This window comes from Trichosurus vulpecula, chromosome 7 (assembly GCF_011100635.1).
Source record: "Trichosurus vulpecula isolate mTriVul1 chromosome 7, mTriVul1.pri, whole genome shotgun sequence".
In the NCBI taxonomy this organism is placed as follows: Eukaryota; Metazoa; Chordata; class Mammalia; order Diprotodontia; family Phalangeridae; genus Trichosurus; species Trichosurus vulpecula.
This window is the reverse complement of record NC_050579.1, coordinates 64904495-64976583: the sequence shown is the minus strand read 5'-3', so window position 1 is coordinate 64976583 and position 72089 is coordinate 64904495. Positions and strand designations below refer to the sequence as shown.

General features: G+C 35.9%; 1 pseudogene; it reads left to right on the top strand.

Moving 5' to 3' along the window:
- Positions 1-35124: 35124 nt before the first annotated feature.
- LOC118857539 lies at positions 35125-44107 on the top strand (annotated as a pseudogene).
- The last annotated feature ends 27982 nt before the right edge of the window (positions 44108-72089 follow it).

Below are 72089 nucleotides of genomic sequence, written 5' to 3'. Positions count from 1 at the left end.
TTCAGGAACTTTGGGTAAAATAGGAAGAATCATAGGTATAAAGTGGGAAAAGTGGGAGAAAATAAAACTAACCCCTGTCCCAATCCATTCCCATGTTGTCAACATTTCTTAAACTCATCCTCTAAAGAAATGAATAGTTTCTTCAAAGAATCTGTGATTATTTCTTTGTGTGCAGACTAAAAACCCCCTTACACCTTCTCAAGCTATGGAATTCTTGTTTATGTTCTCCCAGAGACCCCCTTCAGATGATCTACCCAAAACAAAGTAGGTCACTCCCTAGATCTTTTCATGTTTCAAAAGTGCTAGTGAGGCACTCAGACTATCTGTCCATTCTCTTTGCTCTTGCTAAATGGTTGGCTTACCTATATTTCCAGGTATTTTCATACCTTTCCTCAATGACACCATACCTTAGATCATTTGCATGTAGGTTGTCTTTCAGAACATATCAAATCCTCCTTGGGACACAATGAATCTAGTCATTTTCCAAAAAGGCAATTGTGCTAAAATTTTTAAAGATTTTAGTGTTCCAAAATTCACAAACATATTGTTTCACCAAAAGAATATTTGTCTTAGGTATGCAAGTGTTGGGGCCAGTGAACAGCTTGATGTTAGTGAAAGCACCTGCCACTTATTTGGGAGCAATACTACAAATGTTTCTCTAATTTGTGGCTCAAAAAGAGTTCCCAAAAAATAGAAGACACCATAATTCCAACTCTGTTTTTCATTCTAATTATGATAAAATTGGAATTCTACAATTTTGCTTTATCTTCGCATCAAGTTGGGTAGTTACTGTCAATGTTGTGTTACCTTCACCATCCCACAATGTAAAAGCCAACCAAAACCAAAACACATTCACTACAAGAAAGCTATTTTGGTAGCTACAGGAATCATTTTCTCAGAAAACATGTAACTGTAACAGACGTCTTAGCCAAACCTTTTCTCCAACCCCAGAACTGATTTGCTTACTAGGTCAGGCAACAATTTGCAAAAGTGTCACTTACCTGGGGACCTTTTGCAATAATACAGCACCATTTTAATGCCTATGAATAGTTATGGAAGTCTGTCTTACAAGTTTTTAATAGGACTTGGTATTCAGAATTGAATTTAAAAATAAGCAAACTTTGGGGCTGGAAAAACTATGTTAGAACCTATTTATTTTCTTTAACTGGGGACAAGAGAAATTGATTTATGAAAAAAGATTTCAACAAATGATGATATGTATTCACTAGTTAAATACTACTTGTGATCAGAATTTACCAATATTCAAAGCCTGTACAGCCCAAGAGCATCAGAGGAATTTTTGTCAGAATTAAATATGTTTCTTGAGTGAAAAAATAGGATGAAACAGAATAAAGGCCAAATTTAAATTAAGTATAAATAACATACCTGAGAGTAAGTGCGCATTATTTTTTTTGGAAGAGTGCTTCTTTAAAGAAGGTATACTTTGGCAATAAAACGGAAATCTATCTCGAACAATGCTTTGGAATGGATTCTGCTGGAAACAGGGATGACCCAGTATGGAAATGAGCTCTGGGAAGGGAAGATGCCAGTGGGACTCCCAGCCTAGTACTCTGCTTCAAGGGCTATGGGTTTATTAAACATTAACAAAAATTATCTTTTGGTACTTTGGAAAATTCAAGAAGGTTTTTGCTCTCTTTAATCAAAGTGAATCAGGTGCCAGTTGCAAAGCAAATCCAATGGAATTCTGGGGCAAGGGCTAGGATATAAATCTCTTCATTTATTAATTCTAAGCAAAATTATCCCTTTATGAGTTCAAACAATCATGGCCAGCAGAAAGCACCTCTTTTATGAACAGGGAGCTGAAAAGAGACAAGTATTACAGGAGGCCTTTACTTACAATCAGCATCACTGATTTGTCTTAAAATGGACCTTCCTTTCAGTACAATTAATTTCAGAACAATTCACCATACATTTATGTTTTAACAATCCAGCTAGCAGCTTCTTTAGGGGTGTAAGATCCACCAACAACCAGCATCCAGAAAGCTGCCAACACACTGCAAAAGCACAGGTTCTTTTGATCTGCTTTAATAAGGAAAGCAACATTAAGGGGTTGACAAGCTTACTTTAATTCAGCATACAAATATCATTCACTTAGTTCAGGGGAAAAAATCAGCACCCTGAACTTCAGAGCAAAATACAAACAAAATACAAACATCGACAGACAGACCTTGTCTGATTCAAATCCCAATACATAGTTATCAGAGTTTAACAAAGTCTCAGTATCCAGGTTACAAGCTGGAAGACCCTTAGGTACACTGCCCGGAGTCTCTGCATCAGCACACCAGCATGAGTGAGAGCCCTAAACAAATTACAAACATCGACAGACAGACCCAATACAGATTCACAGTTACCAACATCTAGGTTCAGCCCGGGAGCTCATAACGTGGGCTGGCCCAGAGTCACTTGTGCCACCACTGCTGTGGGTAAGAGCTCCAAAGAATAGAAAGCCAACCCCTGGCTTTGTATCCTTTTCAGGATCAAGGGTGAGTCACACATGCGACTCACCCATGTGACTTAAAATCATCACAAAGAGGTGACTTAAACCCACATGGTATAAGAGCCTCTGATGTCCCAAACCTATCACTCAAACTCGTGCAAACTAGGCCCTCCCTTAGTTAGCCCCACCTGGGGCCCCACCTCGGTTACCAATTCACACCCACATAGGTTTAGCACCTAATTGGGGTTTGGGCCTGGGGCTTAGAATCTAGTAAGATTCAAAGACACTTAATTAATCATTTTAAAACAGTAAGAAAATCCCAATTCAATTGATATTACAATTTATTACATCATTAAATTTCACGGCCCTGGCATAGATAAAATGGAGATAAAGTGAAAAAAAAGTCACTTCACCCAAATATGTTACAGGCAATACCCCCTCACACATACTATGCTTTAACCAAATAGTCTCTGGGCTTTGGTGGGAAGAAGGTGCATGACTTGTTGCTTCCTAATATGCAACATCATACTTTCCATCCACAGCTTGTTCCTGTGCCTGAAATAAGTTATCTTCTCACTTCAGCCCTTTGGAACAACCCCTAGCTTTCCCAGCTTTTTTCCACCAGCCTTTTCTCATCCTTCCCTAATGACTGCCAAATATGTAACAGGGTTGATTAATAGATTCCTTGTTCAAGCTGAGAAATCTCTCAATTAACTTAATCATGGACTATATTGGAGAGTCACCTCCCAAAGAGGTACCCATGAGCTGTGATGTATGGTTGAAAGGATATATGAAAGCAATTGCACTGTTTCCAAAATGATTGAACAGGATGTTGGACAGTTGTTAGAAGAGCTACCATTTTGTATGTATAATAAAAGCAAGCCAGGCCCATTTGTTGCCCTGCTTCTTTTTCCCCATGCCTCCTCTTCATTGTAACTTCAGATCAGAGTGCCAGAGGAGATACGGGCAGGATGACTTATAGAAGAAACATATTGAATGTGACTTCTGCTTGACCAGGAAGACTAGCAAAGCATTCCCGGACCATCAATTAATAGTCACCTTATGCTGCCTTTCTGTTTCCTTTTCTGAGCAACTTAAATATTTTTTTCTTTAAAGTTATGTTGATTCTGACAAATCAATACTTTCTGATTTTGAGAGACAGAGACCAATTTTCTAGAGGAAAAAAGATTTCCTTAATAGCGTTCGTATTGGAGAAATAAGAGGATTCTCACTAGCAGGCTGACCTGCAACTGATTGACTTAATCCATTCCATTGGGATGTGGATTTGGGAGGAAGCAAAGACGAAGGAACCTGTGAACCAGGTAAATGGATAGTTTTTATTCAACCATCCCCCAAAGTATTTTTGTCTGAATCAGAAGTAGTCTAAAAATGCTCTTTTTTCTATGCTTCTGTAAACTGTTCTTGAAGATATATGAGTCTTTTTTTTTATTTCAAGCACTTTCTGTTATGATTGAAATAAGGCATTTTACAGACCTGATTCCTAAATTGTACATAGATTGACACTAAGTAAAGAAGTTGAGAGCATATTTTCCTGTTTTCAGAAAAACCAAGAAACAAGTCATAGTTAGACTTATTTGGAAATTCCCTCCAAATAAAATGCTATAGAGGGGCATCAACAAAAGAAGGAAACTGATCCTTTGAACGGCCTTAGCATCAAACCTGGTTTATATAATCCTGGCTCCATTGTGCTGGTGGTGGTGAGGGTTACATGAAACTCCATATTTTAGCTTACAGATAACTTTTTTTGAGATCAATTTAACCAAAGTTATAAACAGTTATGTACCCTTGGCTTCCATTTTCTCACAAGAAATCATTCTAATATAAAAGGCAGAGGAAATAGCTAGAGATCTGAAATATTTCCTCTTTCAAATATTTCAGGTGAAAATGATCTAAAAATAAACTCAGGTTAATTTTATGTAATACTAGTAGAATATAAGCTCATAGATGGCAGACAGTTTCATTTTCGTCGCTTATTCTCAGTGCCAGACACAATGTTTGATATGTAATAGGCTATTAAACATGCCAAATGGTACAGTTGTAAAAAATGTGAACAATATTCCATGTGGTATTTGTTTAGAATATTTTTAAAATTAAAATTTAAGCAAGTTATGTGCAGTTTGGCTGTCCATAGTATGATATATATCAATTTTCACAAAAATAGATGTGGATAAAACTTTTGTTATGATTTTTAACAGACTATCAGGAGACATATTCCCAAATGTTCAAGGAAGTACTCAGAGTGCCTCTGAAGTCATACTATATAAGGGACTATCAAAAGTATCATGATATGTTAGAATTAGTGCCATATTATGTGTTGTATGAATGCATATGTATTATTTATATAAAAGTGCTTGCTTTCTCGTGGATGAAGGAGTGGAGGGAAGGAGAGAATTTGCAATTGAAAAATCATTTTAAAAAATGTTAAAATTGTTTTTACAGGTAATCAAGAAAAAGTCTTCTGAAAAAAGGAATACCATGTGGGAAGGCAGGAAACTTGTATTTTGTTCCTGCTATCACTGACCAAATAAGTGAGGTTGGATAAATCCATTAACATCTATGGGCTTCAATTTTCCCAAGTCAGTGAAGGGCATAGAACATAATAAACTCCAGTTAACCTTCTTCTTTATATTACCTTGAGTGTGCTTTTACTAGTAATTCCAATCCTACTCCTGCCTGAATAATGTGTGAAAATGAAACAATGTTATTTTAGGACTTTCTTATTTAAAGGATCACTTGATTAATGATAATGACCATGGGACATCAAATAATGAAATTTTATTCAGCTCTAGGATTATTCAGCCGATTCCTCACCACCATGGAGTACTTTGAGATTGAGCACAACAGATGTACTCAGGTCCCCATGGGCAAAGTGCAAAATGTGTTGGGTGATGGTGTACTTATCTTTACCTTTAAGATGAGGATTTAAAAATTATATAGTTAGTGGAAAGCATAGTGACAGAAATACACAGACACTGACATGAATCTAGACTCTACTGTAAGTATTATTCAATATCAAATAAATAAACCCCTGTAGGAAGGGAAGGAGGCTGAATGCCAGTCATAAATACCTTTCATTCATTCAAAAAAGTCACCACTACTTGAGTCTCAGACTAATTTATTTTTCAGAATTCATATTTTTTACAGTTAATATCATATTTTTCTCTGATGATGATTGCTAGTAGATGTGTTTTTAAAACATGGGCAGAAATGATCTTGCCATTCCATTTAACTGAATGAATTGTACCTGTTGTCTAGAAGGTGAGAGACTGAAAAAATAAAACAAACTTTTTTTTCAAATTCTAGAAAGGTGGCCAAGAAGAGGATGTTGACAGGTCCTTTTATCATTAAGATTCATTTGACATACTCCATTTCTTCCTGAAATATCTGTTGTGACAAACATTATTCAAAGTGAGTAACAATACTACCTATTGAATCTTTATATTCCAACATTCTTTCTTCATTGCCAACAAAACACTGTGTGAGTCTTAGCCAAATATCTCCAAGAGGAAAGCCTTGTCCAAACCTAATTCTTTATTGTCACATTGGATGCACCAACAGATTGAGTCAAGCTGTGTGCGGAGTCAACACATTTGTATCTATTGCATTTCACAATCATTTTGAAATATCTTCCTTGCACTGGGTGCTGGCTAGATTCTGAAGCTATGAAGACAAGCATTAAACAGTCTCTGCCCTCCAAGAACTTATATTTTAAATATATCTGTGCATATATATATAGATAAATAAAGGATACACACACACACACACACACACACACACACATATATATATATATATATATATATATATATATATATAGTAATTTTAAGGATAATTAACACTTGGTTAAAGGGGGATCATCAAAGGCAACATGGAATATGTAGCACTTGAACCGAATCTTGAAGGACTCCAGGTTTTAGAAGTGAAAGTAAGGGTGGAGACAATTTCCACTATGGTGATAGCTTATTCCAAGGCTCAAAGGTAGAAGGTATATTAAGATGATTAGTCTGTTCAATTGGAATTTAGAGTGAAAGTGAGAATAATGTGTGATGAGCTTGAAATGATAGTTGGAAGGGTATGCTTGTAGGGATTCAAATGTCAAGACTTGTCAATTATTTGCCCTTTGACTCAAATCATTATTCCCTCTGACTTTTAAACCATTCTTTCCTGGGCTCCATTGTCTTTGATATATTGCATTCCCCTGTTAGAATGTAAGCTCCTTGAGGGCACAGATTATCTTGCCTGCTCCTATTTGTATTCACAGTCTTTATCATAGTACCTAGCACAAAGGAAATGTTTAATAAAGTTTTTTTATTAATTCATTCATGTTAAACAAAAGAGCTACTGATTTCTTCAGAACAAGGGAACAAGAAGTTCAGATCTGAAATATCAATTTTGTAGGCAGATAGATATGTATCTGAAATTGTAACTAAGCTTGGAGCTTTTTTCATGAAGCTTTTTATGTGGATGGAGATAGGACAACAAAATGGCAGAAGGAAATCTGAGCATGACCTGGAGTTGCAAATCTGCATAACACACTGAGTTGATGCCAAAGCTTTTGTGAGAGACAGGTATAATTCTGTACTCTTGAGGAGATGTGGAAAGGATAAACACAGGGAGAAAATATCTACATGCCTGTTGGGGGAACAAAGCATGTTCACATCTCCTTGATTTCCATCTTCCTTCCCTAGCAACTACAAGACAAAACTTCTTGGGTAAGATTGGGCTCTCTCTCTCTCAATCTTGATATGAGCTGAGATATTATCTTATTCTCAGTTGAAGACATTATTAACTCTAGCACATACTTTGACATATCTTGATCTATAAAATATCTGATTTCTGCTAGCCTGGATAAGTGTATTAACTCAATGTTTGTTATTTTTCAGTGTTTTTATGTAGCCAACATTTGTTGGGAAGGGGCTTAACCTACTAAGAGGAAGCTAAGGGCTTCTTCCTTATGAGAAATCAAGGAAAGTGACATTGAACCTAGAGACCTCAAAGTATCACACCCTTAGACCAAAGATATTTGAAGGCTAATAGATAAAATACTAACTTAGTACTCCTCTTGAAGATAGGCAAGATGATCCATTCATGGGCCATCCTTTACTCTCCCTCAGATAGTCTCCCTTGGGCAGAGTTGTCCCAGATCTGAGAGCAATCTATTCAAGACACCTATGAGCTTTATCTCTGAATTAAGATAACTTAAATGGATCCATTTAACTTACAGAGAGATAAGTAGATAGATAAGGGAATGGAAGGAGGGAGAGAGAGAGAGAGAGAGAGAGAGAGAGAGAGAGAGAGAGAGAGAGAGAGAGAGAGAGAGAGAGAGAAAGAAACAGTGAAAGAGACAGAGAAGATAGAAAGACAGGGAAAGAGACAGAGAATGTTAAGTGGTTACTTAGTGCCAGGCACTATACTAAGTGCTACAGATACATATACAAACAATTTAGTCAGGGGCTGCCATCAAGGAGCTTACATTCAAATAGCAAAATACAGTATATAATGGAGAACTGGAAAAGAGACGGGTGGCATGAGAGTTATAATCATACACAGAGTGGGCCAGAATATGACTTGGAGACTCTAGCCCTAGTAAGCAAAGGCAAAAACTCACTTATCAGAGCAAAAGGACTCTGAGGCAGAGCCTAGGTTGCTGGTAAGTAGGTGAAGTAGAGAAGTATATCTAAGTAGAGAAGATATAACTTACAGTGGTCTGGGAAGTGGAGGATAGCTTGGAGAGAGAAGAGATTAGATGATTCAGGGAGATCACTAGGGAAGCAGATTCAGTAGTTCAAAGGAAAAGTAATCAGGGGAGAATGATGATGGTTGTGCATTAAGCAAAGAGAAGCATATGGAAGTAAGATCTCTATAGTGGGGGTAGCATAAAAAAAAAAAACAACTTGACAATTGAATGGTTTTGATGATTGAGTGGGTATGAGCAGATTAACCTTAGTGAAGAGTGAATGAAATAATAGTCAGATGTTTCTAAGCAGAAGTAAATTCTCATGGAAAGGTATGTTACTGAAAGGTACATCTAAAAGCCAGGATTGAAGGCGTGATCCTAGGTTGATCTCTTGGGTTCAGGTAAGATAAGATAGGCTCTAAGTCAAAGCCAAGATCAGCAAATGAAGACAGAGCTCAGAGAGGTAGCAATTAGGTGACTATCACGTAACTGGTTCAGTAGTTTCAGTAAGCCCTTCCTGTCCATGCTGACTGACCAAGGATTCTTCGTGTTATTTTCAGGGAAAACTCAGTGAAGATTGTTTTTCTTCCCACTTCAATCTCTGCTTCACTCAGCTACTGAAGTGGTTTCTCTAAATTATAGGTCTGATCATGTCAATCCCTTCCTCAATGAACTCAGGCAGCTTCCTATTACCTTCAAGATCAAACATAAACTCCTTTGTTTAGCACTTTAACCTTTTAATCTGACATGTTACTACCTTTCCAAACTTTTTTTTTACACTTTATTCTCCCCCATGCACTAAGGGTTCCAGTAATAAGACAGTACATATATTCGCTGTCCCCAAAACTTGGAATTCTCAGGCTCCTCACCTCTGCCTCAGTTTTTCTGACAGATTTCAAGACACAGCTCGAATATCAACTAGTCCAAAAGTCTTTTCTTAGTGTTCTCAACTACTAGTCTCTTCTCATTTCATGGGGTCTTCCATCCACTCAGCACAATACATACATACATACATATATATATATATATATATACACATACATATTTTGTTTCTAACTAAATATTTGCATGTTGTTTCCTTCATTAGACATAAGCTGTATGTGGGCATAAGCTATATTTTGGCTTTTCTATGAAAAAATTGAATTTGAATAGATGTTAAAGATTACCAACATCTTCCCCCCCCCCACAAAAAATCCTGATTATCAAGTCTAGAGTACTGAATACATTTTCAAGAACCTCACTTCGGGAAGAACATTGATTAGCTGGAGAACATACAAAGGAAAAACTACTAGGAAGAGAAAGAATCTTGAATGGATGTTATATGAAGATACATTGATAGAAATTGGAGGCTTTACCTGAAGAAGAGAACTGTGAGTGTGGCAACTATTTTAAAGTATCTGAAGGGAACACAGAAGAGAGTTTAAATTTATTTGTTCTGCTTGAGCCAAGAAGACAGAATTAGGAACCTTGTAAGTTATAAAGTGGAACACTTTAGGCTTGATATGAGGAAAAATAAGTACCTAGCAATTAGAAGGATCTAAAAACAGAATGGGATACTTTGAGTAGGTAGTAAGCTTCCCGTTATGTTTGAATTCTTCAAGTAAAGGGTGGAGAAATATTTGTTATGATATAAATGAGATTTTTAATTTTTTTAATCTATGGTTTGGAGTATAGAACCACCGATTTCCAACTCTGTATGTGCTTATGTGACTTTCAAAGGTGGTCGAAGACAATCAAACAAAATACTCCAATTCTCTTCCTCATAAGACAACTCATTCAATTTGTTGGGGATCCTGACTTTTCAGAAAATTTCTTACATTTAGTTCTTTTTCTCTAGTTCAATCCCTTGGAAACACTCTGTTTCAATGGAGCGATTGGTTTTGAAAAGCAGGTAATTTGAGATAAATACAAAAACTTCAAGAGGGTCCTTTGAAAATAAACTGAAGCTGATGAGGTAACTAAAGACAACCAAAAAATGAGTATGTATTTAACTGTACTAGAGAAATGGTGGACATCAAAGAATCAACAGGGTTACTATTGATGGTAAATTGTGGAATGATTATTGAAGGTAATGAGAAAGACTAGTTGCTCATCTCACTTTTATCAGTATTTTCTCTGTCAAGGGGAATAGTTTGTCATAGAAAATGTTATACAAACTGTTTAATAAGGAGTTGAAATAGAAGATAAATGATAAATTAACTTTTAAAAAAGGTCTTAGCTACTCTTGGGATTTCTTAGATGTCAACTAGTTGAAATCTCCCATTTTACAGATGAGAAATCAGGTCAAGCTTGATTAAGTGACTTGGCCAAGGTCATGAAGTAGCAGACTCTAAATGAAATGTTATTTCTACTGCATCAGATGAGTCCTCAGGGATCTTATCAACATTTTTATTAGAATCATAGATTTAGATATGGAAAAGACCTGGGAGGTATTCAGTTCCAACTCCCACATTTCTGCAGATGAGGATAATGAGGGCACAAAAGATGAAATATTTTGGAAAAATCACACACTGAGGAAATGACAGAACCAGAATTTTAATCCAGGCTTTTTTGGTTTGAAATTCAGTACTCTTTCCACTATAATATCTTGTCTTTCTTTTGAGAGTATTCTGGGAACTGAGCAGACCCCTTGATATGTCATCAGACTATAAGTCTAACCCAGGTTCTGAACAGACTGACCCTGTTCCTGTTTCAAATGTCTAGGACAGTATGGAAAAGGAATGAATTATCAGACCAGGAGTACCTAGCAACTTCATTATGGTTGCTGAATCAAGACCATATTATAAGCAGTGAATTTGGCATTCCAGAGATCATGGTGCTCCTTAGAACCAATATTTTTTTTTATTTGCCTAAGATAAGAATGTCAAAAGTGCCTAGACTAATCCATTTTTAAAGCCCACAATGGTACACACATATATACATATTTCTTGTGGAAACAATATCATGTGAGAATTGGGAATTGAATCAGAAAAAAGTGGATTCAAATCCTGCCTCAGACATTTATTAGTTACCTGTCCCTTTGAACATCATTGAATTTCTCTGGGGCTTTGTTCCCTCAAAAAGGGATATAATAATTACATTTCATAGTACCTCGCTGAAAGGGTTTTTATGAGTATCTCATCTGATAAGTTATGTAAATATACTATAAACTTTAACATCATATAAATGCCACTTATTTTTTATTACTTTAAATTTCATTCTAAAAAGTATAGCATCAATTAATCAAACAACCAATTTATCAATCAATAAGCATTTTAAATGTTTACAATGTGCCAGGCATTGTGGTAGCTTCTAGGGATATATACACATACATACATACACACATACACACATACACACATATATACACATAAATATATGTATATGTATGTATGCATGTATACACATGCATATGGATATATGCATATATACATATACCCATATATGTGTAGGTGTGTATGTGTATATGTATGTATGTATATATGCATGTATATATGCACGTATATACATATTCATACATTTATACATATACGTGCACACACGTGTATATATACATATATGTATGTATGTGTATGCATATGTGTATGTATACATATACGTCATATACATATACATATACGTATACATATACATATACATATACATATACATATACATATACATATACATATACATATACACACACATATAAGAAGAAAAATCCTTTCCCTGATAGGATTTTACATTCAACTAATATACAAAAATAAATTAATGGTGACTCTATGGAGAGAAGATGAAGGAAAGGCCTTGTGCAGAAAGTATTATTTGGGCTGAGCTATGAAAAAAACTTAGAATTCCATGATGTGGAGGGAGGATAGATAAGTTTCGAAATACATTCTAGGCATGAGGGACAGCTTGTGCAAAGGCATGGTAGTGGGAGATAATGTAATCAGTGAAGAACAGCAAGATGGCTGTTAATGATGTTAAGGGGGTATAATAAGACTGGAAAATGAGATTGAAGACAGATTGTAAAGGGCTTTAAATGCTAAACAGAGGAGTTTGTATTTAATCCTACATGAAGAAGATAGTCGCTAGAGTTTATTCACCAGGGAAATAAAATGGCTGATTTATACAACGGGAATATCAATTTGGCAGCTGTGTGGAAAATTAAATGGAGTGAGGAGAGAACTGAGGCGGGAAGACCAATTAGGAGGCCCTTGCAAGTCTAAGAAATTGGTAATAAAGGCCTGAACTTGGAGAGTAGCCAAACCAGGAGAGAGAAAGGATAAATGCAAAGGATGATGTGGAGGTAGAATTTGAAAGGCTTGACAGCTAATTGGATATATAGCATGAAGGAGTAGGCAAAGAAAATTCTGAGGCTGTGAACGTGGGGTCTCTAAGAATGTTGGTTCCCCTGATAGAAGTCAAGAAGTTCTAAAGAAGGATGAATTGGGAGGGAATGCAATGAGTGCTGTTTTGGACGCTGAATTTGAAGTGCTTATAGGCAATCTAGTTAAAAATTTCTAAAAAGAGTTAGTGATAAGATAGAGAAGAAACCTGAATATAGAGAGGAGAGGAGTCAGGGAGAGGAGAGGAGAGGAGAGGAGAGGAGAGGAGAACAAGAAGAACAAGGAGGAGAAAGAGGAAGAAGAGAGTGCCAGAGAGAGCCTCTTGGAGTAAACCCACAGTTATATTTCAAATAAAGGATTTTTAATGGATTTGACAATTAGGGATTTACATAAATGCTACATTGAATTAGAATTTATTTTTGGCATAGCAACTGGGGTTAAGTGACTTGCCCAAGGTCACACAGCTAGTACATGTGTCAAGTGTCTGAGGCCAGATTTGAACACAGATCCTCCTAACTCCAGGGCCGGTGCTCTACTCACTGTGCCACTCAGCTGCCCCTGAATTAGAATCATTTAAGCAATTATTAAGCACTTACTATGCACCAAGCACTGTGAATGCAAATAATATAAGAAAAAATAAAAATATAGTCCATGCCCTCAAGGAGCATAGATTCCAATGTGGGAAAACAACATATAATGTGAGGGGTGGTACTTGAATGAGAGAAAGGAGGAAAAGCAACCTAGGAGGAGGCAGAACCAAGATGGTGGATTAGGGGAAGCCACCTCGCTGGACTCTCAAAATATTGCCTTCCAAACCACTTTAAAATAACATCTCAAATAAAATTTTGGAGTAGTGGAATCAACAAAAGGTCAAGATGAGACATTTTCTGGCCTAAATAAACTTAAGAGGTCAAGAGGCGAAATCTGTGATATCCAGGTGTAAACGTGTCCAAAGCTCACATATACCACAACAGCTACAGTAGCTGCAGTAGCTTCAAGTATGCTCAGCCAAGAGATGGTAAAGGGGCTGGACAACTAGGCAGGAAGAGATTAAAAGGGAACCTTTTCTGGCTCTGGGTACAGCTGGCACTGATTGGCAACTCTATTGTCCATACATAGTTCTTGGTTACAGTTCTAAGGCAGAGAGGTGTGCTGATCATCACTCACAAGGGAGCAGGGGCCCTAGTCATAGTACCATAGAGGAGAGAAGTACTAGCACCTGTGACTACATAAGAGCAGGATCTCTTCCTGGGTAAAGAACGGAGCATGGACCAGGGGAGCAGTGACCATCCCTTTCCCAGGATCACACCACTTTGGAAGCACCAAGAACATGCAGACGTAAAACTAGCTCTGAAAATAGCAGCATAAAAAGCCTAAATCTTAGGTTTGTACCTGCCCAACCCCAGGTGAGCAGAGTCCAATGTAAATGTAAAGTTCAAAGTATAAAAAATAGGCTCAAAAAATGAGCCACTGTAAAAAAAAGAAGAATTTAACCATAAAAGATAGTATGGTGTCAAGGAAGACCGAGACATAAACTTAGAAGAAGACAGCAATGTCAAAACAGCAATCCAAAAAAAGCCTTAAAGAAAAATGCTATTGGACCCAAACCCAATGAGAATTCCTGGAAGAGTTAAAGAAAGAGATGAGAGAGGAAAGGAAAGAAGGGAGGAAGGGAAGAAGGAAGGGAGGAAGGGAGGAAGAAAGGGAGGAAGGAAGGAAGGGAAGGAGGAAGGAAGGAAGGAAGAAGGAAGGAAGGAAGGAAGGAAAGAAGGAAGGAAAGAAGAGAGTAAGGGAAGGAGGGAGGGAGGTAGAAAGAAAGGTACAAGAAATGAAGGGAGGAAAAGAGGAAGGAAGGGAGGAAGAGTGGAAGGAGAGGAGAGGAAAGGCAAAACAAGGCAAGGAAAGGCAAGGAGGAAAAAAAGAAAGACATCTTTTTCTTCCTGGCTTGAAATTATATGAAAAAGGTTTGAGTACTGAGCTATTGACCTGACCTGCTTCTTTGTGGTTTGTAAAACATAAAATAAGACATTTACAGTGCCATAAAATGTATTCCTTAGAAACCACTGTTTCTCTAACCACGGCTTTCAGATAACCACAATTTCTCTTTCAATATATCATGTGACATAGAGTTTCACACTGAGCTTCAATCATACTTAACCTTATCTGTCATGTTCCATGAATTTTATATTTGGCCAAAAGGAACAGGGGCACAGGTTTAATTACTCACTTTGAAGATCCCCAAGTACCTCAAACCGGGCAGAATAAGATCTACAACTTGAACAGAGATACAAATGAGCAACAGAAGGGCCCAAAAGAAAGTAATGGGGCCAGTGATCACTTGGCTCCATTGTGGTGCTGTGTTCAAATTGTGTAAGATAAGTCTAAGATAATGAAACACTATTATGCTTATGTGAATTGACTATTTGTCCCAGTTCACTTTGTAATTAATTAAAAATATAGGCCTTTACAAAAGCAATAAGCCAGAAAACAATGCTTAAATTTTTTTCTCAAAAAGACACTTTATTACATGCATATTTTGAGTTATCTAAGGCAAGACAAAGTCTCATTAAACACATTCCAGAATATTCTGTCAGGGAAGGAAAAAGAAGAAGAGCGTAGATCAAAGGAAACAACAATCAAAGAGTCAAGGATACAGCTATAATCCTACAAAAGGTAATCTTTCATACCTATTACCTGGGTTACGACTCTTCTCATAGCTCCTAGTTTAATGTGGCACTGCTTGGATTCTGTTCTTTACATAATAGGGATCTGTGATATATAGTAGCAGGGACAGGGTTACCCCCAGTGTATTTAGGCCCCCAGACATTTGGGGGGGCATGGCCTCATCTATTTAAAAAAATTAAAACATTCACAGGCCCATGTGAGGTATACTGATTTATTGATGAAAATTTGAAATAATCAGCTTATGTTTGTGTTTTGAGAAGTAATAAATTCAAACACCCAATAGTCCCGAACTGAAATGACTATCTAAATTTGGCTACTATTATAGTCTCCTTGGCCATTTGAGTTACACTTTCACTGAGCATGTGAGGCAACTGAAGACAAAAGATTGATTCCTCCCACCCATGCTCCCAACTAACGCCAGCATGATTCTTCAAATATTCCAGGAAAATGGTTTAAACAATTAAGGCTCAGCTCAATCTTAAACTGCCAGTAGCCCTTCAACATGCCACAACTATCCATGGCTTCATTTTCAGAAAGTGTTTTATATCCTGACCAATTAATATTTGATATATGGAAGCTAAAATATGTTGAATAACACTGTCGCTACTCAACAGTACATATTCCAGGAAAAATTGAAAATGTGCTTGCAATAACATATTGCAAAGAATAAAATGTTGAATAAAATTTTATCATAGATAACATATTTTTCATGAAAAAGCCCCTTTGTAGAAGGCTCTGATAATATTTGTTTTTTATGAAATAGATAATTTAAAAAATAATTTTTGTTCTACCTTCACAATAGCTTAGATTGTTATTTTTAATATTATTTGTTATGTTGGTAATACAAAGAAACTAGAGAATGGAATGTTGATGCTATCATTACATCTTATCATGGCCTGCTTTTTCAAACATGAGATAGAATAAATTTATTTTTCTTTAAAATAATAGTTTATTTTTATTAAATATATAAAATATTGCACAATTATAACAAAGCAAATGACATCTAATTGAACTTATATTTTAACCATTGATAGAAATATGACAATATTTTCATATAATATTTTGTACTATATTTTTCTATTATTCTGTTATTTATGAGAGTTTAAAGACATGCAAAATACAGAATTAAAATATTCCAGTATATATACAAATTAACCAACCTTTAATGTAATTTTAGGTGACAGAAAATACCATCCTATAGGATATGATGTTAGCATGCATACATACTTCCATGGCAACCTTCAAAGTGCCCTTTGTTTAGAAGGGAGAAATTTTTAACTTAAACTTATAACATTTTTATTTTAACATTAATAATTATTAGATAATTGAAAATATACTTGAAGAAATAGTTGCTTAATTTGTGAATAACTAAGAATTTAGATTAAGTATCTAGAATTTTTAAGCAGCCAATGCTATTTAAACATTCTATGTATATTAGGAATTCTAAGAAGAAAATTGAGGACATCAGAAGTAGTTAACTGCTCAGAACATGGAGGGCATGATAATAATAGCCATTTCCAAAGACTAAAAAAAGCCAATATTTTAATGAGAGTAAAAAAGTTTTTGTATCAGTAATAAAAAGCAGTTTATTTTACCTTTTCTCTTTTTTAATGTCTATTTTTAATATTACATATTGCTAAAATAAAATATGCATGTAATTTAGAAATAAACTTTTAAAAACCTATAGGGGGATAAAATGTCAAAACAGTTTGGAAAACACTGGCCTAGGGCGCTGAGAGTTTAATTGACCTACCCATTGTCATATAGCCAGTCTGTACCAGGATCCAACCATCTCTAAGCCCAGGTATCTCTTTTTTTTTTGGTAATTAATCATTTTATTAATTATGCTAGCATATAATTAATAAAATGGTCAGTGGCACTTTCAAATGCCAAAGATCCCCTAACGGATCTCATTCAATACTTATATGCTGTTGGAAGAGTGGGTGGTCCTGAGGGTCACAATCAATTCTGATATGTTAACAAGTAATGAGAGAATGAATATTATAATTAGATATGGCCTTATTCTAATGAGGTTGTTGGTCAAAGGGACTTATCTATACTCATATCAGCACACCTATGGTAATCTAGACAAAAGGGACAATCCGTTTTTTCCCCAGACTTGTCTGAGTGAAACACGACAGGCTAGAATCCAACAATTCACCTAAACTAAAATTTCTTTACCTTTTTTTTAGGTTTTTTTTTTTAAATTTATTGTTTCATTTTCCCCCAGCTACATGTAAAAACAACTTCAACATTCCTTTTTAAAACTTTGAGTTCCAAATTCTCTCCCTTCCTCCATTCCCAAACCCCTCATTGATAAGGCAATTCTATATAGGTTACACATGTGTAGTCATGCAAAACATATCCATAATAGTCATGTTGTGAAAGAAAAGAGACAGGGAAAAAAACCTTGAGAAAAATAAAGTTAAAAAAAGTATGTTTCAATCTGCATTCAGACACCATCAGCTCTTTCTCTGGAGATGGATAGTATTTTTCATCATAAGTCCTTCACAGTTGCCTTATATTTTTGTATTGCTGAGAATAGCTAAGTCATTCACGGCTGCTCATCTTACAATTTGCTGTTACTTTGTACACAGTACATTTCACTTTGCATCAGCCCATGAAAGTCTTTCCAGGCTTTTATGAGAGTATCCTGCTCATTATTTCTTATAGTTCGATGGCATTCCATTATAATCCCATACCACAGCATGTTCAGCCATTCCTCAATTAATGGGCATACCCACAACTTCTAATTCTTTACCCCCAAAAAAGAGATGCTATAAATACTTTTGTATGTATAGGTCCTTCGCCTTTTTTAAATCTTTTTTGGATGCAAACCTAGTAGGGTTATTGCTTGGTCAAAGGGTATGCATGTTTTTATAGCCCTTTATGTATAGTTCCAAATTACTCTACACAACGGTTGATCAGTTCACAACTCTACCAACAGTGTATTAAAATCTCATTTGTCTTGCATCTCCTACATCTGTCATTTATCTTTGCTGTACTATTAGCCAGTCTAATAGGTATGAGGTAATACCTCAGAATTGTTGCAATTTGCATTTCTACAATCAATAGTAAATTAGAGTATTTCAAGATACCTCATAACAGCTCCTTACTGAAGCTGAAATGTAGCTTCTTGCAAATAATACCCATTACTTCTGGTTCTTCCCACCTTCCCAGAGGCAGCTGGATGGTTACAACACTGGGCTTGGAGTCAAGAAGGTACCTGAATTGTTGTTGCCTCAGACACTTTTGAGCTATGAATCCCTTGGACAAGTCATTTAACTGATGTTTTTTTCAGTTTCTTCTACTATCAAATGTAGATAATGATAGCACCTACCTTTCAGAGTTATTGTGAGGATCCAATGAGGAAATAATACGTGTAAGGTGCTTAACACAATGCCTGACATGTAGCAGTCACTACATTTAAACTATTCGTCAGACACTTCTTGGTTGGGTAATACTGAGCAAAATACTTATGCTTTCTTATATTGTTTCCTCACTTATAAAATGGGATAATAAAGGTACTTAGGGTTGAATAGATGGTGCAATGGCTAAAGTGCCAGGGCTGAAGTCAGCAAGACTCATCCTCCAGAGTTAAGTCCAGTCTCAGACACTTACTAGCTGTGTGATCTTGCTCAACTCAAGTAACCGTGTTTGTCTCAGTTTCCTCATCTATAAATGAGCTGGTGAAGGAAATGGCAAAGCATTCCAGTAACTTTGCCAAGAAAATCCCAAATGGCACCACAAAGAATTTAAAATGTCTGAACAACAACAAAATTCAGGTGCAGGGTTATTCTTAAGATTCTCAGACTTATCAAATGCTACAGATTATATAAGGAAGTTGTAGAAAGTCCGTAATAGATAACTTCAATGCACAAAAATTTAGGACTTACTGAATATATAGAAAGACAAAGAGTCAGGAGTGAAGAACAACAGCCTTCCCCTGAGGAGGACTGTCTGCTCCAGCCCAGCATGAAGATTTCCTCTCTCTCACCTGTTAGCAATTGGTCTGTGCCTATGATTAGCCTATTTTCCAAAATCTGCAACCCTGTGAGACAGGAGACGCCAGGACAGGTGCTCTGCTTAACCAGGTGTCAGAATGGTATTAGTCAGGAGCAAGAATTGGGCAGCAAGTCCTGGTGGACCATGACATATGGAAGTCTTCAGATATGTAAGATCCAGAAAAGGGACAGATTGGGGTTGGGACAGGTAGGAAGAAGGAACAAACACCTCTTGTCACAAGAAAGGCTCAACCCAGAAAATGAAGTTTTGTTAATTAGTATAAAATCACCATATCACAAGTTGAAATATATTCAAGGAAATATTTATTTTTTAAATCATTGCTTTAAAAAATCTACTCATTTTACACCAAATCTCCATATTTATGAATAAGACTCAACAAACCATAAATCAGAAAAATAATTATTTTCTTATTTTATCTTAAATTGGCTTTGGCTCTGGAGCTATTTCTCCACGCCAATTGTAAGTATAATGTGAAAACTATACTATTATCAGTAACAATTTCATATTGGAAAGGGTCTTCAAATAAGTGTTAAGTATAATATTCTATTCTACTTTGTATTCTTAAAGAAAAGCAAAACATACACAAAACAGATTGGATTTTTTAATTTTCATTTCAGGAAGTACTCTGATTCTAAAATTTAAATGAATATATTTCTAAGTGTAGGGAGTGTCAGAAATTCATATAATTTTTAGACAAGAGAACCTTAAAAGAGATCACAAGTGTTGCACAATGAAAGGATAATTATATGGTAGTTAAATGTAAAGTTAAATTCAGAAACTGAAAAAAAGTATTTAATGAAAGGCCATTATTGTTTTTATGCTTCATCTGGTTAAAAAATTATTATTCAGTTTGTTCAGAGAAAATGATGGTTCTGTTAGTCTTGCTGGGGATGAGACTTGGAGTAATGCTATTTGATTCTCAAGGACACATTTACTTCTTAATATTCTTAGGAAAATCATAGAGACATTTTTATAGCTAAAAAATATTTTATCCTTCCATAGGAATATATTTTTATTGATGAAATGAGTTCAAGTATCTAGAAATTAAGAAAATGGTGTGAAATCTATTCATGAAAATGTGTACGTTCATCCTATAGTGGAATTATGAATAAAGTTCTCTCAAGATATATCTATACATTCAGTCAAAATTGATTCTTCACAACTTGAAACTATGCAGCAAATATCTCCTAATTTGAAGCAGATTGTACTCTTGTTACAATAGCCTAAGGAGGTTATTAAAAGGTAGAAATGATATAGTACTTGCTAAAAATCTTCATGGAACCTTTTGATTGTGATGCCAAAACCAGGTATGCATAGACTAATTAATGGGTGAACAAATTGTGTTATATAATGGCAACGGAGTACTACTATGAGTAAAAACAAATAGAAAAAGCTCAGAGAACAATTGGAAAATATGGATAAAGTAAAACACAGTGAACAAAACAGAACATAGAATAAAAGTGTCAGCAAAACCAATATGATGAGGCAACAAAACTTTGGTCAATTACAATGTCAGGATTTTGTATTATACATTCTTAGATTGAAGACACATCCCTCCTTTCAATTAACAACAAACTTTTTCAGGGTACATTTTTCCATGGAGTTGTTCAATCAAACAAAATGCTTTATTAAATGCCAGGGATTATGCTAGTTGCTGGAGATACAAATATAATTAATGAAACAATCTTTTTATTAAAATTTTTTATTTTTAGTTTACAACACTCAGTTCCACATGATTTTGAATTCCAGATTTTCTTCCCTCCTTCCCTCCCCAAGACAGCATGGAATCCAATATATCTTCTACATATAACTTCACATTGAACTTATTTACACAATGGTCATGTTGTTAAGAAGAATTATTACTAATGGAATGAATCATGAGACAGAAGAAACAAAACCAAAAAAAACCACCAAAATTAAAAGAGACAAAAAAGAAAAAAAAAGAGAGCAAACAGTTTGCCTTAATCTGCAGTCAGTCCCCATAGCTCTTCCTCTGGATGTAGTTAGAATTCTCCATCACGAGTCCCTTGGAGCTGTCCTTGAACCTTGTATTGCTGAGAAGAGCAAATTCTATCAGTGTTAGTCCTTGCTGAATCCATATATCTATGGTTGTGTATGACACAACTGCCCACTCAGCATTATATTGTGTAGGTTTTTCCAGGTTATTATGAAGTCTGTATCTTCCCCATTTCTTACAGCACAATAGCATTCCACTACACTCATACACCACAACTTGTTCAGTCATTCCCCAACTGATGGGCATACCCTTGACTTCCAAATCTTTGCCACCACAAAAAGAACTGCTATAAATTTTTTACATATGGGTTCCCTTCACACTTGTGTGATCTCTTTGGGATACAACCTTAGAAGTGGTGCTGCTGGGTCAAAGGGTATGAATATTTTTGTAGCCCTTTGGGCATAGTTCCAAACTGCTCTCCAGAATGGCTGGACCAGTTCACAACCCCACCAGCAGTGTAACAGTGCTCCAATTTTCCCAAATCCTCTCCAGCATTTATCATTTTCCTGTTTTGTTATTTTAGCCAATCTGACAGGAGAGATGTGGCACCTAAGGGTTGTTTCAATTTGCATCTCTCTAATCATTAGTGACTTAAAGAATTTTTTTCGTATGCCTAAAGGTACCTTTAATTTCTTCCTCTGAAAACTGCCTGTTTATAACTCCTGACCATTTCTCAATTGGGAATGACTTGTATTCCTATAAATTTGGCTCAGTTCCCTGTATATCTTAGAGATGAGGCCTTTATCGGATTCACTAGTTGTATAGATTGTCACCCAATTTTCTGCTTCACTCCTAATCTTTGTTGCATTGGTTTTTTTATATAAAACTATTCAATTTAACATAATCAAAATCATCCATTTTGCATTTTTAATGCTTTCTATCTATTGTTGTGTCATGAATCCTTTGCTTTCCCATAAATTCGATAGGTAAACTATTGCTTGCTCTCCCAAATTATTTATAGTATCAGCCTTTATTCCAAAATCATGAACCCATTTTGGCTTCATTTTGGTATATGGTATAAGATATTGGTCTATGCCCAATTTCTACTGCACCATTTCCCAGTTTTCCCAGCAGTTTTTGTGAAATAGTGAATTCTTAGCCCAGAAGCTAGATTCTTTGGGTTTATCAAAGACTAAATTGCTATAGTTGTTGACTACTGCATCTTATATCCCTAACCTATTCCACTGATCCACGACTGTTTCTTAGCCAGTACCAGGTAGTTTTGATGACTGCTCTTTTATACTATAGTTTAATATCTGGTATGGCTAGGCCACCTTCCCTAGCATTTCTTTTCATTAATTTCCTAGATATTCTAGTCTTGCTCTTCCAGATGAATTTTGTTATTATTTTTTCAGTTGCATGCCCGATTCATTGATCTCCTTTTTCTCTACTTTATTCATGTAAGCATTTAGGGATATAAAACTTCCCCTAAGAACTGCTTTTGCTGCATCCCATAAGTTTTAGTATGTTGTCTCATTACTGTCATTCTCTTGAATGAAGTTATTAATTGTTTCTATGATTTGTTCTTCGGCCTGCTCCTTCTTTAGAATTAGATTATTTAGTTTCCAATTTATTTTTAGCTTATTTTTCCACGGTTCTTTGTTACAAATAATTTTTACTACATCATGATCTGAAAAAGATGCCTTGACTGCTTCTGCCTTTCTGCACTGGATTGTGAGGTTTATATGCCCTAGTACATGGTCAATTTTTGAGTATGTGCCATGTGCTGCTCAGAAAAAAGTACATTCCTTTTTATCTCCATTCACCTTTCTCCAGAGATCTGTCCTATCTGCCTTTTCTAAAATTCTATTCACCTCCTTAACTTCTTTCTTGTTTATTTTGAGGTTAGATTTATCACGTTCAGAGAGGGGGGAAGTTGAGGTCCCCCACTAAAGTAGTTTTGCTATCTATTTCTTCCTGTAACTCCCTTAACTTCTCCTCTAAGAATTTGCCTGCTATACTGCTTGGTGCATATATGTTAAATAATGATATTGCTTCATTTTTTATCGTGCCTTTTAGCAAGATGTAGTGCCCTTCCTTATCTCTCTTAATTAGATCTATCTTTGCTTTTGCTTTGTCTGGGATTAGGGTTGCTACCCCTGCTTTTTTTTTTTTACTTTAGCTGAAGTACAATATATTCTGCTCCAGACTTTTACCTTTACCCTGTGAGTATCCCCCTGTTTCAAATGTGTTTCTTGTAAATAGCATATTGTAGGATTATGGTTTTTAATCCATTCTGCTATCCACTTCCGTTTTATGGGAGAGTTCATCCCATTCACATTCACAGTTATAATTACTATCTGTGTCTCTTTCTCCATCCTATTTCCCCCCATTTATGCTTTTGTTTCTTCCTTTCCCCTTCCACTCCTCAACCGAGTTTTGCTTTTGACTGCTGTGTTCCTTAGTTTACCCTCGCTCTTGATTCCCCTCCCTTATCTTACCATTTCCCCCTTGCTACTTCTTCCCTCCCTTCTGACCACCACCTCCTTTTTTTTCCCCTTTCCCCTCTTACTGCCTGTAGGACAAGTTATATTTCTATACTTATCAGGGTATGTTATTCCCTTCTTGAACCAAATCTGATGAGAGTAAAGATCATATACTTCTCTTCTCCCTCCCTTCTTTCCATCTACTACAATATGTTTTTGTGCCTCTTCATGTGATGTAATTTACCCTTTTCTACTACCTCCTTACCTCTTCTCCCAGAACCATCCCTTTATATCTCTTAACCATATTTTTTATCAATATATCAGTTATTTTATACTGATAGCCACAGTCTATGAATATCCCTTTCAATTGTCATAATAAGTATAAAATTCTCAAGACTGACATATATATATATATATATATACACACACACACAAAATATATAAAATAAAATAATCCTATATCAAGATGTAACTAATTAGCATTATTAATTAACTAGGCTTTTTTCATCCATTTACCTTTTTATGTCTCTCTTGAATTTTGTATTTGGAGATCAAATTTTCCACTGAGTTCTGGACTTTTCATCAGGAAAGTCTGGAATTCCCTTATTTCATTGAATGTCCATCTCCTTGCCTGGAAAATTATGCTCAGTTTTGCTGGGCAGTTGATCCTTGGTTGTAGTCCAATTCTTCTTTCTCCTGTCATTTAAGGTAGAGACTGAATGATCCTGCATGATCCTGACTGTAATTCCATGATATTTGAATGTTTTTTCTGGCTGCTTGCAGTATTTTCTCTTTGACCTGGTAGTTCTTAGATTTGACTATAAGATTTCTTGGAGTTTTCAATTTGGGATTTTTTTCAGGGGGGGATTGATGGATTCTTTCAATGATAATTTTACCCTCTGGTTCTCATACCTCCGGGCAATTTTCCTCAAGGATTTCATGGAAGATACTGTGCAGGCTCTTTTTCTCATCATAGTTTTCAGGTAGACCAATAATTCTTAGATTGTCTCTCCTGGATCTATTTTCCAGGTCAGTGGTTTTTCCAATCAGATATTTCACGTTTTCTTCTATTTTTTCATTCTTTAGGTTTTGTTTGGCGGATTCTTGATGTCTCATAGAGTCATTAGCTTCTACTTGGCCAATTCTAATTTTTAATGTTTTGTTTTCTTCCTTTATCTTCTCTATCTCCTTTTCCATTTGGTTGATTTTACTTTTCAATGAGATATTTTCTCCATTTATATTCTGATTTTCCTTAACCAATTCCCTGATTTTACCTTTTAACTATTTGTTTAACTCATTGAATTTTTTTCCATCTTTTCTTTTACCTCCCTAATTTGGTTTTTAAAGTCCTCCTTGAATTCTTCCAGGAATACTTTTTGGTCTGGAGACCAGTTCATTTTCCCTTTTGAGGTTTCAGATGTGGGTGTAGTGTCCATTATGTCCTCTTCTGATTTGGTACTTTTGTCTCCTCTGTCTCCATATACAAATCAATCATCTTTGGCTTCTTAGACTGTTTTTTCATGGTGTTTTTCTCCTACTGGCTTCTAAAGTGGATCTCGGTTTCTGAGGCTCAGTGGGCTATGTCCCAAGTTTCTCATGTTGGAATCTGAGATTCTGCTCACAGGCTTTATGTTCTACTCCCTCTGGTTTCATGAGGTGTAGGACAGGGGTGATCTGGTTGCTGGGAGGTCTCTTCTTCCCTAGGAATGTTCTACAGAATGGGTGGTCTCAGCTTTTGTCTGTGCTGGTGTCTGCCACTTCCCCTGCCTATGCAAAGCCCAGTCTGGGTTCCTGGCATTGACGTTTGTTAGCTCCATCCCCTGTGGCTCAGTTACTCTCATTGTCCTGCTGGGGTAAGAGCTGCTGGGACGTCTCTCTTCCTGCACTAGTCTCTTTCCATCACCACAGGAAGGGCCCTCTCCCCTACTTCTCTCACTACTGAAGCCCCTCTTCTGGCTCCTCTGTTTCTCCTGAGGTATTATTCTCTGGCTTAATACAAGGGAGGGCTTTAACCTGCACATCATGGCTCCCAGAACCTCAAGAAGGGAAGTTTCAAACATTAGACTGTGGGTTGGAGGCCTACAGGCTAGCTACTCCCATGGTTGTAGGCTCTGCCCTCCAACAGACTCCTGTCCTTGGCTGAGAGGCCTGGGGCTCAATCCCAGCCATAGCTAGTACTTCTACCCTAGGCCTGTTCCTGCTCCAGGGTTTTCTCACCCAGCGACCTTCCAGACTGATGTGCTGGCTGGATTTTTCTGCTATTCCCAGCTGGTTTGGTATGGTGCCCTTGTGTTTTCCCGGGGTGGGAGGCCTCTGGGTTAGTTGCTCTAGTGGCCACAGGCTCTGCACTCTGACAGACTCCTGTCCTAGGCTGAGAGGCCTGGGGCTTGATATGTGGCTGTAGCTTGTACTTCTGCCCTGAGCCTGTTCCCGCTCCACCGTTTCTCCCACCCAGTGCTCTCCCAGACCTGCTTGCTGGCTGGATTCCTCTGCTGTTTCCAGTTGGTTTCATCTGGTGTTGTTCCATGTGCCTGGTGCTCTTACCTCTCTCAGTCTACTAGTGGCTTCTAACTCTCTCAAATCTGCTAAGATTCACTTTTTTAGACATACCTGAAAGAATTTGTGAGAGCTCCGGTAATTTCTTCCTTTCACAGTGCCATCTTTGAAACAATCTTTACTTGCAAGGAACTCACAGTATAATGGGGGAGACAGAAAGATAGATAGATAGACAGCTATGGGGTTGCTCTTCATATAAGTTTTTTATAAAATTATATATATATATATATATAAAATATAGGTTATATGTTTGTGTATCCACAACACATATGTAAGATACATTTATATATGACTCATTGAAATTATATATAATATATATGCTTATGTTAAATATAAAGTTAGTAAATATCAATAATTTTAAAAATAGCTAAATATAAATAATTCTGGATAGAGAGGAGTAGCAATTGGAAGAAAGGAGATCACATACAGTAACATTTTTAAATGCTTAGCACAATGCCTGACACATGGGAAACACTATATAAATGCTTATTTTCCCCCCTTCCCCATAGGGAGGCATGCACCATATAGAAGGTGACATTTCAGTTCAATCTTGAAGGAAAAAAAGAGATTTTATGCGTTGGAAGTGAGGATAGATTGCATTCTAGACGTAGAACAGACAGAGTACAGGGGGATAGACGTGGGAGATGGGATGTCATGGATAAGGAATGGAGAGAAGGTTGGTTTGGTTTGATTTCAGAATGAAGGAAGGAAAATAATAGATTGGGTTCAGTTTGTAAAGCACTTTAAAAACAAAACTGAGGCGTTTATATGTAATCATAGAGCCAATAGGAAGTCACTGTAATTGACTTAGTAGGAGTGTGGCATGGTCACATCTGGGCTTAAGAAAAATATTCCCGGCAATTTGTGGAGGATGAACTGAAGAAGAGAGACTTGAGGCAGGGAGACCACACAATTAGAAGGATGTCGCATCAATCTAGGAGCATGATGATGAGCGCCTGAAGGAAGGCAGCAGCTACGTGAGTGGAGAGAAGAGGTCAGATGGAAGAGATGCTGTGGAGATAGAAATGGTGAGATTTGGCAACTGGTTGGATATAGAGGGTGAGTGAGAGAGGGGAAGCCAGTATAATGCTGAGGTTATACACTTGGGAGATAGGAAGAAAGATGCTGCCTTAGACAGAAATAGGAATGTTGTGTAGGGCTGGGTTTAGAGAAAAGATAAAGAGTTTAATTCTAGACTTGATGAATTTGAGAAGTCTTCAGGACACCCAGTTTGAAATATACAATAGACAGCTAGTGATGTTGGGTAGAAACTTGGGAGATACTAGAGCTGCATAGATAGATCTCAGAATCATCAGTACAGGGACAATAATTAAATCTGTGGGAGCTGATGAGGTCCCCAAGAGAATGTAGGGAGAAAGGAAGAGGAGGCTTAGGACTCTGTCTTGGAAATCACACACAGTCTGTAACTATGAACTGGGTGACGAATAGGCAAAAGGGACTGAGAAGAATTGTTTAGAAAGTCAGGAGGAGAACCAGGAGTATAGTCTGACAAAAACCCAGAGATGAGAGTATCCAGAAGATGGTGGTCCCCAATATAGAGTATAGCAGATAGGTTGAGAAAAGGACTGAAGACAGGGCTTCGGAACACATTGGGTGTTTCTTAGGAAGTGACTATTAAAAACAAGCAAAATATGTCAGTGAATTTGTTTCCTCCTCCCCCAAGGACCTGCGGATGGAGGTATTCTTTTGTATGGGTGAATTCATATTGCCAGGCTGACTGAAATCTTAGAGATCATTTTTAAACATTATTAGCCTATAAAACCTTTTCTATATGATCCACATAAAATTTGCAGTGCTTTCTCTGGCCATAAACAATTTATTCCACAGATCACTGAACAGAGAAAGCAATAAAAACATTTAATTCAAAATATACTCTTTGTATACTATGCAATGTATATGTATCAATTTATCAACTGACAAGCATTTATTAGGTGACTAATAGGTGCCAACTCTTCTGCCAAGAATAGAGGTAAACAAAGAAAAACGGAAGTAATTCCTGACCTCAAAGACCTTGTATTCCATCATGTATACATTTAAAAACATACAAAATATGCATACATACATATCTATACAAAAATATATAATATATGCACAATCACACATGTACTGCATATGTACATGTGCGTATTTTCCTGGAGTTCCTCCTCCCCTGGGGATAGCTATGGAAAGGATAAACACATATTTTCAAACAGGAAAAAGGCAAAATGTAGTTGAAGAAGGAGAACCACAAATTTCATTCTCAGAGTAGTTGCTGTCCTCTTCTGGCAGGTAGACATACACAAACACAAACATGGAGGCCTGAAGAAAGCATCTAAAAAAGGGATGGGGTAGGAGAGGACGATGATTTTAATCTATCTTGAAGAAATATTATTAAAAAACAAAAGAACTTCCAGTAAAGGCCTACTGTGAAACCTCGTTGGTTCATGGAGGGGTTCCTGAGGTTTTAGGGGCCTGTGGCAACAAGGAGAAAATTCTAGAAGCTAGAAAGGCTACTGGTCATCGACATTATATCCAATATAGTCTGGAGAGGTAAGACATGTAACTAAAAGGAAGAGTTTGAATATTTTGGGCCCAATTGTGTTTGAAGATCATCTAGTAAACTCTAGGGGAGTGTTTGTGATTCATGAAACTGGAAAATGTGCATAGGGAAGAAAGCCAAGCTCACTGAAGTATTGCTATAAGTTTGAGAAACCAAAGAAGCAATTTCAGAACTGGAAAAAAAAGATACAATCCTCCACAGCAGGTATTGGGTGGAAGCAGAATTAGGATCAAAGCTTTAGAGTAGAGGGGATGTTAGAAGCCGTTTAATCAAGTGACTTCAATTTATAGATGAAAAACTCAAGGCCAAGAGAGGTCGAGTGACATATACAAGGTCATACAGGTAATATATGACAAAAGCAGGATATGGACACAGATCTACTATCTCCAAAGCCATTACTCTTTCCATTTTCTGAGTGCTGAATCAAAAAAAACATGAAATTATGTATGTAATTATACAAATTTATAAACAAGAAATCTGTTTCATTTTATCCTGAAGACTGGAGGAGAGAGATATTATATACCTGTCTCTCAGCCAAACTTTTCTTTCTAATACTGACTCCAAATTAATCTCAGTAAATACAAAAGCATCAATAATAACTCTGTTTTACAAAGAGGTCTTTGAAGGAATTCACCACAGGAAGAATAAAACCAGCTTTTTATTCTGTGATAAATACCAGAAGCTTCTTGGGCTTTGATCTCTTTACGGAAAAAAGCATCATTACCATTCTAAACTGATAACAGACCCTTTTTGCCCCATCTTCCTCTTTTCCCTAGGATTAATTAGGAGTGAGGCTATTGTCACCATTCCCTTCTTTAGGCACACTAAGGGACTCTTTCTATTTCAGTATATCAAGCATGTAGTTCAATGCTCAATAAATTTTTCAAGTGGAGTCTGTAATAAATGGAAAGTAAAATGAATTTTATTAACCATCAGACATGTATTTTTTCCAAGAAATCTGAAGTAGGGAGCCTATTTGGAAGGCAACCATAAATCTCAGAAATATATTGGTAGGGAAGCAGTATGCCAAGGTATCAAATGCAACATTTCTTACAGTATGATGGTCTTTAAAAAGAAGATTTAGATACACAATGCTCAGAATGATTGACAAGGAATTATCCTTATCACCCCTCAATAATCCTTTTTTTAGGGCTCTCTATTCTTGGGGATAGATGAATATTTTTAGTGTCTTGATGATTTGTTGTTGTTTGTTGGAATCTTTTTGAGAGAATATGCACTCAGCTAACTATTTACTTTCTTTTACAGGAAAATAAATGTTGAAATGGACCTCCTTTTAGGAAAATTTACAGTGAGTTTTAAATTGCCTTTGTTGTATATGCTTTTTAATTATTAAATTTAAACCTATTAATTATCACTGAACAGTGAAAATGCAGAATTTTGGAGGCATTTAGCCTAATTATCTAACCTGTATACTAGCTACACATACCCAACAAGGTTTTATCCCATCTCTGATTAAAAATGGCCAGCAAGGGGGAGATCAACAACTCCCCAAGGTGACCCATTCCACTTGTGGACGAAAGTAGTTGCCAATTAATTGTTAATGTATAAACTGATTGAAATGAAGACTCACGCCCTACATGAGGGAGGAAGCAGAATTGGTGAGAGTCTTATGCCAATGGATTTTGGATCAGATGTTACAAATTTAATTGAGGTATATGGGGTATTCAGTAGGACTGGCACCGCTGGTATGAGAGGTTGCCAAGCCCTTTTCAGGACTGCTCATCCACCTTTGATGTCCACCTTTTTCATCCAACTCTCACCTGTGGCTCCAAGAAGCTGTAGCATGTGCAGTGACTTTACTCTGTCAAACCCTTGTGCAGATGTGCTAAACCAGTTTAAGGGTAATCGACAGGCTTCAAACCTGTTGGTGAGTTAGGGAGATGTCTACCCGAAGCATGTGAAGACTTCCCCCAGCAGAATGGACAGATGAGAACAATTCGTGCAAACAGCCATGAAAGCAACTGGAGCAGGCATTGTGGAGTGCTTAGAGCTTGGTCAGACATGGAAGATGCAAAGGCCATCAACAGTCATCTTTTGTCTTGCCACTAGACTTTGATGTCTCAGGAAGAGAGAGTCAGATTGATGACTTTTTGCATCTCTGGTTTACTTATATCCAATTCACACGCAAGTCAAGACATCACCCCATGATGTAATTAGTGCTCTTCAAAAACAAAGAACGAAAGTCAAATGTAATCAAAATTGTAATTTTAAGAAGTTCTCCCTCCCTACTCTAGATATGACTTTAAGCATAAATTTCTGTCTTTTTAACTCTCATTCATTTCTCCTTTTTCTCCTTTCTAACAGCAAACAGAACAATTCTAATCCCTCTTTTTTTATGACAGCCTTTGGAGTAATATATTTGAAGACAGCTAAAATGACCCCCTGAGAATTCTCTTCTCCAGGCTAAATAGCCCTAGTTCCTTTAAATGATACTCAAATGAAATGGATGCCCTTCACCATCCTAGTGGATGCTTTCCAACTTTTTGGTATCACCAGTTTATTAATTCGAGATACAACTAGTTCAAGTAATAACAGCTAACATTTACATATTTTTAATATTTTGCCTGTGTTTTTTGGCCTTCCTTGTAACCGCATTCCTTAGCACAATCCTGGAATGTAGTAAGTGTTAATGAATGCTTGTTGACTAATTTGCTAAAGGCTTATAGCCATTATCTGTTTTGAGGATCATATTATTGTCAGTTAGATAGTGGAGGTGTGATTCTCTTAATTTAATAGAAGAAGAAAATGAGATACAAAGGTTAAGCAAATTGATTATTGTCACACATATACTTTATGTCCCAGCCAAGATTATAATTTTCAACATTTTGACACCAAATAAAGTACTCTGTTTACTTCCATATATGCAATCTTCCTCTAAATATCTAGCTCAAGGTAGAATAGGGTAATCTAACACAGTAATAGCAGTGGGGAAATTAATTATGTAGGTAATACCGAGATAAGTTTTTGGTACTAGGTGCGTGAAATTCAACTGAAAAAATACTTATGACCTTAAGGAACACAAACTTAAAAACAAATTAGGACCGATAATTGAGTGAAATAATTTATTTTACTGAAATTACATCACTATTGATATGATATCGTGGGGAATGAAACACTTTCAATATGATAGTAGAATTTTGCTAAGGTACTCTAGGTGTTGAATGAATCTCCTTAGAAATTTATTGTTGTTCTCTATAATCCAGGGCAGAGGTATCAAACTTGGGGACAAAGGTTCCATGATATGACAAAATTCCCTAGTGTGGCAGAAACAGATTAAAATGTAAATGGAAAATGTACAACAAATAAATAAAAATACAACAAAGATAGTATTAACTTGTGGCTAAGTCAATGTTAAGCTTACTGGATCATTTCTATTTGAGTTTGACGTCCCTGATTTAGGGCACTACTAAATGGACACTCCCTCTCTTGATGATGATTTGCCAGCTATTTTTGACTCATCCCTTAAGAGTTGTCTAAAGTGCTGAGAGGTTAAGTAATTTTCTCAGAGTCTCAATGTTAGTATTTGAAAAAAGAAAACAACATTTGAACTCATGTCTTCCTTACTACAATGCTTGTCCTTTATCTACTTTTAGAATTTATCTATTCCTTACAAGCTAGTCTGTGTGCATTTTACATTGCATGTGAATGACTAGTTCAGGAGAGTAGACCTGCTGTCAGAGATGAAATTTGAACCAAGATCTTCTTGGCTCCAAACGCAGAATATTAGCTACTATGCAGTGCTGAATTTAAGGAAGATTTATAAGTCCACCTAACAGCAGCCCATTTTTATAAACCACAAAGCCTTTAACACCAGGCTTTTCTTTTGTCTTTTTCCCTGACATTTTCTAAAACTGAATCTTAATTGTACAATTAGGACCACAGGAGACAGAGCTGAACAAGATATCAGAGACCACCTATTCTATACCCTCGTTTTTCAGATAATGAAAAAGAGGCTCAGGGAAGTTCTGATGACTCACCTAAAGTCCTCCCTTTAGTAAATGTCAAAAGTAAAATTTGTAACCTGGTCCTTTGATTTCAGTGTTATTCTCACTAACTGAGGTGGATTAAGTCCCACTGTACATGTCTCCAGCCTCGCTTTGGCTGTAGGTGCTGTGAAACTGGCTTCATATAGCAATAGGATGGGCAGAATAATGGTGGGATCATCAGGATGGAAGCTTTAATTAAAAAGACAAAAGCCACATACTTATTTAATATATGAGAACCTCTTTCTTCTAAGAAGAGCTTTCTCCCTCCCCCAGTACCTCTCCCACACAGACACAAGCTTCTCTGGTTCTCCCCCTATCTTTGCCTCCTACACATAATGTCAACACTGCTGTTATACACAGATATTATCAGCAATTTAACTCATCTTAAAGCCCTCCTGGCAGCATACCAGGAGTGACTAGAATAAAAATGTTGTCATTGCAGATTAAGAACATTTTACCCTCCTCAAAAATTGGATTCCATTGGGAATACACATGCACACATATATACATATGCACACAAATGAATATATATGTGTGTATATATATATATATGTATGTATCATACACATGTGTGTGTATAGTCTGTGTGTATATGAATGATTTCTTTGTTTTTCTGGTCTGTCTCTATGATGCAGGACAGAAGTATCAAAAATTCTGGCCCATGGGTCCAATGTCACAGAGAAATTCCCTGATGTAACAGAATTAGATTAAAATATAATTGGTAAATAACAAAATAAATAAAAATACAGTACAACATAGATAATGTTGATTTGTGGCCTGCAGAGATAATTTCTATTTAGATTTGACATGCTTGATACAGGAAACTTGAATGTAAATTTTCTCTCTTGATAAAGTTTATACACAATATTTATATGTAGAATACATACATGCATTTGTGTGTATTATATAAATACACACATACACACATATATAAAGGTATATTCAGTAGCTATTAGAATATTATGTGTGTATGCACACATGTATATATATATATATGTATATATACACACATACATACATTCAGAGAGAGAGAGAGAGTGAGAATTTTAAAAAGAACATAATATTCTAATGGTTCCTGAAGAAAGGACAGGCATAAAGGAGTGTCCAGATTTATATATTGTGTGTTTCTGTAAATTTTTCAAATAAGATGAAATATTATCCATAAGCATTTCCCTTTCATCTCACTCTAATGTTTGAGATTCCTTTCCTTTTAGTTTTTTCCTTCTTTCCCTTTAGTCATTCTCTTTTATCACTTAACCTCACTAAACTTATTTCCTCATCTTTTTAATGAAAGAGGTAGGATATGATATACCTTAAGGTCCATTAATTCTTGGATACTGTCTACAACATCCTTGACCATAATTATAATTGGCCATCTTCAGAGGGCATCCAAGGCAGGTTCCATAATGGAATGGTTGAACACAGTCCAAGTTCAAGGGTCTTGTCCATGATGAAAGAGCTAAACTATTAGAAAAGAAAGACCTGAACCTAGGTGCTCCTGACTTTAATGTTGGTCCTCTATCCAGTATTGGACCTCACTTTTGTCCCTCAAAATTTTCTATGCACATCACCATAAGCATGTATGTGGCCATGTGACCTATGTTTAGGCAGATATTAATATAGTCACATGCCTATCACACATGTGCAGCTGTATGGGAATTATATAGCCCTTCAGGTGCAGAGGTGGCTTTCACATTCTTTGTTGCTCCACAATGATTACAACTACCATTGTGATATAGAAGGCAGGAGAAAAATCAAGAGATTTGGTCACTAACCATTTCATGGTCCCTCTAGTAATATCTTCCCCACCTCTCTCTGTCATGCTGGCTCCTCTGCTCCTCTGGTTGTCAGAGCCCAATTCCTTTTGGGATAAAGGAAGGATATGACCTTCTTTCTTGCTTCCAGGAGATACTTCTTTTGACCAAGCTCACTGTAGCCAGGCCAAGGAAAAACAGCTAGACTTAAGATTTGTTTGTTTTATTTCACTCTTTAAAGACTTTTATAGCCACCTAGTCTTCCTGGCACTCTTGTTGGTTGATCACTTAGTTAACACACATTTGTTAAGCACCTACAATGTGCCAAGCACTGTGCCAAGCACTGGGGACACAAAGAAAGGCAAAAAAGTCCTTGCCTTCAGATAAACTAATGGGAGAAGACAACATATAAAAAAGAAGCTAAAAACAGGAGTGTTGGGTGGGAGCACCTAACTAACACAAGTTCATGATGAAGTCCAGAAGAGTCCAGCTAAGTGAGTAATGAAGAAATAGTTTGACTAGGTGCTCTCCTTAAATGGAAGATCTGGTAGGATCTCCCCACTTTCCATCTCTATCATCTTCAATAAGAGATAGGGAAGGACCCCAAGAGGTGTGAATACTATTGTTAATATGATCTTTCAGAAAGATGAAGCTCCTGAGGAATACGATAAAGTCCAGAAGAGTGTGGATGGGTGGGAAATAAAGAGGATTTTATAAGTAAGGAAGCTAAAAAAATAAAATTTTAATATTTAAGGGTGCACCTCTAGTCCCCAAACCTGAAGTTCTACCATCAGCTCTTCCTGCTTCCCTAATCAAGAAAAATAAAAAAGCCCTGGATTCACACCTTCATTAAATGTGCTTCATACTCCTCTGATGTGCAACTAGTCTATCTATAGTTGGACCACATTGACCTCCTGCCCAAAGTAGGACTCAGCATTTCTGTCAAATGGCTAGATATTCATAGTTTTGCAAGGCAAGTAGCTGGAATCATTTGGAACACATCTTATGTGGGAGAGAATAGAAAAAAAAATGGCAATGTTTGAGATGCTGAATTACCTGCACTGACCAAGGAAATTATAATCATTTTGAAAGTCAATGATCCATGAATTAAAATAGTTGTAAGATAACTTTAGGCATGGTATGATAAGGGCTCCTGAGCAGTTGTAACTGGCTATTGAGCAGACAATGTAATGTTTTCAATTGCCTCAAATTACATACTTATAAATGCAACTGAATTAGAAATTGCTTCCTAGTACATCGGTTCTTCACAATATATATGACAAATGTGTTCTCCATTTTTAAAGTGCAGCAAAAAATAAGCTGTCTTAACTTATTTGAATATTTTAAATTTGTTGCTAAACCAGAAAAGTCAGGCATTTTAAACAGAGATGATGTTTAAAATATTGAAGAACAGTTTCATTCATAATGAATTTATCTAAGGATACAAAGAATGAATTGTATCAGAATTTTCAGTATGGCCAGTCCTTCACAGAAGGTTTAAGAGTGCCTCTGAATGAAATGTGCCTCTGAAAATGCATGTAAATTTACATTTTTAAAATTTAATCATATTTTAAGTGCTTGAAAGAAACTAAATATTAATAGGATACATTTATAAATTCTTTTGTGATGGAAATAATTGCCCCTTAATTTATCTATTTTGTTAGTTTCTACAGAGAAGCATATTGAGGTGTGAGTAGACTGTGACACAGAGATGATAAGGAATCTCAAAGAAAACATATTGTCCCAAAAGAAAATAAGCCTAAGAATACTGAGGGAGAAGCAGTATATGTCCTATGTGTTCCAAAAAGTAATAAAGAATCCTAACTTCTAACATTTAGTGTGAAAAACCTGTCAAAACATTTTGAAGGTCTGGACCAGATTTTTATGAAAAAAAATATAGTAAGTATGGATGGGTTGCAATTTGAACTGTTGGAAGGAATATCCTCATTCATGAGATCACGAATCTTCCAAGTTATGTTCATTAAGCTTTAAATGATTTCCTACTGACCATCAGGGAATTTCATAGTTGAAGGGATCATCCAGTCTAGCCCTGGCTTGAATAAGAATCTCTACTACCATATCCCTGGAATGTGGTCATTTGGGCTCTACTTGAAAGGTCTGGTTATAAGCAGTTCATTACCTCCAGAGGGAGTACATTTGACATCTGAATAGTTCTAATCGTTAGGAAAATCTAATTTACATTAATATGAAATCTGTCTCTCCCCAAATCCAAACTTCTTAATCTAGCAACTGACACCTCCCATAGTTTACACACTTAATGAATATTTTCTTGTCTATCAAGAGCCCCAAACATACTCCATGTGCTTTAATCAGACCCCTTTTTTCATTATCCCTCTTAGCACTTTCGAATCTCTCTCTGTCTCTCTGTCTCTCTCTGTCTCTCTCTGTCTCTCTGTCTCTCTCTCTTTCCACACACACATATACTTATGTATACATATATATATGTATACACACACACACACACACACACACACATACATACATACATATACACACACACACATATTCCCAAGTATTCTTTGATCATTCTATCTCCTCTCCCTGGAATTATAGAATCTCAGAGTTGAGCTTGGCTCTATGGGTATTCAGCCACCTGAGTCAATTCATATTTGAATAGGAATCTCCTTTATAACATCTTCACCCATGTTCATGGAGTCTTTGTTTGGAAGACATCTGGTAATGTGTAGCTCATGACCTATTTAAACAGATTATTCCATTTTGGGACATCTCCAATTGACAGAAGGCTTTTCTTTACACTGACCTATTTTTTTTTTCTTTGCAACTTGTACTTATTCCTCCTTGGAATATCCATGTGATAAACAAGTTATTTTATTCTTCAGGCTAGTTCCTTCAATTCATTCATGCATAGCATAGCATTTCCTTGATCCTTTTGGTTTCTTTTGTCTGCATGAAGTCCAGCTTATCAATGCCATATCCCTTGAATCCATCCTTCAAAGCTCAACTCTTCCATGAAGTTTTCCTTGTATACCTTATTCCACAATGCATTTTATTTTCTCTCATTTCTATTCAACACTTATTTTAAAATTAACAAGCTACTTAAGCTGTATGGTTCTCTGTTTCATTTGTGCAAGCCATATGGTTCTAACTAGAATGGAAACTCTTGTAGGTATGAACCACATGATAAAATACAGAATATTTTAAAATATTGGTGCAGTTTTAATCTATATACACACTGTAACTTTTTTATCTTATACTGTTTGCCTACTGAAATCTACTACATAGTAGTTGAAGCAGGATATGTGAACAAAAAGCTACAATGAAAGGCAAGATGTGATAAATACTGAATAGTGGATACTGTAAGTACACTAGGATAAGTACTCAATATAAAATGACTTTTATTACAATTCATTTCATGTTAAGGTGTACATTTTTAAGAAAACAACATGAAGGAATGGTCTCTATTGAAAATAACTACAGAGCTACAAAATATGTGGGAATCCAAGATTTATCAAGGGGCTATATTAATATAGCTATGAAAAACTCTTTGCAGGAATAAATATAGAACTAAATAATTGGAAAAATATTAATTTCTTATGGGTAGGTCCATTCAAAATAAAAAAAGACAACTCTGCTAAAATTAATTTCCTTAATTAATATTGTACCAATCATACACACAAAAGAATCCTTTTTAGACCTTGAAAAAATAGTAACACAATACATATAATGGAATAAAAGATGAATAATCTCAAGAGTAATAATAGAAACATGTGGGAAGGTAACTATTAGTATTAGATTACAAATTGTAATCTGATGTAGTAATCATTAACATGATTTAGTGCTTGAACAAAAGAGAGATAGAGTTCAATAAGTGGAACAGATTAGGTAAATAACAAAAAAGGAAAAAAAAAACACAAAACAAATCTAATAGCACAGTGTTTTATAAACCCAAAGTTTTATAAACTCCCGTTAGTGTGAGAAAGATTACTCTCTATTTGAACCACAAAAATGATGACAACAGTGACAACAAAACCTGAAACACACAGGAAAAACTAGAGAACAGTCTGGAAGAAATGAAGTTTAGACTAACATCTCACACCAAACATCAACATAAGTTCAAATCTGATGTATTGCCATTCCCCAATAGGAAAAAAATAAATCAGAGGTTATGAATTGATAGTTAAAGGAAGAAATTCGAGCTTTCACCAATTTTATGAAAAATGTTATATATCACTGTTAGAAAATGAAATTCAAAGCAACTTTGAGGTACTGTAGCAAAGATGAAAAAAGAGAAAAATAACAAATACTCAATTGTTATTGTATTGTTGATGGAATTGTGATTTGGTCTAGCCATACTAGAAAGCAATTTGGAGCCATGTTCCTACAAATGCTTAATATGAAGTAAGCTTTGTTCGAGCTATATACATGTTTGGCATATACTCTCCAGTTGCATAGGAAAGAGGAAGAGTTTTTATGAACAAAAATAATCCCAGCAGCTCTTTTTGTGGTAGTCCAAAATTAGAAACTAAGTAAGTGGCTTCCTATCTGAGTATAACTAACAACTTGTGATATATGAATTAATGGGATATAATTTTGCCATTAGAAATGATCAAATAAAAAGTTTCTGAAAAACTGAGACCATTACAAAATAATTTTTCAAAGCAAAATGAGCATACGTACACCAATTCATACAATGATAACATTTTAGAGAAAAAGCAATTTTAAAATAATTTAAATTCTGATCAATAAAAGCATGACAAAACAGAAGTCCCAAACAGTATAAAAGACTCTGCCTACCTTCTGAAAGTAGTCATGAACTTTAAAAAATGCAGAAAAATGTCATATATTTTTTAGGCTTGTCTAGTGTGGGGATTTGTTTTATTAGGACATGCAGCTATATGTTCAGAGTGTTATCTTTTTAAAAAATTCTCAATGTAGAAGCGGGTAGTGTGAGGAACAGCTAAATAAATAAATAGATAAATCCTTAGGTATTATAGAAAGATCCATGAAAAAAATAAGTAAAAATATCTGAGCTTATAAGTATAACATAAAGCGTATTTCCATCAAAATTATAAACTATTTACACAGATACAGTAGGTAAAATAGTAGTAGATTTTAGGTAAATAGTGAAGGGAGCACAAAGAATCCATTTCCAAACTAAATAATTGGAGTAATTATCTTAGAAATGGATTTTTCTCCTGATCACGATAGGGTAAATGAAGTTTGGTTGTTTGTTTTATATAGAGCTATTCCACATAAGCAACTTTTTTTTTTAGTAAAGACATGGGAGAGGAAGCCTCAAGCCATATTCAGGTCATGAATATAAGATTAGGTTGGTTGAATGAGAGATATTTCTTTGGCTTCATGGAGAGATAACCCAAGGAAAGATTTAAAAGGGTCTTGATTTCTGGCTTTAAAAAATATGGATTTTATTTTGTAAGCAAATAGAAATCTATCAAAGGTTTTTCAACAGATTGTAGAAAGATTCATCTATCAATGATGTGAAAAATCAATTAGAAGAATTGACAAGACCAAAGGCAGAAAAACAACTTGGGTGTGACTTACAATAGTCCAGGAGACAATGAAGGCCGGAAGTAAGACTGTGAAAGAAAGAATAAAAAGGAAGGCACATGAAAAATATTGTAGAAATAGAATCAAAACAACTAGGGGACTAATTATATATGGGAGCCAGAAAGAAAAATGATTCTAAGATTATTCTGAGGTTCTTGTAATATCAAAAGACGTTGACAGTCAGATAGCTAAATCTACTGTAGAGAATTTGTTGTGTTTGAACTGTTAGGATACTAAAGGGAAAATATCCAGCAAGAAGCCAGAAATACTTGGAGCTTAGTAGTTACTCATGGATTAATTGAATTCTTCATTTTTGTTTAGTGGCTTTTCTCTAACAGAATATATCTATGTTAATTAAGTAACATTCTGCCACTGTAACACCAATTATATTGTTTGTTTGTGATTTTATTAAAGTTTCTACCAGAGCTTACAACATATTATGTTTAGATGTTATGAATATTTTTGCAGATTGTTTTCTTAAAAATAAATTTTACCATATAATGAAACTTTCATATCATTCATGTAATACATTCATGTTTGATTATCGTTACCAGAAATTTTAATTCAGGCAATTAAATTGGATTATTTTCCTCCCTTTGGAGAGGATAGTCAGTTCTCATTGTTTGGTTATCCAATTCAAATTTAGGAATCATGTCCTATGCTTTCCTTATGGAGAGACCCATTTCTGCAATACATTTCTACACACTTGGAATTCAAAGACATTGAGGCAAAAAATTAACAAATTTGACAAGGAAATGTGGTTCATTAGTCTATGAACTGATGTGTTATTGACATCATTGTGATCAGCCCAGTAATTTAAATCAAGTCCTAAGTTCACGTAAGACTATAATAATCTTGACTATTAGTTTTCAAATCATGTCAGAAACAAAATACCTATAATTATGGTCATTTATCACAAGGTCATAATGAGTCTATCATGTCAAAGAAATCAATGATCAATTTATGAAATTTAATTATTTTTATTGAAAATCTTGAACTATCTCATCATTTTTGACTTTTGGAAAATGCAGTATCATTGAGCCAAGGCTTTGCTTCTTAACATAGAATAAAGCTGTAAATGATTCAGCATTTATAAGTGGTTAAATTTTGCAGGAAAAAAAGATTTACTCAAAGTTAAAAATAAATAGAATATCCCAGAAATCTTTGCCTTGATTTTTTAAATCCATTCATGCGTGCATGATATTCTCAGTTGTTTACACTTACAGCTATTCTAAGAAGGTTCTTATTTTACAAGTTCCTGACCTATTAGAAAATTCTACATGTCAATACTTAGAATCATTCATCTGATTATATCCTTTTTTTTCTTTAAGTACATGGAAGTAGAAGAGCACAAATGTGGGCTGTAGAATAGAAATTACAACAGGTATTATAAATTATGGCAACCCTGCTCAAAATCTTTGTTCCTTTATTTCATTCATTCTAATAGACTGTCAAATGACTTTAAGAAGATGTACACACAGAAAGTGACTTTAAGTTTGACAATGTACATGTACATATGTATCACACATATCATTTTTAGAACAAGTCATATTCTTTTACCTTCTGTGAGAAACTATGTTATCAAACTGCTGCAGAGTTTTCTTCGGTAACATTTCAAAGCATGTGTTATGCCCCTGAAGGCACATTAAAAGGGATGAGTAAAGCACACAGGAAAAGAAAAGAGGATGATGATGAATGACATTCTGAAGTAAAAAGTAATATGATACAGTTGGTCATAGAATTGAAGAAAAGTTTCAAATTGCTACCAATGTTTGAAATAACTTAGATCTCTGGGTTTCCTTTTCTTTATATTTTCCTGCCATGTTACAATTTTGAAAACACCAATGAATTAGAGAATATGTGACTCATTTAGTCTCACAGGTTTACCATTAGGAAATTGCTGAACATATTTGGTTATGCCATTCAATCGGTCAAACAATAAGCATTAAAAAAATTACTATGTACCCAGTATTGTCCTGAAAGCTAGGGATTAAAGAAAAGCAAAAACACTGGACCTTTACAGAACTGAAACAAAAACATTAATCAACTACTTTTCAAGAAATATAAGAAACATACCTTACAATAAGCATGTAAGATTGTAGTATGGTGTGATGGATCCTGAGTCTCCAGGTCTAGGTACATCACAGGGGCATAACAGAGAATTCATCCAAAACCTTTTTTGTTCTTCTAATGTACTGAAATATTGTGATGAGTTAATGTGCATTTTTTATTGTTTTGTTGCCATTGATTTTATGCCAAGAATAGAAATACTATAGGCAGTATCCAAATATGCCTATCCTTTCTTTGGAGAGTGGGATCCATTATGTCAAGGTTTCATGACTAGTGTACACTCAAAGATAATCAAGAAGGAGGTGGGATTCTTTTTGAGTATGGAGATTTGTGAACTGCCCTGACTGGGTAAATCCACAAGTTCACATACCAGTTGATAAGTCAACACAAACTTAAAGAGAGATTTTGAGTAGAGGGATAGGTCATTGGACTACTTGAGAACCAGAGAAAGCCCTTACCTCCTCTGCATTTCTGCCTGTGAGGTATATGTGCATAATTGCCAGGATGAATGTTAAATTCCCAAGAGTTAGATCCCTTTGTATGACATAAATTATGATGAATATCTATCTGTGCTAAAGGGTGGTTAAATTAAGTGAGGAAAGAGAACTCAATGGGGAGGGTTGTGGTTATTGATGTATTTAAATGGCTCTCATATAAAGGGAAATAGAATTGTTCTTTCTGCCATTAGAGGGCAGAACAAAGAGAAAGGGTGAAAGTTTCAGAAATGTTAATTTTGCTTCAACATAAGGGGAAGAGGGGGAATATGACTAAAAAGCAAAACTATTCAAAAGTGGAATGGTATGTCTTGGTGTCAGCCTGGTTTTCCCTCAAAAGATGTCTTAAAGCAAACACTGGTTGAATGATTGTCATAGATTTTATAGAGGAGAGTCTTATCTCAGAACAAATTGGAATAAATTACCATGAATATTCTTTCCACTTTGCAAATTCTTTATATTCTAAGACTATGTTATTCTCTCACCCCAAAGGCAGTCATTTTACCACCGTGTCACATTGTCCTTCAAAACCTTTGGGAAGTTAAATAACTCTGAGTGCTTAAGAAAAATAAGTCACAAAATAGTAAATGTGGTTTTTTTTGTTCTCTGAGGGAGGGAAGTGGGATCCTTTGGGGAGAGGAAAAGAATCAGTTGCATCAGAATGGGGACGGCCATGTCAATGATTCCACAAGTACTGATTAAGCCTCCCCTCCATCCCCCCTCCTGCTGAAAACAGGATTTGAGTTAAGTTTTAAAGGAAGTTGGGAATTCCAAGATTTGATGTAGCTACTAAAAGTTACTAGCTAGGAGATTTTCAGAAAGCACTTCAGGAGTACTACAGCTGCCAACTTTACCATGTAAAGAGATGCCCAAGATTTTCAAGAGGGACAGATTCAATGTCTAACTCACTTGGGAAGACATGTGGAACCATTAGAGATTGCTAAAAACCACCGACAGTGACCATTTAAATTCTGCACTCTACCTCTAGCTCACTATTTATTCAAATCTGAAGAATGTAGAAAAAAATAATATTTTCCCTGAAAAAAAAACTGATTGCTTTGCATCATTTTAATCATTAGGTTTGGATCAGACTTGCAGAGGCTTACCTGAATCTTGTACTAGTTCTCTCAAATTCATTTGCTTCATCTCAGAAAGTGACTAGTTTTACCTCAGGTGACCAAGCTTTCATCCCCCTTCTCATTATTAAATAAGAGATCCTTCTCTGCATTTTTTTTTCAAAAACCTTGAATGAAAACTTTAAGTTTTGCATAGTAGCAAGTAGTAGCTGTGTCCAGAAATGTGGAAACTCTCTCTGTGTGTGGCTTAGAGAGACTCTTCCATCCAGCATTTCATTCCTGGGCACCAGAAGTGCATGCAGGAACTCAAATGAAAGCTTGTGCATTTTTTGTCAGAGCCAGCTCACCCAATCTCAGCAGAAATCTTTTTCTTTAGAGGATAATTTCATGTCTTTGGAGGAAATTAAAGATACGGCAAAATGATTTGGCACTGAAGAAAAATTTTAGTAAAAGGGGCCCAGAATCAGGAAATGGTGTGTTTTTGTAATGGCCAGCAAAGTGGGATTTTTGCTGGATTGAATGTGCATTGAGTTTTAGCCAATCAATATGTGCATTGAGTTCTAGGCAATCAGATGTGCATGGATTCAGTCAAACAGAGACCTGAGTCCCAGCCAATCAGATGCTGGCTAGAACTATATATAAGGAGAGCCCAGAGTGTGAGAAAAGCAGATATAGAGAGGGCATTGAAGAGGAGACATTAAGAGAGCTGCCAGTGTTGAGAAGACTGAGAGACAGCCAGCATCAAGAGAGCTGCTGGCCATTGAGAAGAGAAGAGATAAAGAAGAATTAGCTGTGAGCATTGAGCTGAGGGGAAACCTAAAAGAGCTGTGAAGAGACCTCTAGAGAAGAGAGGAGACATCTGAGATTGAGGAGAGCTTTGATGGCAGAGACTTGCTGAAGGAGCCTCCAAACTTTGAAGGCCAGGGGAGGTGAGTGGAGCTGTAGAGCAGAGACCTGTCCATGGGAAGGAGGCTTAGCTTAAGCCCCTTCTGAGAGCTGTCAAAATGAACTGAGCTGTTAACACAGAGCATCTGGACTTTGGAGGTGAATTGAGATGGTGGTGTTGGTGATGTGTGTTGATACCCTGTTAAGCTTTGTTTTCCCAGAAACAGAAGCTGTGGGAAGGAACCCCTGGAGCCTGATGTTGGTCAGGAGCTTGGAGTGGAGCAGTTCTTGTGAGCTGAGACATGGTGCAGGAGCAGAGAGCTGCCTGTGTGTGAATCCAGGTGTGAGTTGGGAGCAGTCAGTCTACAGAGGAAGAGCCATGGCACTACGAAGTCAACCTTGAGTCAAGATGAAAGAGGACTTTACTTGGACACTTGTTCTAATTTTTTTCAGCACTAAGGAAGTAAAGTGCCTCTGACTGAGTCTTGCCTTTGATTGAATCAAGAATCTTTGATGACCTGCTTAAGTCACAAGAAAGCCTAAGTCATGTGAGTTTAAGTCACATGTTTGTGATGCCCTCTGACACTGAAGAAGTATATAGATATACTCTGAGGTTAGCATTTTGCTTTGGGGGCCCACTCATTGAAAGGATGTTGGTGGGGAGAATCTGGGCAGCCATTAAGGAACCCTCCTCCCCAGCTTTCAAAACCCAGATGTTGGTGCTTATCTTTCTGGTAACTATGTATCTATGTATTTATTACTATGGACTGACAGAATCTCTGTGTGCTGATTTGTGTTATTTGCTCTGTTTATATAACTTTTGCTTGTAATTTCTGCCTGTATTTTCTCTGAAGTTCAGGGTGCTGACTTTTCCCCCTGAACTAAGTGAATCATATATGTATGTTTAATTAAAATTAGATTATAAACCCCCTAAATTGCTTTCCTTAGAAAAGCAGATCAAAGAACCTGTTCTAGCTGCCCTCCTGTGTGCTTTTGTTATTGGCCTTACACAGCCACAGTGGCAGCAAGCAGCAACATTGCAGTTACAGTTATGTATGAGGAACAGAAAGAAATCCACTTTCACTGGATTTTAAAGTATATGGAAGGAAGGAAAATGTAAGAAGACTGGAAAAGTTAGAATCGGCCATGCTGTAGAGAACTTTAAAAGCCAAGCAGAGGAGTTTACATTTAATTTTGGAGATAATAGGGGGCCATTAAAGTTTATTGAGTAGAGAAGTGACATCATCAGACATATGCCTTAAGAAGGTTATTTTAGCAGCTGAGTGGAGTATGGACTGGAATGTGGAGCAAATTAAGTCAGGGGTATCAACAAGCTGGGTATTGGCTGTCACTTGTGAAGTTTTGAATATCTCAACCAGAGAGCATTTGCTTCATTTTCCTCATCTGTAAAATGAGTTGGTGAGTGAAATAGCAAATCACTTAAGTATCTTTGCCAAGAAAACCTCAAATGGGGTCTTGAAGAGCTGTTCATGACTGCAACAGCTAAACAATACAGAAGGGGAAAAAAGATCCTCATAAAGGCTATCTCTGACTCTATTAATCCTTAAATATTTTCTTCATAATTATGTTCCACTAAAGTTATTTCTAAAAGCCACAAAGATTGTCCAAGTTCCTAAGGCAAAGCAGAAGTGGGAAAAGGTGGGGATCGCTTAACTTCCTTTAGGTCTATGTGTGCCATATTTGTGTTCTTTATTGTAAAAATTAAGACTGTTCTATAATTGATCCCCTGTGAGTTGAAGTATATGTTACTGGAGTTGCTACTCTGTGCCAGATACTGAAGATCCTAAATCCACCTGGAACAGAGAAGAATAAGATAGAAAATATGAGAAGTCCCTAAATTATATCCAGGGAATTTGTGTTAAAGAAGTCTTTGACAAAAGAGTTACCTCTGATAATGATCAAATGATACAGACTTTATCTTTGTTTGTTTGTTTGTTTTACTAGTGTTTCCCTTATAGTGTTTGATCATTCAACTGCCACTGCCCTCCAATCCCATCAGGCATACTGGGTCCTTCACTTTTTGGTAGTCTTCTCAAGTTGCTTCCCATTTCTAGCTTTTCTTCCCTAAAACATGGTCCACATTCTCAATGATATGACATAGGATTGAATAAGTTTACATCTGAAAAAAGGATAAAATTTTTGTAGCTCTTTTCTCTCTTTAATGCCCATTTTCAGAATGCTTTTGGACATTTAAAGTATTCTCGAACTCATAACCCCTCCCACCATACTAAGGTTCTCTTCAGGCATCTATGGGAATTTCTTTCTTTGAATACTGAAAAGAGTCTATTATATTTTCTAAGTCAATTTCTGGAAATCTCTGCCATTTATCTCTTCCTATGCCAGTAGTGCTGACATACTGTACTCCTCCATTATCTTGCATTTTGTGTTGTTGTTCTTGTTCAGAATGGCACTACCTCACTTCTCTCCCTTTGGATTTTAGTCGCAAGGCATTACAATTATTATTAAAATTATCCTAGTTTACTTCTCCGAAAGTAATAGAAAAGGGAGATGGAGGAATGGGAGCAAAGACTACTCTTAGTATCGGTGAATGATTCATATTTCTGCAACAGAGAGAAAATGAATGGGAAAAACCTTCATTTTCACTCTGTATTGTTCAGTTCTTTCAGTTGTGTCTGACTCTTCATGACCCCATTTGGGGTTTTCTTGGCAAAGATCCTGAAGTGTTTTGCCATTTTCTTCTGCAGACATTTTCTCTGTAGTCTGTAATTATCCTCTTCACCCAGAGACTGAAGGGCAAAAGAATCCTTAGGCCTTTTTAATCTAAATTGATTTCTGGTCTCCCTCTTTCCCCACAAAATGCCAACATTCAGCTTAATAATCTCATAATTCCCAAAGTCATAATCATCAAGAAATATCAATAATAGAATTTTGACAATTTACACAAAAGGCACTTTTGATAAAACACATGCTTACTCTCAAGGCACTTACCATCTAATAAAGAAGGAAAGAGATTAAAATAATTAAAAAGTAAAGTTTTATACAATGAGTGCATAAGAAAAGTACAAATGAAATAATATTAGAGTTCAGAGAATAGAGAACACCCTTTTGCCTGGAGGCAAGTGGGTTAGTAAAATATTGAGAAAATTACATTTTGGAAGTGGAGTCAAGATAGCAGAGTAAAGGGAGTCACCTCAGCTTTCCCTCCAAACCCTACAAATACCTTTAAAAATGACTCTAAAAACTTTTTTTTTGAACATCTGATTTTAAAACTTTGAGTTCCAAATTCTCTCCCCTCTTCCCTTCCCACCCACCCTCCCTAAGAAGCAATTCAACCTAGGCCACACATGTATCATTATGTATAACCCTTCCACAATACTCATGTTGTGAAAGACTAACTATATTTTGCTCCTTCCCAACCCCTCCCCCTTTATTGAGTTTTCTCCCTTGACCCTGTCCCCTTTTGAAAGTGTTTGTTTTTGATTACCTCCACTCCCATCTGCCCCCCTCCATCATCCCCCCCCTTTTTTTATCTTCTTCCCTCTTCTTTCCTGTGGGGTAAGATACCCAATTGGGTATGTATGGTATTGTGGAAGGGTTATACATAATGTGGCCTGTGTTGAATTGCTTGACTTCTTAGGGAGGGTGGGTGGGAAGGGAAGAGGGAAGAGAATTTGGAACTCAAAGTTTTAAAATCAGATGTTCAAAAAAAAAGTTTTTGCATGCAACTAAAAAATAAGATACACAGGCAATGGGGCGTAGAAATTTATCTTGCCCTACAAGAAAGGAAGGGAAGAGGGGATGAGAGGGGAGGGGGGTGATAGAGGGGAGGGCTGACTGGGGAACAGGGCAACCAGAATATAAGCCATCTTGGAGTGGGGGAGGAGGGTAGAAATGGGAAGAAAATTTGTAATTCAAACTGTTGTGAAAATCAATGCTGAAAACCAAATATGTTAAATAAATAAATTTAAATTTAAAAAAAAAATGACTCTAAACAAATTCTAGAGCAGCAAAACCCATGAAAAATGGAGTGTAACAAATTTTTAGCCCAAGACAACTTGAAAGGTTGGCAGGAAAGGTCTGTCATTCCTGGACCATACAGGAGCAAAATCCAGAATAGGCAGCATCAGCATAGCCCCATTCTGGCAAATGAAGAACAGGTCTTAAGAGCAACCAAATCAGCACTAGAAGGGCAGTTACTCCTTCCAGAGCTAGCAAACGACAGATGGTAAGAGGGGCAAACAATTGGTCAGAAGGAGATTGTAGGGGTCTTTTTGCTAGCACTGAAACAGGACTCTGTTGCTTTGCCAATACTTTGATCCATGTCACAGTCCTGGGTGGCAGTCCCAGGATGAGGAGGAGAACTAGCAAAGTAGAGCTTGATGCCACAGTGGAGGGAGGACCCTCCTCACAATTCCAGGGCAGAAAAGAGTCTTCATGGTTGTTCACAGACTAGAGCACAGGTGAGGAGATTAGTAAACACCTCTCCTTAGATCGTACCAAATTGGAAGAACTGAAAACTTACAGGTCCTTAGAAGTATTTCTGAAAAGAGCTGCACAAAACCCCTGAAGCTGGGGACAGTGTATCCTTCATGCTGGAAGCAAAGCCATACTTTAACAAACAGTCAAAAGTCAAGTCACAGGTTGGGAAAAGGCACGAACAGCAGGTGGAAAAAAAAAAAAAAACTCTGTCTTTAGAAGGTTATGGTGACAAAGAAGATCAAAACACATACTCAGACGAAGCCAACAAAGTCAAAGTTCCTACATCCAAAGCTTCCAAGAAAATTAGGAATTGGTCTCAGGCCATGGAAGAGCTCACAAGGGATTTTGAAAATCAAGTAAGAGAGGCAGAGGAAAAATTGAGAAGAGAAATGAGAGTGATGGAAGAAAATCATGAAAAACAAGTCAACAGCTTGGTAAAGGAGACAAAAATATTGAAGAAAATAATACCTTAAAAACAGACTCGAGGGGTGGAGCCAAGATGGCAGCTGGAAAGCAGTAAGCTCCCCCTGGGTCCCTCCAAAAACCTAAAAAAATGGATCTGAACCAATTCTAGAACTGCAGAAACCAAAAAACAGCAGAGGGAAGCAGGGCTCCAGTCCAGGACAGCCTGGAGGGTCTCTGGGTGAGGTCTATCCCACATGGAGCTGGGGGCTGGGAGCTGGGGGCTGGGAGCTGGGAGCTGGGAGCTGGGAGCTGGGAGCGGAGCACAGCAGAGTCCAGAGTGAGCTGCTCAGACCAACCAGACCAGGAGCAGGGCAGCGCGGGCCCTAGCGCCCTGAATCAGTGAGCTGCAGCAGTTACCAGACTTGTCAACCCACAAACACCAAAGACAGCGGAGAAGGTTAGTGGGAAAAGCTGCCAGAGTGCAAGGAGTTCACAGTTTGGCCACTGCCCTGGGGCAGCGGAGGTGGGGCAGCTACAGCTGCTGTTGCTTCTGGCCCCAGGCCCACCTAGTGGGAGGGATTAAGTGGCAGATCAGAGCAGGAGTGCACAGCCTGCTGAAGATCTAAGCCCAGTCCGGGTTGGGGATTCTTGGGGAAGGAGGAGTTCTGGTGTGGCAGAGCTGGCACATCCCCCCCAAGCATAGAACATAGAACTCTTTAGTCTACAAGCAGTCATACCCTGCTGAAAAACTCAGGGGTCAAGTTAGCTGGTAGAGAATACGGCCAGACAGTGAAAACACACCCAGATTCAGTTTCAGACTTTGCATTCTCTCTTTGGTGACAAAGAAGAACAAAACACACAGCCTAAATAAATCAACAAAGCACAAGGGCCTGCACCAAAAGCCTCCAAGAAAAACTTGAACTGGTCCCAGGCCATGGAAGTGCTCAAAAAGGATTTAGAAAAGCAAGTTAGAGAAGTAGAGGAAAAATTGGGAAGAGAAATGAGAAGGATGCGAGAAAACGATGAAAAACAAGTCAATGACTTGCTAAAGGAAACCCAAAAAAATACTGAAAAATACACTGAAGAAAACAACACCTTAAAAAATAGACTAACTGAAATGGCAAAAGAGCTCCAAAAAGCCAATGAGGAGAAGAATGCCTTGAAAGGCAGAATTAGCCAAATGGAAAAGGAGGTCCAAAAGACCACTGAAGAAAATACTACTTTAAAAATTAGATTGGAGCAAGTGGAAGCTAGTGACTTTATGAGAAATCAAGATATTATAAAACAGAACCAAAGGAATGAAAAAATGGAAGACTGTGAAATATCTCATTGGAAAAACCACTGACCTGGAAAATAGATCCAGGAGAGATAATTTTAAATTTATTGGACTACCTGAAAGCCATGATCAAAAAAAGAGCCTAGATACCATCTTTCAAGAAATTATCAAGGAGAACTGCTCTGATATTCTAGAGCCACAGGGCAAAATAGAAATTGAAAGAATCCATCGATCGCCTCCTCAAATAGATCCCAAAAAGAAATCTCCTAGGAATATTGTTGCCAAATTCCAGAGCTCCCAGATCAAGGAGAAAATACTGCGAGCAGCCAGAAAGAAACAATTTGAGTATTGTGGAAACACAATCAGAATAATCAAAGATCTGGCAGCTTCTACATTAAGAGATCGAAGGGCATGGAATGCGATATTCCGGAGGTCAATGGAGCTAGGATTAAAACCTAGAATCACCTACCCAGCAAAACTGAGCATCGTGCTCTAAGGCAAAATATGGATTTTCAATAAAATAGAGGACTTTCAAGCTTTCTCAGTGAAAAGACCAGAGCTGAATAGAACATTTGACTTTCAAACACAGGAATCAAGAGAAGCATGAAAACGTAAACAAGAAAGAGAAATCATAAGGGACTTACTAAAGTTGAACTGTTTTGTTTACCTTCCTACATAGAAAGATGATGTATATGATTCATGAGACCTCAATATCATAGTACCTGAAAGGAATATGCATATATATATATATATATATATATATATATATATATATGTTTATGTGCATATATATATGTGAATGTGCATGTATGTATATATGTATGTGTGTGTATATATGTATATATACATATATATATATATATATATATATATATATATATATATATATAGAGAGAGAGAGAGAGAGAGAGAGAGAGAGAGAGAGAGAGAGAGGACACAGGGTGAGTTGAAGATGAAGGGAAGATATCTAAAAGAAATAAAATCGAATTAAGGGATGAGAGAGGAATATATTGAGAGAGGGAGATAGGGAGAGATAGAATGGGGTGGATTATCTCGCATAAAAGTGGCAAGAGGAAGCAGTTCTGTGGGAGGAGGGGAGAAGGTAGGTGAGTGGGGAATGAGTGAATCTTGCTTTCATCAGATTTGGCCTGAGGAGGGAATACCAGACATCCTCAGTTGGGTATCTAACCTGACAGGAAAGAAGAGGGAAGAAGATAAAAAAGGGGGGTATGATGGAGGGGAGGGCAGATGGGGGTGGAGGTAATCAAAAACAAACACTTTGGAAAGGGGGCAGGATCAAGGGAGAAAATTCCATAAAGGGGGTTGGGTTGGGAAGGAGCAAAATATAGTTAGTCTTTCACAACATGAGTATTGTGGAAGGGTTATACGTAATGATACACATGTGGCCTATGTTGAATTGCTTGACTTCTTAGGGAGGGTGGGTGGGAAGAGAAGAGGGGAGAGAATTTGGAACTCAAAGTTTTAAAAACAGGTGTTCAAAACCAAAAAAAAAATTTTTTTTGCATGCAACTAGAAAATAAGATACACAGGCAATGGGGCGTAGAAATTTATCTTGCCCTACAAGAAAAGAAGGGAAAAGGGGATGGGAGTGGAGTGGGGTGACAGAGGGGAAGGCTGGCTGGGGAACAGGGCAACCAGAATATATGTCATCTTGGAGTGGGGGGAGGTTAGAAATGGGGAGAAAATTTGTAATTCAAACTCTTGTGAAAAACAATGCTGAAAACTAAATATATTAAATAAATAAATTAAAAAAAAACAGACTTGAACAAATGGTAAAAGAGAACCAAAAAGTCAATGGGGAGAAAAATGCCTCAAAAAGCAGAACTGGCCAAATGGAAAGGAGGTCCAAGGTCTCACTGAAGAAAATAATTCCTTAAAAATAAGAATCAAGCAGGTGGAAGCTAATGACTTTATGCGAAACCAATAAACAATAAAAGAAAAGTAAAAGAACAAAAAAAAGAGGAAAAAAGAGTGAATTCACTTCTAATAAAGAGGAAATAAAACAGTAATTAGGAATTATTTTGTCCAATTGTATGCCCATAAACCCTTAGGGATAGGGATGAATATCTACAAAAATATAAATTGCCCAGGTTAACAGAAGAAGAAGTAAAATACATTAATAACCCCATCTCAGAAAAAGAAATTGAGCAAGCCATCAATGAACTCCCTATGAAAAAATCCCCAGGGCTAGATGGTTTTACATGTGAATTTTATCAAACTTTTAAGGAACAATTAATTCCTATACTTTTATCAAATTTTTAAGAAACAATTAATTCCTATACTTTATAGAGTCCTACCAAATTCTTTTTATGATGCAAATATGGTACTAATACCCAAACCAGGGATAGTCAAAACACAGTAAGAAAATTATAGTCCAATTTCCCTAAAGAATATTGATGCAAAAATTTTAAACAAAATATTAGCAAAAAGATTGCAGCAACTTATCATGACAATAATACACTATGGTCAGGTAGGATTTATTCCAGAAATGCAAGGCTGGTTCAATATTAGGAAAACTATCAGCATAATGGATCATATCAACAACAAATATAGAAGAAACCATATGATCATTTCAATAGATGCAGAAAAAGCCTTTGACACAATATAACACCCATTCCTATTCAAAACACTAGAAAGCATAGGAATAAATGGAGTCTTCCTTAAAATTATAAATAGCATCTACCTAAAACCATCAGCAAGCATTACTTGTAATGGGGATAAGCTAGGTGTATTCCCAATAGGAACAGGTGTGAAATAAGGATGTTTCACCCCTACTATTCAATTTGGTACTAGAAATCTTAGCTGTAGCAATACGAGAAGAAAAAGAAATTGAAGAAATTTGAATAGGCAAAGAAGAAACTAAATTATCACTTTTTGCAGATGATATTATGATGTAATTATAGAATCCTAGAGAATCAAGTTAAAAAACTACTTAAAATAATAAACAACTTTAGCAAATCTGTGGGTTATAAAATAAACCCGCATAAATCCTTGGCATTCCTATACATTACTAACAAAGCCCAACAGCAAGAGATAGAAAGAGGAATTCCATTCAAAGTTATTGTAGACACTATAAAATATTTGGGAGTCTGTCTGTCAAGACAAAACCCAGGCTTATATGAACATAATTATGAAATGCATTTCACACAAATAAAGTCAGATCTAAATAAATGGAAAAATATCAGTTGCTCATGGTTAGGCTGAGCTAATATAATAAAAATGACAATTTTACCTAAATTAATTTATTTATTCAGTGCCATGCCAATAGAACTACCAAAAATTATTTTACAGAGCTGGGTAAAATAATAACAAAATTCATCTGGAAGAACAAGATGTCTAGACTATCTAGGAAATTAATGAAAAGAAATGCTAGGGAAGGTGGCCTAGCCATACCAGTTGTTAAACTATACTATAAATCAGCAGTCATTAAAACTACCTGGTACTGGCTAAGAAACAGAGCTGTGGACCAGTGGAATAGGATATGTACACCAGAGACAGTAGTCAATGACTATAGTAATCTACTCTTTCTACTTAGCCCAGCTTCTGGGCTAAGAATTCACTATTTCACAAACACTGCTGGGAAAATAAGGAAACAGTAGGGCAGAAACTGGGCATAGACCAATACCTTACATGATATACCAAAATAAAGTCAAAATGGGTACATGATTTAGGAATAAAGGCTGATAGTATAAGCACTTTGGAAAAGCAGGGAATGTTGTACCTATCAGATTTACGGAAAAGTAAAGTATTCATGAAAAAACAAGAGATAGAAAGCATTACAGAATGCAAAATGTATAATTTTGATTATGTTAAATTGAAATGTTTTTGTATAAAAAAAACAATGCAACAAAGATTAGGAGAAAAAATCTTTACAACCAGTGCCTCTGATAAAGCCCTCATGTCTAAAATATATAGGGAACTGAGTCAAATTTATAGGAATACAAGTCATTCCTCAAATGAGAAATGGTCAAAGGATATGAACAGACTGTTTTCTGAGGAAGAAATTAAAAATATCTATAGGCATATTAAAAAATGCTTGAAATCACTACTGATTGGAGAAATGCAAATCAAAACAACTTTTAGGTACCATGTTTCTCCTGTGAGACTGGTTAAAATGACAAAACAGGAAAATGGAGAGGGTATGGGAAAATTGGAACACTGTTAGATGGCTGGTGGAGATGTGAACTGATCCAGCCATTCTGGAGAGCAATTTGGAACTATGCCAAAAGGGCTTAAAATGTTCATGCCCTTTGACCCAGCAATACCACATTCTCGGGTGCTGTCTGAAAGAGATCACACAAGTGGGAAAAGGACCCATATGTAAAAAAATATTTATAGCAGTTTTTTTTGCAGTAGCAGAGAACTGGAAATCAAGGGGATGCCCATCAGTTGGGCAATGGCTGAAGAAATTGTGGTATATGAAGCTAATGGAATACTACTGTGGTGTAAGAAATGGGGATGATATGGACTTCATAATAGCATGGAAAAACCTACACGATATAATGCTGAGTGAATGGAGCAGAACCAGGGGAACATTATACACAACCACAGATGTATGGATTCTGTGATGAATAACCCTGATAGACTTCGCTCTTCTGAGCAATACAAGGTGCAAAGACAACTCCAAAGGACTCATGATGGAGAAGCTATCTACATCCAGAGAAAGAACTATGAAGTATGAATGCAGATTGAGGCACAATGTTTGCTCTCCTTTTTTTCCTATGGTTTTTTTTTTTTGGTTTCGTTTCTTCTTCCTCCTGATTCATTCCATTGGTCATAATTGTTCTTTACAACTTCACTATTGTGTAAATAAGTTCAATGCAAAGTTATATGTAGAAGATATATCGCATTCCATGCCGTCTTGGGGAAGTAGTGGGGGGAAGGAGGGGAAGAAAATCTGAAACTTGAAATTATATGGAACTGAGCATTGTAAACTAAAAATAAAAAAATATTAATTATAAAGAAAGTAAAAGGGCCACGTCTCCTATTGCATCCTGGGTCATCTCCAGTCATCAAGGGGAGGGGGGAATAGGAGGGAAGGGGAGGGAAGGAAAAAATAAAATAAAAAAGGTTGTATTGCCCAACTAGCCAGTTCCAGCTACGTCCCTTGTGGGGCAGCAAATCTTTCTGTTCACAGAGTTGGTTGTTTGTCTTTTGATCTTAAAGAAGACCATAGCATCAGGAAGGTGAAGTCATGACATGGAAGTGAATTGGATTTAAGTGATGGAAGGCTGTGCAAAGTCCACAGCCTAAATACTGGTTGAATTACATTGAATTGAATTAAACTCACTCTTCCTTAAATAAAAAAAAAATTCTGAGGTACTACCTCATACATATTAGATTGGCTAATGGGAATGAAAATTAAAACATTTCTGAGGTGCTACCTCCTATGTCTTAGATTGCCTAATGGGACAGAAAAGGTAAATGACAAATGTTGGAAGGAATGTGAGAAAAATGAGACTTTAATGCATTGTTGGTGGAGTCATGAATTGATTCAAACATTCTGTAGGGCAATGTGGATCTATACACAAAGGCCTATAAAATCATGCATCCCTTTGATTCAGTAATACTACTACTAGGTCTGTATCCCAAAAGAGATTTTTTTAAAAAAGGAAAAGGACCTATATGTATAACAATATTTATAGCACCTTATTTCTGAGGGCAAAAAATTAGAAATTGACGGGATGCCCATCAGTTAAGGAATGGTTAAAGAATTTGTGGCATGTGATTATGATGGAATATTATTATAAGAAATGATGGGCAGGATGCTGTCAGAAAAACCTGGAAATACTTGCATGTGCTGATGCAACATGTAATGCACTAAGTACAAAGTAAAACTAATGTTGCTATTCCCAGCAACACAACAATCCCAGACAACTCTGAAGGACTTGGTATATAAAATGCCATGCATCCCCACTGAAAGAACTGATTGTGTCTGAATACAGATTGAAGAATACTTTTTCATTTTATTTTTGGAAGGATTTTTTGTCTATGTTTTCTTTCACAACATGACTATTATGGATATGTTTTGCATGACTACACATGTATAACCTATATCAAATTGCTTGTCTTCTCAATGAGGGGGAGGTAGGTAGGGAGAAAGGGAGAGAATCTGTAGCTCAAAGTTTTATAAATGAATGTTAAAGATGTTTTTATTGTAACTGGGAGAAAATAAATTAATTAATTAAAAGAAAGTGATATTTTACCTGGGATTTCAAACATAGATATGATATCAGTTCAAGGCAAAAGGAGTAAATGCATTGCAGAGGTGAGAGAAGCATGGATGGACCATACAAAATTATTTTTAAAGTCTATATTCCAACCTAAAATCTGCTACTAACTAGTTGTGCTAATTTTGGCAAGTTATAACTTATTTAGGCATCATTTTCCATAACTAGAATTCATTGATTCTAGAAATGGCAAGTTGCTCAATCTGCTTGCATTGAAATATATATGAAAGAGAGAAAGATGGTGTTAATTCATTAAAGTAAGGTGGATCCAGATCCAGATTGTGGAGGATATTAAATTAAATGTTTAAACATTTTCTATTAAGCAAAAGATAAATGTTTCTGAATATTGGAATTATGTCATTAGAACTATACATTTAGGAAATTAAGATAGTAGTGTTTTGTGGGCTAAGCTGAAGCTGAGAGAGAGAGAGAGAGAGAGAGAGAGAGAGAGAGAGAGAGAGAGAGAGAGTTAGTTGTTGAAGGAAGACTGATTAGGAGTCCACTGTGATAACCAAATAAGTGGCTTAAATAAGACAATTGAGTAAAAGGAAAAAGAAAATCTGCGTCTAAGGAACAATAGAATGCCCTGTCTGGGACAGTGATGGGTTCACTCACTACATCTAAAGATATACAGGTGAAAGATGGATAATCACTTGAGAATGATCAGTGACAGATTCCTGTTCAAAGATGCGTTGGACTAAATGACCTTAAATATCTTTTGCCCCTCTAATATTCTATGAATCTTTGATAATGTGGTAGCCATTGGAATTGAAAAGAAGAAATGGTTTTGATAGATACCAAGTTTTGTGACTAATTTGGTATGGAGAGTGTGGAGGGAAATAAAGAAATCAAGGATTACATTGAGGTTACCAACATGAGTGACTGCAAAAAAAAAAATGTATTGCCATCAGTAGAAGTAGTCAAATCAGCAATAGTAGCATGTTTTGTAGGAAATATGATAGGTTTTGGTTAGTCAATTTAAGTTTGAGGTAATAAGCTATGAAAGTGGACGTGTCCATCAGTCAGTTTGAAATCTAAATTTGTTTGTTTGTTTTCTTCTCCAGGCCAAATATCCTCATATTCATCAAATGATCCTTGTGATATAATCTCAGAGGTGGGTGCTCAAAATCTTGGTCATTTTCCCTTGAATTTCCATAGCTTATCAAAGTCCTTCCTAAAATGTTGAAAATGGAAGAAAACACACTACTCCCTATGTAGTCTGATCAGGGAAGAATATAGGGATATCACTTCCCTTGTCTTAGATACTTTACTCCTCTGAAAACATAAAAATATATGAGCCTTCTCAGCTCACAAATCATTTTCCTGCTTTATTTTGAGCTTGTAGTTACTAAAACCCTGAGAAATTTTTCAAATGATCATCATCTTATACTTATGAAGGTTTTTTTGGTAACCTACTTCACGGTCATCCTTATTCAAATGTCATCTTATGAGATTCAGCTTCACATTTTGTTCCCTAAGATCTTTTTTTGGGGGGGTTGGGATTTTAACTCATCTATTCTTTGTAATACCTATGTCTCCTCACTTGTAGTTCCTGTTAATTTGATGAGATGGTTATATTTATTTTCATAAAAGCAAACTGCACTGATTTTAAAAAAAACAGAATATGTATACATACAATGCCTTTGCCTTTACTAATATCTTTGATTATCATATCCATAACATTCTCCTAATCTATCATTCTACTCGCCTTGCCTGCCAACACCATAATAAGTTCTTTATTTATTTTAAGATTAATTTATTTATTTTTAATTTTTAACATTTAATTTCCACAAGATTTTGAGTTCATAAAAATTCAATAATTTTATTTAGGCATAATTAAGTCTTGCTGGTTCTTGGTGAGAAGTTACAAATAATAAGCACTTAGCAATATTTAAGGAATAATGGGAAGTCAACTATAGGGAAAATGGGTTAGGGAGAAAGACTGCACAGAATAAGACTGTAGTCTATTGTTCTAAAGGAGTGCCCATATCGACTAGATCATGGCTAATAATAGCTCATATTCATACAGCACATTTAAGGTTTGTCAAGTGTTTTATATATCTGAATCCCATAACAATCCTGTGTGATAGGTGCCATTTATATTACTCTTTTACAGTTAGGACAGTATAACTTGTAAAGGTTAAATGATTTATTATGAGCTACATAGGGGAAATGGCTAACAAATTTTTTATGGTAGCTCTGTGAATAGTTACAAAAAAGTAGTGGCAAAATATGTTATGGAAGTAGAAATAGCAAGATTTGGTATCCAATTAATTATGTGAGGTAAGAAAGAATGAGGAATTGAGAACAACTCCAGCAATCTAGGAGATTGAAGGAATAGTGATGCTATCTCTAGAAATTGGGACTTTCAGTAAAAAGGTGAGATTGGGGAGAAAGAGAATCAGTTCTGTATTGGACATGCTAATTTGAGATGTATATAGGACTTGTAGGGGTGGCTAGGTGGAGCAGTTGATAGAGAGTGGGGACTGGAGTTAGGCAGACTTTTTCTGAGTTCAGATCTGGCCTGGAACCTTTACTAGTAGTTGTGTGACCCTGAGCAAGTCACTTTACTTTGTCTCAGCTTCCTCATATGTAAAATGAACTGGAGAAGAAAATGGATCTTTGCCAAGTAAACTTCAAATGGGATCAAGAAGAGTTTGACATGACTGAAAAATGACTGAAGAACAAGATTTGTAGATTGAAATATAAAAAAGCAAGCTGACGATGTAAGAGTAGAGCTTAGCCAAGCTTCCCTACCTTGTACTTGCAAGTTGATTTTTTTTGCATCCAAGTGTGAAACTTTGTATTGATCCCTCCTGAATTTCATCTTATTAAATTCAACCCATTGCTCTAGCCTATCTACATCTTTTTGGATTTTGACTGTATTGTTCAGTGTGTTAGTTGCCATTCTAGTTTTGTTTCATCTGCAAATATAATGGGCATATCATCTATTCCTTCATCTAAGCCATTGCTAAACATATGAAAGAGAAGAGAGCCAAACACAAGTTCCTGAGGCATTCCATGGGAGACATTCTGCCATCTTGATATTGAGCCACTAGCAAGTCCTCTCTGATTCTGGCCATCCAGCCAGTTCTGAAATGCATCAAATAATTCCGTTATCATTGAGTGCAATATTTATATTTTACCCACAAGAATGGTATGAGGTACTTTATTAAAAATACTTTGCTAAAATCTGAATAAACTACATCCTGGGATTTCTTTTCTACTCTCATTCTGACAAAAAAGAGAAATGAATTTATTATGGAATAACCTTCTCTTAAAGAAACTACTCTGAATCTCAACTTTAAAGTACAAAAAAGAAACAAAAAACCTCTAGATTTTAGCTATAACAAGTGAGTTATTAAAGATGTAGGTAATTTTCATTATGTTTAGCATGAACCAGATAATGAACTAATTTGAAATTACCAAAACATAGAAGGAAAAAAGCATTTGCAATAAGGTACTATGATAGTGGTGGCTGATTTTGACAGAAAATATGGCATTCTATATTCTGCAACATCTAAATGATGGGATTTTATGCTCATTGCATCAAATATCAAAACTAAACTTTGAAATTTAAAATAAAAGACCATATTATACAATTAAATTAAAATTAAAATCCATTTTGAGACATTAGGGTTTCCCTGGGCACACGTGGTATGCCATAATCAAGTGAGATGTCTGTGACATTCTTAGCACCATTCCTGGCATGTAGTAGATGACAAATAAATACATATTTCCATTCCTTTGTCCTATTCACCAGTTTTTGTACCTCTCAAGGTATCAAAGAAAAAGCTATTTGGATACTTAAAGGTTAAGTTGTAGAGGGGATTATGTTTCAGGTGTGGATTAGACTGAATTGCCTCTGAGATTCCTTGTAGCTCTTAGATGCTGTATTTCCAAACTATTTAAATTCCATGTAATCTTCTTATCCCTCTACACCTTCTTTAATATTCCTGCCTAGAAGGACTCCACTGTACATGTGTAATTGCAGGAGGAAGCATGAATATGTAATTCAAACGTTACACAGATCAACTGATATGTGGACAGAGGCATGGTAGAGCACCTACTGTCAAAAAGAATCAGTGTGGTCTGAAACAGAATACCTGGGCACAAGTTCTTGCTTTGCTAAATACCAATTCTATGAACTTAGACAATTAATTTTTCTTTCTGTCTCTAGGACTCAATTTCCTCATCTGTAAAATGAAGGAGTTGAACTAAGTTTTTTAGGTTCTTTCCATTTTATATCCTTAGAACTCCCCAGAGGCTCGATTTCTTCTTCTGTATAGTGGGGATGAATTTTGTACTTTCAGCCTCTATGTTCATTGTGAGGAAAGTGATTTGTAAACAGGCTAGTTGTAACCAGTTAGGTGGTTCAGCATATAGAGCACTTATCAGGGAGGTAGGAAACTACCTGAGCAAGTTACTTAACTTCTGTCTGCCTCGTTTTTCTCAACTTTGAAATGGCAATAACAGTACCATCAGACTCAATGGATTGTTGTGAAGATCGATGATACTATTTGGTAAACATTAGCATAGTACTTGGCACTTAGTAGGTACTTTACAAATACTTGTTCCACTCCCCCACTCCCACCCTCACCCACAAAAGTTCCATATAAATGTGAACTATTGTTATATTTCACTTAATAGAATTGAATGAAGTCAGTTGAGCATTTATGCTTTGTAATATTTACCTGGATGTGAAAAGATTATCAATAAATAAAAGTCTATGTTAATGTGGTCTTTGCTAAAACTCAATTTTACACAGATTCTTAAAACTAGGAGAATCCTTCTTTTAAAAAAATCATGGATATGACTAGGCTTGGGCATCACATAAGTAGAGGCACAGGTGCATAGTTTCTAAGGAAGGCTTCCCTCTCCCACATATGAAATTGGGAAAACATAGAGACCTTGATCACCACCAATTAGTATAATGAGATTCACATGCCATTAGTCCTTGAAATTTGCATCATTTTATTGTTAAAAGAAAATTTTCATCTAGAGAAAATTAACGTTCATTAACTTTTAAACTTCAAACAGAGACTTTTAAAGCTACCTATATTCCAGAGAATTGTGAAAAATATGAATACATTTTTTCAGGAATTTATATGTTGTTTATCTCTAGAAGGAGGGTAGAATGTTTGGGAGTTCCTGGTTGGTAAAATACAAAAATAAATGAAGATGAAAATGGTGTCTGTCAAAATTGTCAATACTGACCTATCAACCAAATATCATTTAAAATTATTCCAATATTCTACTTAATCTATGTTCTCCTTCATGTGGGTCCTTCTTCCAACGATACATGTCATGAATTATTCATGACTACCATCCTACACAAATCATATATATGTTTTCCCATAAATTTGCAAAAGGAGACTTGACACATTCTTTTAACCTTGCTTGCTTTTCTTCTACTTCACCAGGAGTAAGTAGTCCATTGACTATCCCATGCTATCACTATGTGATTATTGCAACTATCTTTTATTTCGCTGCTATGTTTTTGATGAATATTTTTATAATCTTTCTTCACAATTTTTCATTTGTTATCTTTGACTCTTAATATCATTCACCATGCAACTTTTTATTTACTTTTGGATTATTTCTTCAAGATACTCAGGTTAGCATTAATATACGTATAGGAGTATATATGGATATGCCTACAAATACACAAATGTGTACATACCTATATGAGTGTATATGTATATTATGTAAATACATCCATAGAAAAACATGGTCTAGGCACTGAAAATGGACAATGAGTTCACAGCAGAATAAAATAAGAGAAGGACAATGGTCTGTATTTTAGACATTGCAAATTAGTCTAACATTATTCCTGAAATAAAAGACCATTTTTTAAAATTCTAAAATTCATTTGGTGTTACCAACATGGCAGCAAGTTGTGGACATATGTCATATAGAATATATCGTTCTAAAGAATTGAAACTGAGGTTCACTTAGCTGGATGCTAGGTGTAAATGTACAGAATCAAGACAATTTCTGTCCTCAAGGAATTTACATTTTACTAAGAGGATATATGTTCCAGATAAATGAATTCAGGGTATATAAAAATAAATAAATAAAGATGGAAAAATTGATGGGGTTGGGAATGAATACAAGCAATCTGGAGCAACTGCAAATAACTTCTTGAACAGGCTGATGCTTGAGTTAAAATTGAAGAGAGTTAGAGGTTCCAAGAGGCAGAGGGAAGAGGAGCAAACATTAGATATATAAAATATAGCATTGCAAAGGCACGGAAAGTATATATGTATATTACATACGGAATTTAATTGTGTATGTGTTTATGTATATATCCAGATCTATAAGTTCAAGTGTTGAGAGATGCCCAGTACATAAATCCCTTCTAGCTTTGGCAGGCTGTCTTCACTTATAGTCTTAGAAAGCTGTGAAAGATTCTGAGAGGTTACATGATTTTCATCAACTAAAGTCATGATTTGGACCCAGGTCTTCTCAACTTCAAATCTATGTCCTATACATGCTTCTATATTGGCTTTCTCTCATTGCATATGAACTTATATTTGGTTTTGAGATGCCTGGACCTTTCTTCTAGTATTGAAAAACCGCTTTAATCACTTCATTATTTACTCCAAAGCTATTCTGTGGAATCATTTCACTATAAATTAGATTTGAACTTCACCAACAGCATAATCATAACATGTGTAATATTTACATTAAGGTGTGACCCTCTTTGAGAAAACACAATATTTTCAAATCTGTGTGTGTGAAATGATAAATTATGTGTGAACATTTGCATTAGAGAAAAGATTTTTTTTTTAAATTTATTTAACATATTTAGTTTTCAGCATTGATTTTCACAAGAGTGTGGATTACAAATTTTCTCCCCATCTCCACCCTCCCCCCCACTCCAAGATGGCATATACTCTGGTTGCCCTGTTCCCCAGTCAGCGCCCCCCTCTGTCACCCCACTCCCCTCCCATCCCCTTTTCCCTTCCTTTCTTGTAGGGCAAGACAAATCTCCACGCCTCATTGCCTGTGCATCTTACTCTCTTGTTGCATGCAAAAACATTTTTGTTTGTTTTTGAACATCTGTTTTAAAACTTTGAGTTCCAAATTCTCTCCCCTCTTCCCTTCCCACCCACCCTCCCTAAGAAGTCAAGCAATTCAACATAGGCCACATGTGTATCATTATGTATAACCCTTCCACAATACTCATGTTGTGAAAGACTAACTATATTTTGCTCCTTCCCAACCCATCCCCCTTTACTGAATTTTCTCCCTTGACCCTGTCCCCTTTCTTTTTTCTTTACCAAAGGATTTGCTAAGGTTCCTTTAAATAGCCAGCATCAAACTGTCTTAAATTTGAAAAAAAAAACCAGAACTAAAAAACATTTAATTGAACCCAAGTCTTTAGAATCTAAAATACTGTGTGACATAGGGGCAAATCTGTGTTTCTTTAAGAACCTGTTAAATGTTATACATCTATATTGTGTTAATTATATCATATTATATTACCTTATATATAATATATATTACATTATGTTACAATATATCACTTTATATCATTATATTATATACAATAGAATATATTATGTTGTATTTTATTGTATCATATCCTATCATATTGCATCATATAGTATTATCCATTACATTACATTATATTGATATTTTTATATATTATATATAATATTCATTCTGTATTATTATATACACCAAAATTTTCAAATCGCTTCCTCAGATACCTTTTATTCTTCAATTAATTCAATTCAAAAGACTTTTAATTGCTTTTTAATGACAGCTAAGACTTGTGTAGCATTTTAAGATCCACAAAGTGTTTTTTTTTAATTTCACCCCATTTTATGCTCACAACTTGGCTGGGAAATAGATGATATTAGAATCCCAATTTTACAAATAAGGAAACTGGCCAACAGAGGTTAAATGAATCAGTCAGGGTCACACAGCTAGTAAATGTGTGAGGTGGAAATTGACCTCAGGTGTTCCTGACTTCAAGTCCCTGAGTATTTCCACTTTGCCACCTATCTACCTTATGTTTCCTTTGTAAAGCAAAGGGCTAAAGCAATGGGAGAAATAGAAATATTAATGACATATAGTTCCTAGCCTCAGGGAGCTTTTAATATCATTGGAAAGTTTACATATAGGTATATAGTGATAGCATGTTGGATAAAGATATTATGTCTGGGAGAGATGAGTTATGCAAGACTTCATTAAAAGGTCGAATCTGAGGTGAACTCTGATGTGCAGCTATAAAGAGGAGGAAACAGGATTTTTAATTAAAAATTTAATTAAAATTTGGTTATCTTTTGTTTTTATGTTCCCATATATTCCCCAAATACATCCCACCTTTCTTACGTGTTTGTCTATACACACATATATAATGTGTATACATTTGTATATTTGTATATGTATTTATATATGTGTATATATAATGTATTTAATAAATCTAAACAACAAATTTTTAAAAATCTGACAATAAATATCAAGGAATCTATACTCATGACTTCCATTTCTGGAAAGAAGTAGGGGAAGTTTTTTCTTATGTATCTTCTTTAGAATGAAGCTTGGTCCTTTTTTGCTGTGAAATTGTACCATGTGTTTTAAATTATTTTTTCATTGTTCTTTCCATTTCTCTTATTATGGTCATTATATATATTGCTCTCCTCATTTGCCTTATTTCAATTTGTATCAGATTGCATAATTTACCATGATTCAGTATATTCAGCATTTCTTACAATTTATTAATATTCTATTATATTCATATACCAAAATTAATTTAACCATTAATCGTTGTAGAGTCAATTTTACTTCCAAATACTGGGTACAATAAAAATTACCACTATACATATTTTGGTACACATGGGACTTCTGTTTGTAATTTTATTCCTTGGTGAATAGACCCAACAACAGAATCTCTTAGTCAACAGATATAGACATATTAGCATTCTTCTCCTTGCCCCATGTTCCAAAATTGCTTTCTCTGATGACTGGACCAATTCACAGTTCTACTAATAATGAATTTTATGCCCATTTTCCCAGCATCTTTCCAAAATTCATTATTCTAAGTATTATAAGCTCTGCCATTTTACTGAATAAATGGTAGAATCTCAGTTGTTTTTATTGGAAACTCCTTTCTTGTTGGTCATCTGGAACATTCATTCATATGGATGTTAATAGTTCATAATTCTGCTAATTTTTGTTCATATCCTTTTTCATTTACCTGTTGGAAAATGGATATATGTCTTACATAGTTTGTAAATCATAACCCGATCTTTGATATTTGATGTGAATATTTCCTGTTTTGCTGTTTCCCTCCACATCTTAATTTTGTTAATTTTATTCTTGCAAGAGCTTTTCAGTATCATGAAATTAAAGTCACCTACATTATTTTCTCTGCCTGTAAATATTCTTTTTGTGGTTAAGATATTTTTCTCTAGCCATGGCTCTGAAAGAGACCTGATTTGGTTCTCTTCTAAACTTTTTTTTTTAAATAAAATATTTACTCTTCAGGTTATGTATCTATTTTAAGTTTATTATGACTTCTGGCATAAGATGATGAGGCACAGTTTTTTAGAGCTGGTGTAAGGAAGATCTGAGTTCATAACCTGCCTTAGATACTTAATACTCTTTTGACTTATGGTGAATCACTTAACCTCTGTCTGCCTTACTTTCCTTATCTGTCAAACTGGGATAATAATAGCACCTATCTCCCAGAGTATTGTGAGGATGAAAACAAATATTTGTAAAGCACTGTACAAAATTTTAAAAAAATCATTTTGATGCTGGTGATAATAATGATGATGACCTATACCAAATTTCTGCCACAGTGCATTCTGCTTCGCAAGTAATTATAAAGGGATAATTATTTTTGAGGTAATTTGTTTTCAAATTTACTGAAAATTGGGTTGTGTGATTTTTAAAAATTTTCCTGTGTCTAGTCTACTCCATCTATCTGGTTTTCTAACTTTTTTTTTAAACTAACATCAAATAGTTTTAATTATTATTGTTTTAAATTAATGGTTGAGGTTTGGAAACATTATTGTCCCTTCATTGTTTTTTTAATATTATCCTGAATATTCAGATATTTTGTTTCTTCAAATGAGTCTTGTTCTTATTTCATTTATCTTTGAAGCACAGTTTTACTCTGGAGATCTTAAATGGGTGCTCTTTATGGGTGTTTTGTTTTCTTGATTCAGAAATTTACTGTTTTTCTTATTTTTCCCTGAATTGTTAAATTATTTTTAAAAATGTTCTTCTAAGATCTATGATCCCTAAATACTTTCTGCATACCCTGTACTTTTTTAAAAAAATTTTCCCATATGTCTTTTTAAAATTTTTTATTTAATATTTTAGTTTTCAGCATTAATTTTCATGAGTTTGAATTACAAATTTCCTTCCCATTTCTACCCTTCCCCCACTCCAAAATGGCATATATTCTAATTGCCCCATTCTCCAGTCAGCCCTCCCTTCTGTCACCCCAGTCCCTCCCCATCCCCTTTTCCCTTGCTTTCTTGTAGGGCAAGATAGATTTTTATGCCGCATTGCCTGCATATCTTATTTCCTAGTTGTATGCAAAAACTTTTTTTTGAACATCTTCTTTTAAAACTTTGAGTTCCAAATTCTCTCCCCTGTTCCCTCCCCACCAACTCTCCCTAAGAAGGCAAGCAATTCAATATAGGCCGCATGTGTATCATTATGCAAAACCCTTTCACAATACTCATGCTGTGAAAGACTATATTTTGCTTCTTACTATCCTATTCCCCTTTATCCAATTTTCTCCCTTGACCCTGTCCCTTTTTAAAAGTGTTTGTTTTTTATTACCTCCATTGCCTAGCTGCCCTCCCTTCTATTGTCCTCCTTTTTTTTATCTCCTTCCTCCTTCTTTCCTTTGGGGTAAGAAACCCAACTGAGTGTATGTTATTCCCTCCTCAAGTCAAATCTGATCAGAGAAAGATTCACTGCTTCCCCTTCACCTGCTCCCTCTTCCCTCCCAATAGAACTGGCCTATGTTGAATTGTGAGCTATCTTGGAGTGGGGAAGGGTAGAAATGGGGAGAAAAGTTGCAATTCAAAATCTTGTGGAAATCAATGCTGGAAACTAAAAATATTAAACAAATAAGAAAAAAGAGAGAAAGCAAAAAGAAAATAAAAGCAGGTTCTTTCAATTCAAAAAAAGAATATGAAGATTCTGAAGTAAAATTGTATCTTGAACATATATTCCTAGGTATTGAATAGAAGATATTTTTTCAACCTATAGTAATATGTTGAACATTTTCATCCTTTCATTAACGAAAATGTATTAATAATTGTGGCATCCAAAAATAACCCTTCTTAAATTTACAGAAATGATGAACAAGTCCTAAATTGCTATGATAAACATTTGCATTTCTACAAATGAAAAATAAAAAAAATGAAAACAAATCATTTATCATTCACTTTCTATCACCTACATCTTACTCTTGGGTACAACCATGATGCTGGGCTACCCCACTACCTTAGCCTCAACACTTTTAGGGAGACTGGATTCACCTCCTGGCCACTCTGTCCTGAATACTCTCTTGAGGGAGAATTGCCCCAGGTGGATTTCAGTGCATTTTTTTTCTCTCCCAGCTCAACGATAACCACACACAAAGACTACCAAATTCCATTCTCTCTTTATTCTTCTCCTTTCTTCTCTGGCTACTGTAAAATATAATCTATTCTGTGGGGGTGGGGTGGGGGATACACTCATGACTGCACATAAATTCTTGAGGATAAAGAATGCCTGATCTTTTGAATGTTTCTAACCAAGGCCCCACACAAATATGAAGACTATTTACAGTCTCCTTTTTATCAGTTAGTCCAGTACTGGGTAACAGTGGCGATTGGAGGTGCCTGCAGACGGTTTGTCCCAAAAATAAAGGGGATCCCATTATAGGCCCCAGATCAAGTCAGTTAATATAACTCTTTGGTTCAGGGAGGCTGGAGGGAGAGAGGTACTAATTAATGGCTTAAGAATTCAAGTTTTGTATTTTTAATCCATAACGATTTTTTCCATGTCAGGGTTCTCTTTTCTTTGTCCTATAAATTCATTTTTAATCATATAATATGTGTTACATAATTTCTCTTCTTTTTTGAAGGGTTGAAGGCATTTGGAGATAATAACTAATCAGTTATTTTGTTGGTCATGTGACCATGAAGACCTGTGATGCTCATTTTAGCCAAATTTTAACTTTATGAAAGTTGGGTTGGAGCAAACTTTCTCTGGATATATCCCTTATTTTCTCCAATATAGCATTCTAGAATTAATGTTGTGTTTAGAGTTTGCTGGAAGAAGATGAAAGTTTTGATGTTGCATGTACAAGATCAACAATATCTAATAATTGTTTTGAAATTCAGCTTATTGTATTTGGAGTTGCCAATACTGGACCTACAAAAGGAAGTGACATGACTTATTATAGTGGAAAAATGAACTAAGTTTATGAAATTTGTTTCAATAAAGCTAATCAATTGAAAGGGAAAATGTAATGACATGGGATTTTGTTGTTATTCTGTTAGTTGTCATGAACCTGTTGGTGGTTTTCTTAGCAAAGATGATGGAGTGGTTTGCGGTTTCCATCTCCATGTCATTTTACAGATGAAGATTAGTGTTTATGAACTTTTATAGAATAATAGGATCTCAATATTAAGAATGACCTCAGAATCTATCTAGTCCACATCTTTTAGATCTCTATTGAGGGGGAAGAGATTATCTACTAAGCAGCCCAATCTACTCTCAAAAATTAATTTTTGGGAAGATTTCCATTGTTCTTCCCTCCCTCTCTCCTCCTCCTTCATCTTCATCTCTTTCTTCTTCTTTGTCTTCTTCCTTCTCTCTGAACACTAACTTGTTGACAACTATTGATTAAAAGATTATAGGTATAGGAAAAAGAGCAACACATATGTAGTTACAAGATATGTTTATTTGAAACTATCTTTGCGACTGGTTGAATTATTCAGTTTAGTTTTAGGTCTGTTTTTTCCTTGCAAAATAAAGATACTGGACTAAGGCCCATTCCATCTCTAAATCTATGATCTCATGATATTAGGACCTCTGCAAAACAAAATCAACCCAAAAACCTGAGGTTGAGCAATCAGACCTAAGCATTTCTCAGGAATAAATTTCTTCACCTGATGTATGAAATCAGTCACCACATCCTCATATTTTTCTCACACTTGACCCCTACTCTCCAGTTAAAGAGCCATAAACTTGATTCAGGCTCTCTTTATCTCTCTCAGATGTTATTGCAATGACCTCCTAATTGGTCACTGTGTCTGAAGTTTCTCTTCACTGTAGTCAATCCTCCACAGTAATGTAAAAAGACTCTTCCCTAAGAATGGCCATATCATTCTTTACAATATACCTCATTAGTTCAGCGTTGGCTATAGAACCAAATATGAAAAACCCTTTATTTAGCTTTTAAAGTTCTTGCTCTGACACATCATTCCTTCTTTATGTCATTACTTCTCTTTCTGCATTACGGCCTAATCCAACCAAACTGGCCTTGTTTTTTTTTTTCTCTTAGAGTACCCTCCATCTCTCATTTCTGGGCCTCCATGCCTCTGCACTAGACATCTCTCACATGGAACTCTTTCCTATTCATCTCTCTTTCACCATGAAGGTTTTTTTTTCATCCTCCAATACATGACCCAGGTACCATGTACTGCATAAAGTCTTTCCTGATTCTTGCAACAGCTTTTGACAATTCTCACAAGCATCCTTGGATTTAACTACTTTGTATTTATTCACTTTACATTCATTCTGTGTGCACTTAGATATATGCATATTATTCCTTTATTAAAATGTTAGTACCTTGGGAGTAAGAATTATGTTGTTCTTTGTACTTGCGTGGGTAGAACCTAACACAGTGCCCAAGGGCACATTTTCGGCACTTACAAGTGTTGCTGATTGATTTATGTCAAATGTCACTCCAGTGTAATTAAAATTTCCCAAACAGTCAAAAGTTCTTGTTTTAATGACCATTTCAAGCCTGGAATCTTCATTTGCCATTCCCACACAGAGGACAGTGGCTTGAACACCTCTGCAATATGAACAAACATCCTTACATAAAAGGACAGGTGTTTCTCTTTACAGTTAATGATTCTGCAAGTATGGATAATGATGATCCTTATCAGTCATTAGAAAATTTACTTCATAGAAATTAAGAATTAAATTAGAGTTTCAGGGCTCGTTAAGCCTTATTAGAATTATAGAATTGCCCACATGTGTATCCCTTGTCCTCCCTGGGTTATCTGTTGAGCAGGTGTTTCAGACCATGCCATTCTCTTCTACCCAAAGATTATTATACAATTGTGCTTTCAATTCCAGGTTGGGTTCTTATATTTGAAGATGAGACTTCAAATAGTCATATTTGCCTATTCAAGTCTAGCATAAAGAGAAGTAATCGAGAGATGGCCCCATTTGGGAGCTTTTTCAAAGGTGTATTGAATGAGCAGATCAAGGGCAGAATAGGGACCACATGCCAGGCTTTATGTTTTTTTTTTCTTACTATTCAGAAGCCAGGCACTTCCAAATCCATCTGAGGGAAGGAATAAATACTTTTTTTCAGTGTTTATCCATCCTAATGAGTCTAAGTTTTTCTATAAGTTTAAGATGCAGATTATCTGTGTTTGTTTGAGTGTATGGAATGACAAAGGGCTCAAAATACATATTGTTCTGTTATACCTTCTGTATTTCCTTCACTGTCCCTACATTCCATCTTCAAGAATAAAAACAGGCAGACAATGTCACTTTCAATTTAATGTTCCTCTCTGGAAGCTTAAACAAAAACAAAAAAGTTATTACTTCTGGGTGGCAAGAGGTACTAGTTTCTGGATGTGGCTGCAGTGACTCCCTGAATATAAAATCAAATGAAGTTTTTTATTCCTTAATCATTCATGGCAAAGGTCACTGGGAAGCCATTCTCTCACTTCCCATAAAACCTTCAGCACTTTGAAAAGAAGCCACTTTCCTGAGGATTTCCCATTCTATTCAATTTTCTTCAATTCATTTATTAAGCCCCTCTTCAGTACAATACATTCTACCTAGCACTGGGGGTACTACCAACAACAACAGAAAGAAATAATCTCTTATTTCAGGTAACCTATATTTTACTGGG